The sequence below is a fragment of the Ostrinia furnacalis genome, unplaced genomic scaffold, assembly GCF_004193835.3.
Source record: "Ostrinia furnacalis isolate ACB-3 unplaced genomic scaffold, ASM419383v2 OfSCF1396, whole genome shotgun sequence".
NCBI classification, from domain to species: Eukaryota; Metazoa; Arthropoda; class Insecta; order Lepidoptera; family Crambidae; genus Ostrinia; species Ostrinia furnacalis.
This window is the reverse complement of record NW_021131635.1, coordinates 46,291-97,731: the sequence shown is the minus strand read 5'-3', so window position 1 is coordinate 97,731 and position 51,441 is coordinate 46,291. Positions and strand designations below refer to the sequence as shown.

At 37.2% G+C, this 51,441-nt stretch overlaps 4 protein-coding genes across 4 annotated transcripts; 2 read left to right on the top strand and 2 right to left on the bottom strand.

The window, feature by feature from the left end:
- Nucleotides 1-1,736: 1,736 nt before the first annotated feature.
- LOC114352522 (uncharacterized) lies at nucleotides 1,737-5,915 on the bottom strand. The gene is made up of 3 exons (XM_028304146.1): nucleotides 4,992-5,915; nucleotides 3,439-3,669; nucleotides 1,737-2,861 (listed from the first exon to the last, which is right to left on the bottom strand). Exons 1-3 carry the CDS (start codon nucleotides 5,751-5,753, stop codon nucleotides 2,655-2,657), a joined length of 1,200 nt encoding a protein of 399 aa, XP_028159947.1. The 5' UTR covers nucleotides 5,754-5,915; the 3' UTR covers nucleotides 1,737-2,654.
- Nucleotides 5,916-9,177: 3,262 nt separating this feature from the next.
- Nucleotides 9,178-12,839, bottom strand: LOC114352519 (uncharacterized). Its single transcript, XM_028304144.1, has 3 exons — nucleotides 12,021-12,839; nucleotides 11,427-11,657; nucleotides 9,178-9,718 (listed from the first exon to the last, which is right to left on the bottom strand). The coding sequence occupies exons 1-3, from the start codon at nucleotides 12,783-12,785 to the stop codon at nucleotides 9,518-9,520; spliced, it is 1,197 nt and encodes a 398-aa protein (XP_028159945.1). The 5' UTR covers nucleotides 12,786-12,839; the 3' UTR covers nucleotides 9,178-9,517.
- A 47-nt stretch (nucleotides 12,840-12,886) lies between these two features.
- Nucleotides 12,887-17,172, top strand: LOC114352518 (uncharacterized). Its single transcript, XM_028304143.1, has 4 exons — nucleotides 12,887-12,944; nucleotides 13,674-14,461; nucleotides 15,843-16,073; nucleotides 16,911-17,172. The coding sequence occupies exons 1-4, from the start codon at nucleotides 12,902-12,904 to the stop codon at nucleotides 17,109-17,111; spliced, it is 1,263 nt and encodes a 420-aa protein (XP_028159944.1). The 5' UTR covers nucleotides 12,887-12,901; the 3' UTR covers nucleotides 17,112-17,172.
- A 13,181-nt stretch (nucleotides 17,173-30,353) lies between these two features.
- Nucleotides 30,354-48,411, top strand: NPF2 (neuropeptide F 2). Its single transcript, XM_028304150.1, has 4 exons — nucleotides 30,354-30,380; nucleotides 45,856-46,021; nucleotides 46,956-47,077; nucleotides 48,015-48,411. The coding sequence occupies exons 2-3, from the start codon at nucleotides 45,864-45,866 to the stop codon at nucleotides 47,068-47,070; spliced, it is 273 nt and encodes a 90-aa protein (XP_028159951.1). The 5' UTR covers nucleotides 30,354-30,380; nucleotides 45,856-45,863; the 3' UTR covers nucleotides 47,071-47,077; nucleotides 48,015-48,411.
- The last annotated feature ends 3,030 nt before the right edge of the window (nucleotides 48,412-51,441 follow it).

The following is a 51,441-nucleotide window of genomic DNA, read 5'->3' as shown; positions in this document are numbered from 1 at the left end:
CCCTCTAATTTACCAGAGGCAAATGGAGGATTTGTCCTACACTCCCCACGCTGGCCAGACGGGTTGGGGAGGCCTGATGTTACGCCTCTTACGACTAGGGTTTCTGCTCGAGCTTTCTCGAACTCGAGAAAACTCGAGAAATTTGGCTTCATTCGAGACGAGAAAAAAATTACCGGAGCTCGAGAATTCTCGAGTTTCGATTTTGAAGCTTTAATATTCTTGAAAGCCTATTTTCTTAGACAAAGGTAAGTTTTTAATCATTTAATAGGTTAACGTTGAGTTTAGACTGGCCTAGTCTTTCCTTTTTTTAACTAATTTGATTTGCAAGTAATGATCTTAACCGAAACTAATAATGATCATCTACGAGTATGCTATATTTTATTATGTTTGTATAACTGACTGATTTAAAGACTGAAGATTTTTTGTTAACTATCTGTTAGTTTAGGTACTCGTAAATACGTTTATTCAAGTCGTTATCTTTAAGTTTAAAAGTTTATTTAAATGTTTTTTTTGNTTTTACAACTTTTTCTAAAATTAAAGAAACAAAAAAATATCAACAGAAATGGCGTAAAATGTATCACTTTACACTTGTTAGCGGGTGGTCAATTCAGTGTGGTGTAAAATGATTTATGTCCCATTATATCACTTTACACGAATGTAAAGTTGCCGTGCATGGCGATATAACTGGGTTTTTATTTAATTACGAAAAAACTACATGCTATATTTCCCAAACTGGCACACTGCCTAATTATATCTAACATTACCTTTCACCTAAAAAATATTTCACCAAGTTATCTCTAATAGCGACGAAGCAGGATTTTTTTTAACTTCAAATGCGATTTCCCAAAAATCACCATTTTCGACTTAACTCCGTTTTCACTGGGGGTACAGATTTCTATTCTGTGTAAGTGACGTTTGAGCAGGCCTTTATACTTAGGTGGTGGGATTCCCTCTTCGACACCCAAAATTCAGATTTTTAGTTTAACTAGACTTTTTCAATTTCGATTTGACGATGGATGCCATATTTTTTAAGCTAGTATTATTTTTAAGATTTTAATATCGCCAGTAGTCCGTCCCGATTCGGTGCTATTTTATTACAGCTTATGTATTTTTCTATTGATTTTGAACAGGTGCCACAGAGATGCGAAAATTGTAGACAATTTTTGTTGCAGATCTATTTTTATTTAGACCATGAAATTGTACCTCTTTCGTAGATTAGTCTCATTTATGGCTAGTAAAATTGGTTTGTGCGATTAGTCGCAACTTTGTGGCGACCTGTCTCAAAAAATCGCTTGTTTCTCTCACTATCTTATGTGTTTCGTAACAACGAATATTTCTGATGTCCGTTTCATACTACTCCATTGGTCTAACATATGTAACTATTTTAATTTACAATGGGGTTCTGGAACGACATCGGCAGTGTAATATGACAGTGTACGAATTTTTAACAAATATACTGACTTGATAAATTTGTTGTTTCATTTTATATTAACAACTTTCTTCTACTCAACATCAATTAGCCTCTACTTTATGATCATCATTTTCATCTATAGAGGAAGACGACGATTTAAAAAAATCTACTTCCCATTTTTTGGATCCCGCACCTTGATAGGAAAATACAAATATTTTTACAGTTTAAAAATCAAAGAATAGGTAATAATAATAAGTTAAAACTTAAAAACCAAAATTATAAAATAAAGTTTTATTAATTATTCATTTTAATTTATCACAACAATGTTAACTTCTCGCACGCACTATTTACATTTTAGGTATAATACACAGTTAATTAGTTTTAATCAAGAACAAATTATATTGAAAGATTCTAAATTGATACAGGGGCTCCCCAGGTGGAAGTGAAACTGGGGGTAGTTGAACCAGGGGGAGGGGGGGCAGTAATAGGGGGGAGTCAGATTCAAAGGAAAGGGAGAAAGTGGGAGGGCAGATTGACCCATGGAGAAGTGAAACTGGGGAGCAGTTGATACAGGGGGGAGTCTGATCCAGATGGGGAGTCCAATCTAGATGCAATCTGATTCAAACAGAGGGAAAATCTGACTATAACACCCTCATCTGTCGTAATCGTCTACAATCTCATTCAACCTCTGTGATCCGCCATTCTCTCGAAGTGTTCAACGTTTTTCAGCACGCCACCGTCTACACGGGCGAAGTGCTCCTGTTCTATCAGGATCATGGACAGCCTATTGTTCATGCGTATAGTTTTAAATTAGGACAATTCCTAATAATGAAAAGTTCTACACTTTTACACCTTACAGTCTTATCTAGATGAGGGACACTCTGATCCAGGGGGATTCTGATCCAGACAGGCAGTTTTACCTATAGTCGCGCGTATTTATATTGCTGTCGCGACTGTGCGACGGGCGCCCGCAGTGAGTGTGCGAGCGCAACAGCAATATAATTACGCGCGAGCGATAAGGATGGGTAGCTTGGGGTCATTGGACAAAATTCTACGTGATCGGAGACCGGGTTTTAGGTGGCAGTCTGACCTAAGTGGGTGAGGAGAATTCTGATTTTGGTGTAGGGCAGTATAATCTAGGAGGAGGGAGTTTGATCCAAGGGTAGGAGGTAGATTGATCAAGGGTGAGAGATAGTTTGATCCAGGGACGGGCACTCTGATTCAGGGGGAGGGGGCACTCTGACTATAACACCCCCCATCTGACGTAATCATCCACAATCTCATTCAATCTCTGCACAGCGAATTGGTTGGCCCTGGTCATTAGATCCGATATGCCCTCGAAGTCATCAATGTTTTTCAGCACGCCACCGTCTACATTGCCGAACTGCTCTTCATCTTTGAAAATCATGGGCAGCATCATTCCGGAGACCATCAGGGCGAAGGGCAGCATCTGTGGAAATAATAAACTTCATAACCCACTGTAATCAAGGAGTAGATCCTGGCTGCACATAAATTGCAACAGTAATAACGAAAGGTGGGTATAATAGCCCACTGTAGTGACAGACATGTGATGGTTCATATTGTCCAAAATTAATCATTCCAATATGAATTTATTTAAGCCGCTATATTCGCCTGTAAGCACTGTGGCTTTTTATAGCTATTAGCTATACGACTCTGTAACATAAGTGTGGCTGACTGTACAGGTTCAAATAATAAGATAATGATGGTTGAGGATGATGTGGCAAAAATTAAAGCGACGACAGCACAAAAACAGTGTGATGGTCAACATGGCGTCTATTTTTTCGTTCGTTTCGACGAAAATAATTTCGGGCAAAGAGCTCTTAAGAAATTTCTACAACAATCGGTCCTGCGCTGCCAACTTCCAAGCTCCTTCACCAGATCGTCAGTTGACCATATTAAGCCTGACAAACGTCTTCCAGTCCGTCTACATCTTTGGTAACTCAGTTTGGATAATACCTTTAATTGCCGCCACCTGCACAGCAGTTGGAGGTATTTCTACCACTCACCTCTTTCAACTCCTCATCAAAGATATCCCTCGGAAAAGCCTCCTCAGGGTCCAAGTCCAGCCTCCGTAACGCAGCAGCCATATGCTCGTAGTAGTGGTCAACAAACCGGTCGAAGTACTTGGCTCGGAACGCCCCGTCTGACCCCGTAAAGATGAAATACAGCAAATCGTTGGCAGCAGATCCTGGATGCAAGGACTGGTAGTCTACGATCACTATCTGGAGTTTGCCGTCCTGGAAAGTTAAAAAACAAGTAGGTTAAGAGGCATTCCATAAATTACTTACTTCACAATTTAAAGGGGAGAAGAGGGTCCAGTGACAAGGAGTGAGAGGGGTCCTAAATCGTTACACAAACACTATTTCAAAATAATTCAATTTTTGTCATTTTTGCGAGTTAGGGATAGAAAGGTCAGGTTTTCGTGTATGGTTTTCAGAAATTTGAGTTTTCAAAGGTTAGGTTATGAAAGTTAGGTTTACAGAAATTTTGATTTTCGTATGTTACAAATAGGTTTTGAGTGTTAGATTCCACAAAGTTAGGTTTTTAAAAAAGTTTTCAAAAAGCTAGGTTTAGGTTTTTGTCAGTTAGTTTAATAATTACCTTTCAAAACTTAGGTTTTCGAAAATTAGGATTTCGTAAGCTAGGTTTATACCAAGAACTATAGCAAAAAAAATCCTGAAAGTGTGGCAATGTATTAATAGCCTCCTAATTAACCCAATAATACTCAATTAACAGCATCATTAAATAAATTAACATTCATTAGATCTATGTATTTGACTTCCTTCTAGTTTGTGATAAGTTACCTAAGTAATGTATTCAAGAAAACTGTCATTTAACATTTTTATTTTTAACTCTTAACGCCAGTGTAATAAGGTTTTTAGGTTTCCCTTCTACAGAAATTTATTTAAAACATATTATATTTTAAGATAATTATGTGCATCAATTCATCGGAATTGAAATTCGCATCTAATTTATTTAATTTTGAATTGCTGTAGTTACTTAAATTAGGTTAATTTATTGTAATGTTTTAGTAGTTGAATGTGTTTGTATAATTGGTTTATTTTTCAGGTAATGTAACTATTTAATGTTGTTGAAACATTGTTAAATACATAGGACAAAATTAGAAGGAAATTATTACCTACAGGTAAATGTCATTTGAAAACACAAATAGTCCAAAGCTTTGAGAAAAAAAAAGTTACGTACTTTTCAAACTAGTTAGTGGTTCATCTAATTTCTGTCTCTCAAAAGTCATGGGTACTATTTCAATAGCAAAAAATTGCTAAATGTCTTTTCCATGTCTTTTCATAGTTATTCTCAATTAATTTCAGTACGGGACTTATTCCCACTTCTCGTTCCCACCGCTGCAACTCCTGTGTAGCCAGGATCTACAGTTTGACCGCCAATAAAAACCCAACCAGTGAAGGTCAAGTTCGTCCCGGGGAAAAGTTACTGTCATTGGACGCGCAACGAAATTAATCAGAAGAACATAGGAGGAGTTCGAAGTTAAGGTTCGGTTAATTTATTTCAGTAGTCAAGCCAAATGCGCGTTTAAACTTACCTCATCGAACTTATGCATCAGATTGTTCTGCTTGAAGTCACTGTGCACGATAACCGGCTTCTTCAGCGGTTCATAAAACTTTTGGGTCTCCTCCATACTGAACGAGTCGAAGAATCTCTCCACTTTCTCTCTATTCTCCTCTCGTATCATCTTGATTGTCTTGCTCACCATTTGTTTCATTGTTACTGCTATGATCGAGTCTTCCTCCATTTTTTCTCTTTTTAACACTTTGGAATATTCTTCGTAATCATCCGGATATTCAATTTGAAATGCAATTGATAAAGCATGGAGCTTCGCTAGTTCCTCAACAGCTTTCGACGCGTAGTCCCAGTCAATTGGCCTAAACCTGTCGTATGTATCAAAACCGTCTATATACAAATCCTGCAGCACTATCACCTCTTTCAAATATGCGTCGTTGCCTCCGTAATACTTGGGAATGACCAGTCTATATTCTTCTGGAACATTATGCCGTTCTTCTATTTCTCTGTACGACTTTGCCAGCTTCGTGTAGAATGTCCTTTCGATGTCGAAGATTCTAGTTTTGACTTGTTCTCGGAATAATTCGGAGATGATAGCCACTTTCGCGAATATTTTGATGGGTTCTTTGCCTTTTGATTTGATAGTCCCATTGAAGAGACGAGAAGTGAAGTTGGAGCCGGTTGTGGGTTTAATTGAAGTTTCTATGTCAGCATCTTCATATTTTTGGTCGACAGCAATCGTTTGTAATATGTTTCTTAGGAAAATTTCACGCGCGTCCGTCATTTTAGTAGTTCAACGGTGTACTGAATTAAAAAACGCTTAGGCTGCGTTGCACCACCTAACTTCGACCGTACCCAGCCTAGTTGTGTGTGCTTACAAATGATACGTTCTTAATCTTTTTTTGGCAAATGAATTATGACTAGGTAGGTAGGCGATGCCTCTTTAGGCTAATGGTTGTACTTATTAAAGTTTGAAAAATAATTTTCAATGAAAAACCCACCAAAGTGACATGTATAAAAATCATAATACAGGGAGGCCCAGAAAGAAATTCACTTTTGAAAATTCAAGGAAAAAAATTCAGAGTAATTTTGTAGACCTTTATTTATTACAATTCAAAGATAATTTAATGAAATTTATTTATTTTTAAATTTACCTTTATAACATTACATCGTCCAGGAGATTTCCTTGACGTTTACAACATTCGATCAACATACATCAAAATCTTGAAATGCGTTCGTTAGAATTACCTCGAAACCTATTTTCCATTTTTTGCCGAATGTTCAGCTTCAGTTGCTGCATGGTTGTTGGATTATAAAAGTATAGGTACTCTATTTTTATGGTAACACCACAAAAAGGAGTTTTCTAGAGTGAGATCAGGGCTTCCTGGTGGCCAAGAGATGTCACCCCTGCCTGAAATTATTTTTTGTGGGAACATGTCTCTTGCCATCTAAATGCTCTCATTTGAAGTGTGACACGTAGCCCTATCTTGATGAAACCAAATGCTCCTGTCATAGCCTTGCGAATCTTACAACTTTGAAATAATAAAGCTTTTTAGCATACCAGTATAGCGCTCTCAAAAATTAATCATCCTTTCGATGCTACAAACCAATTAAGCAGGGCCGAAATCTCATTGCCACCAAGAACCCTTAATCTCATTCCAGCAGACTTCTTTTTGTGGGGTTACCTTAATAAGCAGAGTACTACAAAAACTCTGCAGCATTCATCCATCCTGAATCCATTCCGAGGTAACTCTAACGAAAGTTTTCCAAAATTTTGATTTATGCTGACCGAATGTTGTAAACGTCAAGGGAATCACGTCATGTACGATCTATAAAATAGAAAGTAAATTTAAAAATAAATTGCATGAAATTTCCTTATTGCTATAGTTAAAATTCTACAAAAATGTACAGTTTTCTTTTCCTTGAAGTTTCAAAAGTGAATTTTCTTTTTGGCCACCCTGTATTAACAATGCGGACATAGGTAGATAGGTGCAGGTATTTTCCTAGTGTGTAGTTCATCATGACATCGCATTTGATTAAATTCATGCGCGTCTAAAGACACTAATACTATTTTTATCATTTTCAAATACCCTATTGTCGCTACTCATTGTTTTATTAATTATATCTAATCATTTTACAGATGCAGGATAACGTCTTACGAGTCTGTGTATTTGTTTAAGGTCGATAACAAACACTATTATAATCTCTTAATATCTATATTACTTAGCACTATTATAAAAAAATATTAGGACTACTTAAGTAATTTGTTTTCTGAACAATTATCTGATTGTTTGATAAATAATTTCCACTTGCAGTTTCGTCTTTGTCATTTGGGTCGCACGTAAACTATGACGATAACCGGTGTTTTTTGTATGAAGTTTGACAGATTTTTGACGTTTGTCAAAGTCAAAGTAAGATGGTGCAATCCATCCTTAGGTACTAGAGTAGGATGAGTTGCACCACCTAACTTGGACCGTAACTAACGATAACTGGTGTTTTTTGTGTGGAATTAGACAGATTTGTGACGTTTGTCAAAGTTAAAGTAAGATGGTGCAACCCAGCCTTAGAGTATACTTGACTATTATCTGTGGTAATATTACGAGCAAAAGTATGGAATCACCCGTTGTTTGTTTGTTTGTGATCTTAGGATTCGGCTTACACTCCCGACACTGGCCATACGGGTTGGGGAGGCCTGATGTTCGCATAGATATTTGTAACATCCAAACTGGCCCATTTATTGTCCCGAAACAGTGGTAGCCTTTTTGCAAAATAAATGAGTTTTTTATGAGTTTCAAAGGGAGAGAGGTTGTGGTTCTATTCTACTCGGCTGCTGGAACTTGATTGACAAGAACTGGACTTGACAACAGCTGCTTATCGCAATATTATCAATGCTCACGTACTCGTATGTCATTTATACAGGGTGGAAACGTTAAGTGATCTCACTCGATTATTTCTAAACTATACAAGATATCGAAAAACTGATTACTGATTCTGAAAGTGCTTTACAAGCTCTTTCAAACGGTACCAATAATAGGTTACAGAATAAACTGGATCTATCCGAAAATTCAATGTTTCCAGCTTCCATACATTTAGCAAAACCACATAATTTTAAAAACTATACAAGATATTCAAAAACTGGTTACAGACCCTGAAAGTGCTTCACGAGTTCTATCCAACGATACCAATAATAGGTTATAAAATAAACTGGATCCATTCGAAAATTCAATGTTTCCAACTTCCATACATTTAGTACAGCCACAGTCATGGCACTCATGTCTTGTTAATATTAATAGCAAGTAAAGCCTAAAACCAATGTTTTCCAAGAATAATTTTAAATAAGAATGCATTTTACGAGTTACTTTAAGTGTTTATTATTTAATTAAAAAAAAATTATACTTCTGTTATTGTTTGGCTGGCATACATTTAGTATGGAGGCTGAAAACATTAAATTTTTGGATAGATCCAGTTAATTCTGTAATCTAATATTGGTACCGTTTGATAGAGCTTGTGAAGTACTTTCAGGGTTAGTAATATTTTTTTTGATATCTTGTATAGTTTAGAAATAATCGAATGAGATCACTTATCGTTTCCACCCTGTATAATATTAGTATAATCAAATTCAAGAAATAATAACAAAACAATGAATCGTCACAATCGATTATAATTTATTTACAAATAAGTGAAAATAGAACTTATACTTACTCGTATTTGGAATGATTCCTCGGTAATGAAATAAGTATTTTAAGCGATTTTAATGAAAATTACGTTTAATATCATATACGAAGACCAACGAAGACATACAAAATGAATAAATACAATCGTATAAACATTAGGTTTAATAAAATATTTTATTCTTTTTTACAATAAATACCTAAAAATTAGTTTATATCACATCCACTGTTTTGCACAGCTCCAAACTTAAAAATTCAGTTCCAAGTTACATGCCAATGGCAATAGAAAATTTATTTGGACATTTGGTATTTTTCGCTTAGATTTTTGTATATTTCAAACAAGCTTTGTAAACAACGAGTCAACACTATAAAACTTGCTTGAAATAAAAATACAATCCAAGCGAATAAAATACAATTTTATACAATCATCATCATTTCAGGCACCTGACGTTCCCTGCTAAACACAGGCCTCCCCCAATGATTTCCAGACTGAACAGTTGGTAGCGGCTTGCATCCAGCACCTTCCTACCTTTCTGAGGAAGCCGAACAAACTCTTTAGTCGGGCGATGGTACTATAATACAACCGATGGTGATACGACTAGATACTTTAATATAACCTTTTCGGAATCCGGCGTGTTCGGGAGACTGGAAGTCATCGAACCTACGAGCGAGACGGTTCGTGATGACTCTTGAAAACAGCTTGTAGACATCACTCAGAAGCGAGATGGGTCTGTAATTCTTCAGCAAGGTCTTATCACCTTCCTTGAAGAAGAGCGACGCTTCTGTTCTTTACCTCTACACGTCTGTTCTGTAGCCTGCAGGGTGTCTGGATTTAATGAAGTTCAAAACATTGAAATGATTGGTTCAAAAGCTATTTCTATATTATCCCCCACTTGACATAGTCGTCCACAACTTCATTCAGCCTTCGTGTGCTCAAGTCGTTGCTCTTGCCCATCATCTCGGCCATAGTCTCGAAGCTCTCGTTCTCAAACGCGCCGCCATCTTTGCTCACGTCTGCCGTGTCTATGGTGATCATCGGCAGCAACATGCCCGCGATGAACAGGCCAAAAGGCATCATCTGTGGGAATGAAAAAGAGAAAATGTCTAAAGAGATAATTAAATTAATTACAGCAGACAGGGCACATAGTAGAACTGACGGCCGATGGGACAGCAAGGTTCAGGAGTAGAGGCCAAATACCAGTATAGGACGACCACCTGCAAGATGAACCGACGACCTCATAATGGTTATTAGTTTCGTGATCTAAGTATTTAAGAATGGTCTCTCAATAACAATATGATCTTTCAATTCTAAGTATTGTTCTAAGTTTCTTTACCAGGAAATAAAATACAAGAGAACATTGCATGCAGGCATAAAATTATTCGTTTAATAAGAAACGTAATTTTGTGTTTTGAAAAGCACTTTCAGCCAGTCATACTTAGTCATTTATTCTATAAACAAATGACATTATCGTATTTTCCGCAACAATTAAAGTTTGTAAATAAATGAAGGGATAAATAATAATATTATTGATTACAGTACCTACTACCTATATCCATAAAAGACCTTAAAATAATAAAATACTGTCTTATCAGTCAATAAACAGTAGAGAAGATAACTAAATGTGGTTGCCGAATCATGACAAGATTAACAATTAATCAACTTATCAAAAACCAACAAACAACGTTTCAATAAACATAACACTTTAATGTTAAGTAGTTCGTAATTCATTTAAGGATGTAGCACATTTATCAACCCGGAAATTGATCATATCGTAACCGTATCAACTCGAGGCGAAAACGAAACTCCATACAACAACCGTAAAGCGCAATACACATTGAGCCCGCCGGGCCGCCGACATTATTATGTCGGCAACTTTTTGTCGGCGGTCTAGTTGGCGGCTTCACTTATTACAAGTTGGAAAATTTGGTCGGCGGCATGTCGGCGGCTTGAGATGAGAAATTTATTTGGCAGTCAGCATACATACCTGTCATCCGCTTTGCAATGGAGGGAAGTCGAACCTTAATTTCGAACTCCTCCTATGTTCTTCTGATTAATTGTGTTGCGGGTCCAATGACAGTTTAACTTTCCCCCGGGACAAACTTGACCTTCATTGGTTGGGTTTTTGTGGCGGTCAAGATGTAGATCCTGGCTACACAGGAGTTGCAGTGGTGGGAACGAGAGGTGGGAATAGTCCCGTAGTCAGCATACAAGCACGTCACTACAGGTCGAGCGTCGCCGGACAACTGAGCGCCGGCGTACCCAAGCCGCCAACATGTCGGCGGGTAACACGCGCGGTTGCCGACATGAATCTTTCATACAGGCCGCCGGGTTGTGTCGCCGGGCTTTGTCGGCGGCCCGGCGGGCTTAGTGTGTATTGCGCTTTACGTACCTAAACGCCTCGCCTCGCTGTTGACAGCATGACAGCTCGCGAAAGGCGATATGGTGTTGATCCCTTTCCGAGTTGATATTATCTATGACCTTTATTAATTGCTTCATGTTGCTGAAGCTATCCCACGGTTGGGGACTGGGTTGAGGTCGGTGCCCTACGAATACGTTCGCTACAGCCAAAATTTAATGGCGTCCACTGCTGGACAAAGGCCTCCCCCAAGCACTGCCCAATCACCAGATCGTCGGCCTACCAAGTGAGAGGCCTGCACACACCACGTCTGCCGGTCAGTGGTTGCTACTGGAGAACTTTTCTGGCACAACTGCGTGCGTAAACTATTTTAGTAGCTTACTATAGCTATATCACTACCACGTCTGGTGAATGTTTTCTTTCACCCACCTCTTTCAACTCCTGATCAAAGACGTCCCTCGGGAAAGCCTCCTCAGGGTCCAAGTGCAGCCTCCGTAACGCAGCGGCCATATGCTCGTAGTAGTGGTCAATAAGCCGGTCGAAGTACTTGGCTCGGAAAGCCCCGTCTGACCCCGTAAAGATGAAGTACAGCAAGTCGTTGGTTGCAGGTCCTGGATGTAAGGTCTGGTAGTCAACAATCACTACTTGGACTTTGCCGTCCTGGAATTATAAAACAAACACGTTTATAACTTCAATTTTAAAAAATTTTAAAATTTCAAAATCTGGGCACGAATTCTAGTTATTTTTTTGGTTTAACAAAAGGTAACTTTCAGAAAAAGTTAGTAGGTAAGGTTTCTAACAATTATATATTTGAAAGTAGGTTTTCAGAAAGTTAGCTTTTGAGAGTTGTGACTAACTTGTGGTATTTGAAAAAATAAGTGATTATGATGTGATTTTTGAATGATTTGATTCAAAGTTATTTTTGATACACGTACACCCTGTATTATTATTTTTCATTCCACACAATTTGTCCATTATTATCTGCCTTTGAACCAACAGACCGAGGTTTTATTTGAAACTTACCTTGTCTATTTTATGCATCAGGTTGCTCTGTCTGAAGTCACTGTGTATGATGACTGGCCTCTCTGACGGTTCATAGAACTTCTTGAACTGCTCGAAACTAAACGTCTCGAAGAAGAGCTTCTCCACTTTTGCCCTATTCTCCTCGCGTACCATTTGTATCATATTGCTCAGCATTTGTTTCATCATAGCTGTAACAGGTGTATCCTCATCCATCATTTGTCTTCTCAAAATTTTCTTAGCTTCTTCGTAATCTTCTGGATATGCCTTCCAATATGCTATGGACAATGCATGGAGTTTCGCCAACTCCTCAACTGCTGCCGAAGCGTATTCCCAGTCAATGGACTTAAACCTGTCATATGTTATGAAGCCATGTTTTGACAAGTCCTGCAGCACCACCACCTCTTTCAAATACGTGTCGCTGCCTCCGTAATACTTGGGAATGACGAGTCTGTGTTCTTCTGAGATGTTGTGCTCGTCTTCTATTTCTTTGTACGTCTTCGTTAGCTTCGTGTAAAAGTGTCTTTCGATGTCGAACAAGGTCGCTTTTAGTTCTTCTCGGAGTTTTTCCGCGACGACGGCGACTTTTGCGAATACGTTAAGATCTTGTTTTCCTGCCGATTTGATAGAAGCGTAGAAGAGTTGGGAGGTGAAATTGGAGCCGGTGGTTGGTATAGCTGACGTTTGTATGTCAGGGTCTTCATATTTTTGTTTTACGGCTATTTCTTCCAAGATATTTCTTAGTAACAGTTCGCGCGCGTCCGTCATATTGCTAGCTCTACGCAGTACTGACTTAGAAGATGTCGTGTTTCGTTATGTTTACAATTGATAGGAATAATCTGAGTCAGCTCGCATACGTCCAACAACATTGATTACGTTTTATTATGCCAGTTTCCTACTCCGCGCGCGCAAGGACGTTTGCTGATGGTTGTTAAATCCGGTTTTTTGTTTGTATTAGTTCTAGGACTGCTTGGTGATAAAAATTGTAGTCAACATCACATTGTTTTTTCCTAATTATGCAGCATTTGTTATAACATAAGGTGCAAACTAAAGTAATCGTTTGAAATTGAATACTAAAGTCACGGTTATTAAATTAATTTCAATTCAAATTAATTAAAGTATTAAAATTGATTGCTCACTAAGTAAGTTGATACTGCATAGATAATAAGTATTATCAATATTTTGTTTATGTTGTGAGTATCTACAGACGATGGTACATAAAGTTCATTGTTTAGCTTCATGTAACACAGAATAATAATTACGTGCTAATAAAAACGATTTTGTTAACAAAATGAATCATAATAAAATATCGTCAGCATATGAGTCAATTTGCGCTTTTCATAAAAACTGTAGTTTAACTCCTGGTTTTCATGCATCGTATCAATTGTAATCGTAGAATACATTAATTATATTATTTATGGTATTATTCGAGGTATTGCCTCATCTTTTTGAAGCCAATACCGTTATTACTAAAACAAGTAGTACTTAGTAGAAGTACCTAATAAAAAACAGAAACCGGTTTATAACAATCATCAGCACAACGTCCTTGTAATCGTAGCCAGCTGACTTACGCAACTGATATAAAACTTAATCGCGAGGCAGATTTAGATCTCGTATCAATTTTATAAACACAAAAAAACACTTGTCATATTTCAGTACTGCGTAAAGCTAACAATATGACAGACGTGCGCGAACTTGCATTACGAAATATCTTGAAAGAAATAGCCGTCGAGCAAAAATATGAAGACCCTGGCATACAAACGTCAGCTATACCAACCACCGGCTCCAATTTCACGTCCCAACTCTTCTATGCTACTATCAAATCGGCAGAGAAACAGGATATAAACGTTTTCGCAAAAGTCGCCGTCGTCGCGGAAAAACTCCGAGAAGAAGTGAAAACATTCACTATTTTCGACATCGAAAGACACTTTTACACGAAGCTAATGAAGACGTACAAAGAAATAGAAGACAAGCACAACATCCCCGAAGAACACAGACTTGTTATTCCCAAGTATTACGGAGGCAGCAACGATTATTTGAAAGAGGTGGTGGTGCTGCAGGATTTGTCTAAAGATGGCTTCATAACATACGACAGGTTGAAGTCTATCGACTGGGAATACGCGTCAACAGCAGTTGAGGAGTTGGCGAAACTCCACGCGTTGTCCATAGCATATCAGAAGGAATATCCGGAAGATTACGAAGCAGCAAAAGGAGTTTTGAAAAGACCAATGATGGGAGATGATCATCCTATAACAATTATGTTGAAACAAACGCTGAGCAAGACGGCGCAGATGGTTCGTAAGGAGAACAGGGCGAAGCTGGAGAAATTCTTCTCCGAGACGTTTTGTTTCGAGCAGTTCAAGAAGTTTTACGAGCCGATCAAAAGGCCGGTCATCATACACAGTGACTTCAGACAGAGCAACCTCATGCATAAAATAGATGAGGTAAGTTTCAAATGCCTAAGTAACTCCTATTTACTTACTTAGTAGAATAAAAAAGCAAAGAGTAAAGACTAACTGTTCGCAATTTTCAAATGGCGTGCACCGTTTCGTTGGTTCGTTCATTTCAGCCAAATGATATCCACTGCTGGACAAAGGCCTCCCTCAAGGATTTCCGTATCGGCCGGTCCTGCGCCGCTCGCATCCAGATTCTTAATTTCGTTGCGGGTCCAATGACTGTTTAACTTTCCCCCGGGACAAACTTGACCTTCATTGGTTGAGTTTTTATGGCGGTCAAGCTGTGGATCCTGGCTACACAGGAGTTGCAGCGGTGGAAATAGTCCCGTATCCAAATTCTTCCCGCGATCTTCACCAGATCGACGGTCCACCTAGTGGGGGGCCTGAATATACGTCTTCCGTGTACCGTTTACCTTTATACAGTTATAGACTAAGAGCTAGTGAACGCTAGACCTGAATCCCTGTAGCCAGAGTGGAGAGTTTAGCTAAATTCTCCATTTGCGTCTGGCACATTGAATTGATCATGCTCCTGCAGTGAAAACTAAATGACCTGATGACGATGAATGTATTATGGGGTTAGGGTTAAATCAATTATAAGCTACCGTCGTCTGCGTCGTTTAGATTACAAGCATCCAAAATAATCGAGGACAATGACAATCATCTGAAATTAGATGATTGTCATTGTTCTCGATTATTTTCAACGCTACAATAGCAACCGGACACAACCAATTTCATCACAGTCCTTAATATAGTCGTAGCAATCATGTACCTACCTATTCTATTGAGACAGGCGCCCGTATTCACAAACATTAGATACCTACTATGAGATCTCACGGTGCGCGTGGACGCTCAGGGTGACACACGAACCAATCACAGAGCTGTATTCAACGCTGTGCGTTCGATTTGCTGCTTCACTTAAGCAAGCACAGTTTGTGAATACTGGCGAGGGACTGTTTCCTGTGTGCACCAAAAAGCGTACACTAGGTAGATAAATGATAATGTTTGAAAGCTAACATTCAAATAAGTAGCTTACTTTGGAAAACCTAACTTCAAATACTAATCTTACATAGGTACTTTCGAAACCTAACTTTTGAAAGCTAACTTTCTGAAAACCTAACATTTCTAAAATCCAAAAAAAATACTTAACTTGTTCGATGTTTGTGAATACGGACAAACATTACTATGAGGTCTCGCAGTGCGCCTGAACGCACAGGGTGACATACGAACCAATCACAAAGTTCTACTCAATGCTATGGGTTCCATTTGCTGCTTCACAAAGCAAGAATCGTTTGTAAATACGGCCTTAAGAAATGTGACGGCACAAAAAGAAGCCTTGCCATACCTAATATTGTTTCTTTTACCATTCCAGGACGGCAAAGTCCAAGTAGTGATTGTGGACTACCAGTCCTTACATCCAGGACCGGCTGCCAACGACTTGTTGTACTTCATCTTCACGGGGTCAGACGGGGCGTTCCGAGCCAAGTACTTCGACCGGCTTATTGACCACTACTACGAGCATATGGCTGCTGCGTTACGGAGGCTGGACTTGGACCCAGAGGAGGCTTTCCCGAGGGATATCTTTGATCAGGAGTTGAAACAGGTGAGTGAGTCTGGTTGTTCTAGACGTCTTCTTCTTCGTCGCTACACTCTTGGCTGTGGTCGTGGTCGTCACGCCTGGTTTAGCGGCAAGCTTCACAATCCGTCACCATTCCTCCCGCATTGCAGCCTTTGTTGTACACTCGTGGATCATTGACCGCGGTTTTGTCGTGATCAGTCCAACGCATGGGCGACCTCTTGTGCCTTCATCCTTTTTCTGCACGACTATTCGTTCAAACGATGTGTGTGTTTGTCGTGACTACTAGACGTGGTTATGGTAAATGGTTATTTCGAAATAATCTGATGTCCGTTGGGGCAGAAAAGTTCTCGAGTGGCGACGACGGGACCGGAGAACGTAGTGTATGTAGGAGAGCCTTCCACTCTAGTGAAGGTCGAGGAAAGCACCTTTACCAGTAGGCTGAAGCCTGGTGGCTTGTTTTGGATAGATTCGGTTTAAAATATGCTGTCCTATTGTTGAAGTTAAACAGCTGTGTTACTAATCAGCAATCACATGCATCTATCTAACATAATTATCAACTGATAAGTATTTTTATAAGTCACAGTCTTTTAAGAATGGAATACTTACACGTGTTATATTTCTTAGTACGTTATCATTGATTGCTATTATTATACGAGCATTTCGCATCATATTTTTTACCATCATATTATACCTTATGGTCATCTGTCATCCGCTTTGCTGGAGGGAAGTACCTACATCTATAATTTCGAACACGTTTTGCTGATTAATTTCTTTGCGGGTCCAATGACAGTTTTTATAGACGGTCAAGTTTCTGGTTACTCAAGAGTATTCTGCTTATTTATATATCTATTATTTCCACAGATGTTGCCCTTCGGTCTTCTCATCGCGGGCTTTTTGCTGCCCATGATCACCGCAGACACGGCAGACGTGAGCAAAGACGGCGAAGCGTTTGAAAACGAGAGCTTCGAGACTATGGCCGAGCTGATGGGCAAGAGCAATGATTTGAGCACAAGAAGGCTGAATGAAGTTGTGGACGACTATGTGAAGTGGGGGATATTATAGAAATAACTTGGAACTTTATTTTAAAATTGGCTGCGTAAGCGCCGTCGCCGGCGCGATCATAGGCCAATGACAGGTCGCGCGACCCATGACAGTCCGCGCGACCTGTCATTTCCCTATGATCGCGCCGTGATCGTGGCGATGCACCCGTTGGTGTGGTTGAAACAAAAGAAAGATTTCAACGCATTGAGTGCCACACGAGTCAGTGGAAAAAAATCTAAATAAAATAAAATAAGTAAATCAATTTGATAAAAATAGGTAAAAAAAAGTAATCATTATAATAAATTAAAATAAGTAATTCAATTTAATAAAAATAGGTACCTACTACTTTATTTATACCTTTGTGTTTCATGTATTTAATTTTCTTCGCTAGATTTTTCAACTAATTTATGTATAAAACCTTATTAAATGTAAAAGAAACATGTTAAAAAAAAGATAATTAATTAATTTTTTATCATTTTTGATACCTTTTGTTTTTTAGGATTGAAGTATATGTTTTTGATAGCCATTGGTCATAATATTGCAGAAATACACCTTTATTTTGAACCGAAGATATTTTTTATTTCCGCACGCCTGATAATATTAATGCACCCGTCCGCAACAGTGACTCTAAAACGAATGACAAAATTCTTGTTTTAATCATAAAGATCTCGATATTTAACCCTAAAATACACTGAAAATAAAACGAAAAGCTTCATAATAAGTGTATATTTATTAACCAATCTAATTTTGTGATGTAACGTTAACAATAAGTAGGGTAAGACGATTATCACACTGCACCGCGCTCCGCCGCGGTACGCGGGACGACAGATTTAATCATTTTAGGCAAGTAGGCTCAGTTTGTATAGAAAACACGCGCGGCACAACACACTGACAACGCGTCTGCGCGCGGGATTTTTTATATGTAATCACGCGGACCGCGGCGGAGCGCGGTGCAGTGTGATAATCGTCTAACAGTATACATATTTTACATATTGTGCTATTTTAATTTTCAATGGTGTCAATTATACCAGCCACAAAATTTTCCTTTAGTCTTGAAATCATTTAAGACAAAAATATACCTACCTACATGAAAAATTCTACATCATCATCATAAGAATGACAATTCAAGTATAGTCAAAGATAAGTCGCTTAGATATAGTGAGTAATTGGAGATATTATGGCGTGAGATTAAGATAAGTAACTTATTTTGTAATAAAAGTGAGCAATGATAAGTCACCCTGCTGTAGGGTCATGTCTCACATTTATTTATTTATTTATTTAATGAAAGAAACATACAGCTTTTATATTACATATAGGTACAGGAAAAGTTTAGTTTATTCATAAGCCAAAAAAGTTTCCAATGTTAATTTGTCAATAGCGAAGACATATTATAAAAAGTTTCGTAGTAATTTAACTAGGTAATTTCGTTCATCAGAAACAATCCCACTTAAACGTGGTCAACCTTCTTAACATGTGAAGTAAAAACACGCAGAGAACAGTTTACAAAAATTGTTTTTAGTTTTATGGTATGGTTATACATATTTCACTGTTTTTCGTCTTGACGTTAACATTTGACAGTGCGCAAGTGACTAATTTTAATATGACAGCTCTAAGACATTGGCGAAATCATGGTTCTCAAAACCCAAGTCGTTGCCAAAATAAAAGAAGAAGAGAAGTTTTTTCATGCGTTAAAGAAAACATCGATACTGGTACAAAATAATTGACATAATTATAGTCTTATGATTGCGTACACATTATAAAACCATCGGATTTATAGTTCAATATTTTATTTGCTGATGAAAATAAATACACAAAGATATTTAACTGCCACTGTTCAGAAGGTAAGGATACTTTTAGAAAAAAAAACTTAATAATTATTACTATTAACTATTTTTTTTTCACTACTCCAAATTATTATACATTAAATTATTATTAATAATCCCAACCAATTACACGGCTCAGCTTAATGGCGAACAAGAGATCCATATCATTACAATTATAAATGTATTCTTAAAATTATTTAACTTTACACTTAACTTTAAGCATAAATATGTGCCAAATTATAAAACTTAACTATATCTCGTATTTAGAATAAAAGCTTAAAACTCTATTTTAAGTTCTATCTAACAAGGTTACCGATTATTAGTGACTTTACCTGACAAATCTCTAACAGAGACCTATGAAAACAGTTTGTAGTCTATCTAACAGATAAGTACCTGATAGTCTATCAGTAACTTTATTAGCAAGTGGTAAAAAGTGCCTTAATTGTATTGAATAAAAACAAACTTACACTAATAAATAAGCTCATCTCATGTAGGTCTTTTCGATTATAATAACTACACTTAAAAATAAGTTCAGTCTTACACTAAACATACGCCACTATTTTTTTTTATTATAGAAATGTCAGGGAAGGACTGCATTAGACTAAGAGCTAGTGAACGCCAGACCTACGTCATTTTACAAAAGGTGGCTTTTTCTGTATATTCAATAGACTAACGGCCGAATACTGAAACACTACTCAAATCTGTCACTCAGCTGACGGGCTCCTAAATTTAAGTATCCTTCAATTTTAAATGGTATTCTCAAACGCTACTCAACGGATTTGAAGCCGTGATCAGCTAAGCAGCTCTCAAATGTTTACACAATGGCAACATTTACCAAAAAAAGTATGTTTTCATTTACACAAATGATAACTTTACGTCTTTTATCCATTACACGCAGCATCGTTTGGTTATGTATTGTCTTTTATGGAAATGTACTCAATCAACTTAACATAGAACAGTTTATTTTTAGTTTCTATTATATATAAATCTCGTTTTATCATTCAATAAAATTAATGCTTGCATTTTTATTTAATTAAAAAAAGTAATTTTAAATGTGATACCAGGCCTCCGTCACTCGCCTATGCCGGCCGAGATAATTACCTACAGCGCGCGACAACTTCAAGTTGCAAATCAGTCAGGACCGCCACGCGCCGTGACGCGCCTGTGAGCACACGCGTATTTCTATACACGCTCGGTCGATCATCGTCACAATCAAGGTTTATTGTTCCAACAGCACTGTTATCCTTCTTTAATGTAAAATCGTAGTATTTAGGAATAATAATTAACTGTACTAATTTAAATAATTAAAAAAAACTACACTTTTTAAATAATTTTGAAATACTTATGACAAAAAACTGTAGCAAAAAAATTATTTTAGCTAATATAAACATTAACTTACTTCACCGTGTCTATTTTCCGACACTACACCTTTTAAAACTATTTGTCCAATTTCGAATTATTGCAACACTGAAGTTTATTAATAGGTACTTTAGAGATGGTACGATTATACAAACACCACTAGATTAAAGATTACCAATCGTAAATACAATAAATGCTTCTTAAAATTAAGTTATTATTTATTTTACTTTGCTTATACAACCCTGACGCTTGAGCTGCGAGGTAGATCAATTCTGAACACAAAAAATTTGCGCTCTTGTGAGCGTAGTAGTAAGGTGCGATTTCGAATGCACCATGTGCCTTGGATATTTTGCATTATTATTATTACCGTTAAAATGTCGGCATCTGATCCTACACAAAGGAGTGCAATTTCTGTTGCTACTATTATGTATTCTGTGTAGGGTTTCTGCTCGAGCTTTCTCGAACTCGAGAAAACTCGAGAAATTTGGCTTCATTCGAGACGAGAAAAAAATTACCGGAGCTCGAGAATTCTCGAGTTTCGATTTTGAAGCTTTAATATTCTTGAAAGCCTATTTTCTTAGACAAAGGTAAGTTTTTAATCATTTAATAGGTTAACGTTGAGTTTAGACTGGCCTAGTCTTTCCTTTTTTTAACTAATTTGATTTGCAAGTAATGATCTTAACCGAAACTAATAATGATCATCTACGAGTATGCTATATTTTATTATGTTTGTATAACTGACTGATTTAAAGACTGAAGATTTTTTGTTAACTATCTGTTAGTTTAGGTACTCGTAAATACGTTTATTCAAGTCGTTATCTTTAAGTTTAAAAGTTTATTTAAATGTTTTTTTTGTTTGTAAATGCAGGTTTATTATCGTAATTTTTCAATTAATTTGGACTTGTGTTCTTTGGAAAACAAGTGATTCAATTGGAGCTCCAGATATTTATGGTTATTAATCCTTAAAGTACACGCGACTTTATGACTTTTGTTCCTTTAGTTAATTACTAAGTTATAATTATCCTACTAATATTATAAATGCGAAAGTTTGTGTGGATGTCTGGATGTTTGTTACTCTTTCACGCAAAAACTACTGAACGGATTTTGTTGAAACTTTACAGTATCATTGATTATAACTCAGACACATTATAACATTAATAAAAACCCGTGTTTTTATTAAATTTCAACCGATTTCAACAGTTTTAATTAAAAGACTCGAGACCCGAGAAAACTCGAGACTTTGGCCTCGAGAATTCCCGAAACTCGAGAAAAAAAATAAGTCGAGAAATCAGAAACCCTACTTACGACATCCAGGATTTTGATATTGAACCGACGTTTGACCGTCGGCTCACCGACGATATGCTCCGCAAACGTGTCAGTATCACCGCGGATGCGGTGCACCGACAGCGCGGCGCACAAATGCAACTACGAGCTTTTTAACCGCAACAATTTTAGTATACGCTATTGGAGCTGGAATTACCGCGGCTGCTGGCACCAGACTTGCCCTCCAATTGTTCCTCGTTAAAATATTTAAAGTGTACTCATTCCGATTACGAGGCCAAGGGTCACTTAAAAATTAGGGATTGATGGTGAAAACGGGCATTCTATGATCTTATTCTACTCTGGCGGAACCACATAGTTATTAATTACTATAGATAGTTAGTTATTAATTAATTAACAACTAGTGGGTGTACTTTTGATAAGATATCCGAAACCATATTCTAAACGGTTAAGGTTTCACATAGCGTATTATCTTCATCTAATTAATTATTTAAGTTAAGGCAAAATCGCCTTTATACAAGTCTATGCCAAACCAATAATAACAAGAACAATACTGTGATATTACTGTACTGGAAAACGCAGCGTACTTCCATCCATAGGTGGACCGACGACCTGGGTGCCAGCCGCTATCAACCTCTTATCTAGGATTTCATACGGATCCCAAACTTTTTAATCTCCTTGCTCATACTACTTCTTACTAATACTCGTATTATAAATGCGAAAGTTTGTGTGGATGTCTGGATGTTTGTTACTCTTTCACGCAAAAACTACTGAACGGATTTTGATTAAACTTTGCAGGTTTATAACCCAGAATAACATATAGGCTATAATTTATTACGGTCTGTGACAAACTAAATTTCACGCGGGTGAAGCCACGGGCAAAAGCTACTAGAAATAATTAATAAGATTTTTTCAAATCAGTCCTGTAGTTTCGCAGCCTATTTGTTCCCTTCAAACATACGATCAAATCTTTCGTCTTTATAATGGAGGTTTGATATGTTTCCATAATCGTACAAACAAACATAATTATCTCTGAAATAAAAACGAAAGACCCATTACATTTTTAAGGAAGTATGGGGACTATTAACTCTCAATTAGTAAGTAATTTTGCGCTTATTAACGTAAGTCATTGTCTCTGTATGCGCGCCATGGGACTGATGGGGCGGTCGCTTTGGGGTTGTTAAAAGTTACAACCAGAAATTGGGGTTGAAATGCGTTGTCTTTTTTCTTTTTGAGTTACGATTCCTGTTATTTAAAAAAAATGTATTTTCCTCGGTTGTCTGGGAGAGATCGCTTCCTAGCCAAAAGACTGCCTAAATTGTGAGAAAAATGAAAACACTCAAGCTGTAATTCTCAATTCACAAATAGAGACAATTTTGACTTTCTTAGAATAAATTGCTGAAAGTAGAAAGAGTCACTTCACTAAGCCGGAAGGACAGAGCGAAATGCATTAAAAATATTAAACGAATTTCCTTCATTGCAAAGCATTGGAAATTCATTTTATATAGGCAGGGTCCTATTTTCAAAAAATAACTCCTTTGTTAATTATTAGCGGCCGCCCGCGACTTTGCTCGTTTGAAATTCAAGTAAGTACCTACCTACTTCATTGATTTATCAAAATACGAGTTTATTCGAAATTTTTGCGTGAAAAGGTAAAATTAAAATATAATAATGAGTACATAATTAAGCGTGCCCTTAGAGCATATTGAAAACTAACTCGTAGTTCAGCCCTACTATAACTTACATATAATGAAGTGTTTTTTAAATAAACTTTATCTTATAATACTTAAAACTTTATTCACAATAAATAAACAGATTTTTTTTAAAACTAAAGCAAACTTAACTCCTTGCACAAAGGCTTAGTATTGCTATCCAGCGAGGAAATGCAGCCAGCATCCTCGCCTCTTTGCCTTGCGGACACACTTTTATTTTTGAGTAGTAAGTTGTTATTTTTTTGTTTAGAGTTAAGTTATTTTATTAGTAAATTCAAATATTTATTTGCACAATTTTGTAATTATTTTACTTTTATAAAATACTAATGACTATATTTTCAGAGAGTCATTTGCTTTTTTGTCTTGGATCCCATGCTGTAAATTATTCAGTAACTAAGATGTTTGTAATTAAAGCTTCGAAAGCTTAAGAACTTAAATGAGCGCGTGAGCTTACAATAATCTGAACTTCGACGCATAGCTTAGCGAAACTTTTAACAGCTTTAGTTTGGGTTTTATTTATCGATAGTTCATAGAAAGGGGTAAAAGAATATTATAATGCACAACAATGTACAAAACACAAATACAAAATTCTTTATTGTGAATCATAGGTAAAATTGTGACATGTTACAGGTTGTCGTCGTTTCAACCGGAGGACGTCCACTGCTGGATATGCCTTCCCCAATGATTTCCAAATTGGTCGGTTGGTAGCCTGCATCCAGCGCTTTTGTGAGGCCGTCAGTCCACCTTGTAGGTGGACGTTCTACGTGGCCTCCAATCCAGAACCTAGCTGCCCCATCGGCCGTCAGTTCTGCGTACTATGTGCCCTGCCCATTGCCACTTCAGCTTCCTAATCCGTCGGGCTATGTCAGCGACTTTAGTTCGTTTACGGATCTCCTCATTTCTGATTCGATCTCGTAAAAAAACACCGGTAAAATTAGGTAGCTATGTAGGTATATAGGGTCATTCCACCGGCCAAGAAAATCACGTGTCCGGGGCCAAAAAGTACCCGAATATCATAATATTTTAGTAACAAATATTTTTATCTAATAGTATAACTTTGGTTCTTGTTGTTAAACCAGAGAGATAGTTAATAATAGTTAATTAAGTAATTTAAAAAAAATCGTAAGTCGTCAAAAATTGATTACCACGACGTGTCCGCGCTCCCGATTTCAGAACAAATTTGCTCGTATAAATTAATCCGTTATTATTACCGCTTTCAATGCTTATGTAATCGATTACTGATTAAATAAACATTGATAAATTAAATACGATATAACTATATGACTAAAAGGTTTTGTAAAATAACTATTTGAAGTTGTGTCCGGGCGTTAACCGTGATTACCCCGACACGTCACTAATGTGCGCCTACGTCCCTAGCTACGCAATTAAGAAACGAGCTCTATCCTCCCCCGTGAACCTTTAGTGGTGGCCTGCGTGCCGAGGTGATCGGTAATGCAACTTGTCGCAGGATTTCGGAGTTATCGAGATAAGAATATGATTACCCCGACCTTGGTTCAGTGCACGATTGATTTACTCTATCCTGTTTTTTTAGGTTTCTTTACATGAAAAGTTCTTGAGAATGTACAGGAATAATGGTCCATGTAACCGCATTTTTGTGTATTAAAACATATGGGATTCAACTTACAGATTGGGCAGGGCTCAGGATAAACCTTAATTTTTTGACTACCCCGACCTTGATTACCCCGACTTTTGTCACCGAGTAATCAATAATACTGTAATTTTACTAATGAATGATTAACTAAATAACGTTTAATAAGCAAAATTACCCTTTACTAAAATGAAATCCTATCTCCTATTAATACATAATATTATCCCTCAAAATTGGCAAGACCCCTGGACTCGACCTTATCACCGCTGAAATGCTGTAAGCCGATGTAAACTCCGCCGTTAACGTCCTGACACCTGTCTTCGAAAACATCTGGATGGAAGAGGAACTCCCAGACGACTGGCATAAGGGGCTTCTAATTATTGTGCCGAAAAAAGGGTAAAGCAAGGGTATCAGTACCGGAAGACCCAAGAGATGCGATCTGGAGTGAGGAATTGCACACCGTTGGTGCAGAGGATGTCCAACGAGTCCACAATTTCACTTACCTCGGGAGCATCGTTTCAGAGCCTGGAGGTACCGAAGAGGACATCACTTCGCGCATTGCCAAGGCCAGAGCTACCTTCGCACAACTTCGAGCCGTATGGCAGTCACGGAAATTGACCCAAGCAAGATCAAAATATTCGGGTCCAACGTCAAACCAGTTCTGCTCTATGGGCGTGAAACGTGGAAGGTCACTAAGGTTATCTCGCACCAGCTGCAGATCTTCTTCAGCCGCTGTCTTCGCCGAATTCTCCAAAATCTTCAAACGACGAACTTTTGGAACGCTGCCACGAAATACCGATCTTTCAGCAGAATAAACGCTGCAAGTGGAACTGGATCGGCCACACTCTCCGAAGGGACCCCGATCACATCCCCAAGCAGGCTCTAGATTGGAACCCCCAGGGAAAATGCAAACGTGGTCGCGCCAAAAAAACATAGCGGCGCACTGTTAAGACTTGGAGCGAGATCAAACACGAAGCTCAAGACCGAATGCGATGGAGGACTGTTGTGGACGCCTTCTGTCCCATATAGGAGACATAGGACATTGAGTCACTAATATTATATGTATAATGTATATGTATGTTTTTTACTCTTTTACGCAACAACTACTTAACAGATTTTGTTGAAACTTTACAATATTGTCGTTTATACATTAAAATAACAAATGGCTAGATAAAATAACATTTATTTTACCATAACTTAAAAAAAACCTTAGAAAATAAAATATTTTGTTTTATTTTTGATTACTCTGACTCCCAACTTTGATTACCCCGACCATGAAAATTTTGATGTCGCATAACTTTTTATTCCTGCTTGCTACAGATGGGCCAATATAAAAAATATGCTCGTAATAATGTCTATTTTGAAATGTTTTACCTAAAATTACTCTAAATTCAAAAATAAAAAAGGTCGGGGTAATCAACAAAATAATCCAGATCCGGAGAATGACCGTATAACATTTTTAATACTTTAGAACTTTGTGCCAACCTTTTTAATCTTCTCAAATAATTCATTTCTAATTAAATGAGTCATTATCCTCATTACTAAATCTCAAGTTAACTCTTGAGTATCTGATCCAGTTTATTTAGTTTTCGGGATTGGCCTTTGATTCTTTTTGTTAGTTTTGTTGTAGCCCTGCTCAAATTAAGCAGAACTGATGAGAGAGTGCACGGAATACTTAGCAGGGGGATCGATGGATAAGTTTTGGTAACACTACACTAGTAATACTAAAGAAACAGGTACAGAGCTCTACAAGACTTTATACATTTTATTTTTGCATGTAGGCTTTAAAAAAGCACTTTTCGGCCATTCTCAGATGAGCTAGTTTTTGCGTGTCCGGGCTGTTAAATCGTTAAAAATGACAAATTAGAGACATGCAAGTATTTTTATATGTTACTTCACAACCCTATCCAGTTGTGCATTAAATCATAGGCCTTTATTTGAAGTATTTGTGTCTAAATTAATTTCATGAACCTCTGTTCTCTAATTACCGTTACGTGTCCGCACACCGACTTAATGTTAAAAGTTGGCTGTAATTTTTATGTCGTAAAGATTTGGTTTACTCCATTCAACATTTTAAAGAGTATAAAAGATAGTCTTATGCATAGCAAAATATCTATTCAATAGAACCATTCTGTAAATAATTAGAATTAAAAAACTGCTTGTCCGAGCGAAAATCCTAATTCCCGTGACGTTTTTTGTTTTTGGGCACACAAGCCTAAATAATAATATTTGACACATCATTTACGCGCGCGGCGCGAGCCCTTAGTTAGTTCTATGACCTGTAAGCAAGTAGACGTCTATTGCGTTGGCGTACCGTCGATGAATTGCGTAAGAGTATAATTACCATATCTTTGGTTTTTAATTTTTCTATTTACCATGTCCTTATTTTTAAACTAGATTTTTGAAGGTAGATCCACGTTGTTGATTCAAATAGAATCAGTACTTTGGCCTCCATACGTTATAGTAAGACAGTATTTGCATACCCTGCAGATTTTGGAAATTTTGAAGAAAACCTATCGTTTTCTAATTTCCATGTACTAATTACCATATATTTATAATCACCGTTGTATGTAGTTATTACCTACAAACTGCACTCACGATTGAATAAGTATAATTATAAAATAGCTAGACTTTCGCATAACAACTTTACGGACTTTTCTTCCAATCTGACATCAAAATTTTGAAAAGCTTTCGTTAGAGTTACCTCAAAATAGATTCGATTTCATGACGAATGTTCAGCTTCAGTTGCTGCATGGTTGTTGGATTTTAGAGTATATTTTAACCCCTAAGGTAACCTCACAAAAAGAAGTTAGCTGGAGTGAAATCGGGGCTTCCTGATGCCCAGGAGATGTCACCCCTGCGTGAAACATGTCTCGTACCAGATATTTATTTTTACTATTAATATCATTGATATTAACATGTTAAATCATTAATTAATTCTAATATAATACCATTAAAATCTATCCATGTTAATTTTGCCCTAAAAAGATGAGATTGTCCAACAGTAACACTTACCTGGCGTGATCACATTAAGAACAAAAGGGAACAAATGAACAGACAATGGGCCTTTTCAAGACGAGTGTTTAGGCACTTTGTACCATCCTAGACTGCATGCAGCTTTGTTATGCATGCATTGAAAAAAAACTTCGTGATATGCAATGGATACTGGGCAGAAGAAGCTTGGAGAACAAACTAAATACAAATGCATCCTAAGACCCATATAGACATATGGCATCGACCGGTTTACAAAGTCCACTGAAGTGATACCAAACGTCAAAGAGGGTGTAAAAAATTCCTGTAAAGCTTACAAACAAAGACTAGACCGTCATGAAATCTATTTGCTGCATCCCTTCTAAATTCTGAGAATTCTGCATTCAGGCTCAGGAGAAAGCGAATAGCATCAATCTGAAAACTTATTGTAAAAGAATCGAGGTGACAAATCATGGGATATGCAGAGCTGGAACTGTCATTATTACAAATTCAATTTAATCTGATTAAGAGATGGCTGATCACAGATAGATTAAAAAGAGGAAAAAACATTAATATCATTAATACATTTTTCGATATAAAATATGCATATCCGAAAAGTCAAATTTGTGAGACCTCCTGATCCATTATCTGTATCCATCGTTTGTACCACATTTAAAGCAAATAAATGATGACTCAGATTCTGATTCAGCTAAATGCTCTCATTTTAAATGTGACACATAGCCCCTTCTTGCTGAAACTAAGTGTTCCTGTTATAGCCTCGATTCTTGCAGTAGGTACACTGAAAATATCATGATACAATAAATAATAGAAATTAGTGTTTTTCTTTTTGCAAAGGGTTATTAAGAGTACCTACAGCCTTTTATATGACGCTTGTGTACAAAATCAATGCAAGATGTTGTTTTTTTGCTATTTTACATATCTTTTCTAATTACCGTTAGATTAAGTATTAGCCTTATCTAATTACCGTGACCATAAAATTTTTGGGTCTCATTTACGCGAAAACCGCTTTGAATAATTTGACGCCTTTACGATTGTTAAATTCGTACTTTTCATGTGTTTTATATTTAAATGCGTTTAAGTCAATTAAGCCAAATTTCAAAAATAATATGGTAATTAGGCTGAGAACGCCTAATCGTGAGAATGGCCGTTTTACATGTCCCAGTATTAACCCTACCACTGCTTCAGGACAATAAATTGGCCAGTGCTGAGAAGAAGCAGCGCAAGAAACTCAGTCACTATTGTCAGCCTCTTTTTCAAGGATTCACAGTGTTTAAATACATAATTATTTTTAAATATTGATGCGAGCTAGGCAGTTATTGTCCGCTAATCTACCGAAACCAAATTGTGATAAACTTGGAACAATTCATTACTAAACTCTAATTTGGCTGAAAGTAAAAAATGGCTTTTTCTGATGGAAAAAAGCTATGATGTTCGCATGATCCTCGCCTCTTACGACATCCACGGGAAAATGGACTGCTCTGATTCAACTCTGCCGGTACCACACGTCATATTTATTACATACTGCGCCAGGAGGGTTACGTTTTTTACTTCCCACATGCAGAAGTTTTAGTTGAGATTACTGTAAGCAACACTCACTTCATTAAAGTTTCTAAGCGATCCCAGGATGTTTTAATTGCAAAAATCTAGAGCTGCGGGCGCGCGCTATACCGCGAGTGGGCTCAAGGGAGGTATGGAGTCGCTTGTGCTACTAGTGTACATTAGTGTTGTCTTTTTAATTGTATGATTTAATTGTTTATTACATAATGTATTTTGTTACATCTGTGTACATAATACATAATCCCCTTAATTTTAAGGTTCGTTCGTTCGTTTCAGCCGAATGACGTCCACTGCTGGACAAAGGCCTCCTCCAAGGTTTTCCACAATGAACGGTCCTACGCTGCCCGCATCCAGGCTCTTCCCGCGACCTTCACCAGTTATGTTAAGGTAACCCGGTAATATGTAAGAAAATTTAAATGAAAATTGCGGAAAATGGCGTAAAATACCAAATCTATGAACATCGAAGCTTTTTGAATAACTTTTTGAAAGTATGTAGGAATAGAATGGTGTCACAATTTTATAAATAGGTGCAATAAGGTTTCACAGACTATTCAAGAAAAATAACATGCACGTTGAACACTAGTTTAAAAATGTCATTCTAAACTAGTGTTCAGTATGAATTAAATTTTAATTAGTTAATAGTATAAAAATTAAATGTTAAGTATTTGTCCCCTTGTTCTGCCGAAGGTTGGTATAGCTATACTTTTACTTCTTAAAGTTCTTACTCCATAGTGACTTTCATCCCCCATTTCCGTCTTCCGCCAGTTCGATTGTTGAAAAAACACAAATTTAAATTAGTAAAATATTTAATATTCAAAAAGTTAATGGAATGCTAATCGAAAAGCAACTCTACTGCTCCCCTGTCCCGCCCACCTGTTAGGCCCAAAGTCGGCTGCAATAAAAGCGCGCGGCGGCCGCGGACCGCGCACTTTGCGAGCGCGCACAGACATCGCAACAGGTGAGTTCGAATTTGGAACATTTTTGAATTTTTGAATATTGAATTCGTGTTTTTTTTGTTGGTGGATGCCAGCCAGTGTCGATTTTAAAAAAAACAAAGTTTTGAATTACGATTTTTGAATTTTGTGCTCTTTTATGGGAATATGGACAGCCATTAACGACTTTTAAAATAAAATTTTTAGGTTGAATTTTAAAATTGAGTGTCCATTTTGGGTTCCTCGTAATTAAATTCTTCTAAAGGTTACTGTTAAGAAAATAAAGCTCAATAATAAATGTTTCGAAGTTTACGAAGATACCTTTTCCATTTTTGGACGAAAGGAAAAAAGCAATTTTACATAAACTTTAGCTTTACAAAAAATACTTACCTAATTAAAAATGTGTTTATACTGTGTCTGGAAAATTACGAAAATTCACCCTCAGTTTAGATACCAGAATAAAATGTTGCTTCCTGCCACCTTAAAAATCTGAAAAAATATTTACTTGCTTTTAATAATTTTATTTGTCACAGTTCTTAAAATTGATTTATATCTTAACTCTACCACTGCTACGGGACAATAATATAGGGTGTAGTCCTGTTGTCCCCCCTTTTAAAACCTTAAAATAGGCAATTGACGCACTTTTAAACTGTCAAAACGAGACTCTCCCACCAACGGCTGGGCAGCGTTCGGGAAACTACGCAACATCTTTTCGTCCAAATTACCTCAATGCCTGAAGACTAGAGTGTATAACCAATGTGTGTTACCAGTGATAACTTATGGCTCGGAAACGTGGCCTCTCACTATAGGCCTTATACAGAAGCTCAAAGTTGCACAGCGTGCTATGGAGAGGGCTATGCTTGGTGTTTCTTTGCGAGATCGAATCAGAAATGAGGAGATCCGTAAACGAACCAAAGTCGCTGACATAGCCCGACGTATTAGCAAGCTGAAGTGGCAATGGGCAGGGCACATAGTACGCAGAACTGACGGCCGATGGGGCAGAAAGGTTCTGGAATGGAGGCCGCGTACCGGAAAACGCAGCGTGGGACGTCCACCTACAAGGTGGACCGACGACATCGTAAAGGTAGCAGGGAAGCGCTGGACGCAGGCCGCTATACCAATCGATCAACATGGAAAGCATTGGGGGAGGCCTATGTTCAGCAGTGGACGTCCTGTGGCTGAAATGATGATGATGATGATGAAAACGAGACTCTCCCATAGATTTTGTAGGGCAATACGCGTCAACGTCATTTTTATAATAACTTTGTCAATTACAAAGCAACCAATTTACAGATTTAAAAATGAGTTTTTAAAATCAAAACGAAGTGTTGTTTTAAAAAATTGTGCTTCAGTTATTAGTATGGTATGAAATATACCCAATTATTTGTAATATCCTTTGTTTTGCATGCATTTTTACTCCAGTATTTTTAATCAAATAAATTAAACGTCAAACTAAATCGAACCTTCTTTCTCTGCCTCTTTTGTGGGCTAACTAAGTATTAATTTGAGAGTTAAAAAGTGATTCCCGCCAATTTGAGGGGAGAGAATTTAAAAATGGAAGGGGACTTTTGGCCGCTTCACCGGAAAAGGCTGAATTTAATTTTAAAAGAATAAACGTTGTTTTAGGTTTGGGTGCATGGTAATTAACCAATAATTTCAAAGAATTTCTTCTTGAAATAATCTAATGAAAAAAAAGTTTAGTCATACTTCTTTTAAAAGGGTTGAATAAAGTCCTGAAAATTGAGTAATGAGTAATAGTTCTTGCAACTCACGAAGGCGAGTGAGCTTTGTTTGTGTGTGTACGTGTACATGCACATAACGATAGTGTAATGTCTGTCAAAACTTCTGAAAAACGAACAGTAGCGAGCCACCACACATGTAAAGCTCACTCATTGCTACAACTTTAATTAAAATTGGTTTTAATTTTTTAGTTGCGTTAGATAAATAGTGAGAAAGTGACGTCATAGAGCTTGTTTGCCTCAAAAAAATCTATAACTTATCCGGGTTTTGGCAAGTTATACATAGTACGTTAATTATGTAAAAAATACGTCAAGAAACATTAAAGTATCATCTATCATAATCCTCATTAATTTGATCATGTAAGCTCGCCTTCCTCAAGCAATCCAAATCCGTCCGCCAACTGTCTTTCAATCTGTTTTTGGTCAAAATATCCACGGTTTTCGATGCTTTTAGCCGCTTGTTTGTTGTTTTTTCACTGGACGACGAACCGTCAAAAAACGTATACTCTTTGTTTGCAGTCCAATTTTCTCGCCGGCCCGATGTCCAATGCATGAATCATGATGCGTGTGCAAATGTCATTATAAACCATACACAACCGCTAGATCAGGTGAAAAAATCGGGCCGTACTTAGTCCGGTCAAAAACAACAACCTAAAAAAACAACGGATGTTTACAAGAGATTACGCTTTCATAATGTTTAAATTTAATGGTCTTCTTCTTCTTCTTCTCCTCTATGGCTATTGTGTTTCCACGTTTGCCAATGTCTCCATAAACAATATGAAAATGTATAAACATGAATACCGTCGATTATAATGTACAGTTGAAGGGCGGATTTGGATTGGGTTTGATTATGGAAAGGCGTTAATACCTTGGACGAATAAGGCGCATTCACATGGCTAATATGAAGTTGAAATTTGGTCATTGTGATTGAAGTTATTTAAACAGGTCTGGTAACAAAAAAGGTACACATTGAAATTTTACACAAGGGGCTCTAGCACCCATTTTGTAAAAACTCTTTCAGAATCAGAATAATTGCTTGACCAAATTAATGGATCAATTGTTTTCGTACGCGTGGACCCCGTTTTTCTCCCTTAGGGGTGAAGTTTCGAGAACTTTTCTCGAAGTAAAAACCATCCTTGGACTTCAAGGAACATTAAAAAAAAAGAATTTGGTCCAGGCGTTGTTGAGTTATGCGCTTACCAACACATTTTGCGATTCATTTTTATATTATAGATGACGTAATTAAATATGGTAAATGGAAACGGTAGCACGAAATTAAAAATAATTTTAACAATCTAAATCGTCACGTTATCATTGAATTTGAAATAAGTAAGTATTAAATTTTGTTTCACTGTTTGTAGTGAGAAGGTTGAATACGCAAACGATTCGAAGTTGAAAGTTTCTCGATGGTCTCGATTGTATTTTTTTTAGAATTTAATTAATGTTAAAAGTCCAACTGTTGCTTTGTATCTTTAATCTACCCTTATTTTGATTTGTTTTGATTTAACTCTGACAAACTTTGAACCACACACACTGTCAACTGCCACACAAAATATGCCGAAACGAGGCCCAAACTTCGCTTGTTATGGCGCCCTGTTTTAGTAACAAAGTTGGTATTTTGTATTCTAGTTTCTGCAGTTTAACACGTCGTGTAAATTTACTTTTTTAGGTTTTCCAGTCCAAACTAGTAACGAATTTAATCAATCTTTCGTTCGTTCGTTTGTTCGTTCGTTCGTTTCAGCCAAATGACGTCCACTGCTGGACAAAGGCCTCCCCCAAGGTTTTCCACAATGAACGGTCCTGCGCTGCCCGCATCCAGGCATTCCCGCGACCTTTACCAGATCGTTGGTCCACCTAGTGGGAGGCCTGCCCATCTTTTATTAATTATTATAATTAATCTACGAATATACTGACTAATATTATAAATCTGAAAAGTTTGTTTGATTGAACGCGGTTATCTCTAGAACTAAGAGTTGATTTCAAATAATTTTGTTTTGTTTTTGACAGTCCTTTTATTGAAGAATGTCATAACACGGGACTATTCCCACCTCTCGTTCCCACCGCTGCAACTCCTGTGTAGCCAGGATCTACAGCTTGACAGCCACAAAAACCCAACCAATGAAGGTCAAGTTTGTCCCGGGGGAAAGTTAAACTGTCATTGGACCCGCAACGAAATTAATCAGAAGAACATAGGAGGAGTTCGAAATTAAGGTTCGACTTCCCTCCATTGCAAAGCGGATGACATAACATTACGCTACGTCTGATAGAAGAGAGGCGTCAATGAAAAATGTTACAAACAATAGTTATTAAACTTATTAGCGTTAAGAAATACATCCCAAACATTTTTTTTAAATACATAACTTGGAAAAATCGAATTGCTTGAAAAAACTGGCGATAAAACATTGAAACTTATTTCGGGCTAAGTCACTTTTATCAAAACGTAATTAAAAACGAAACTTAACTCCAATCTTTTTAATCTTTATTATACCAATAGCTCTATTCAATTCCAGTAACACAAAAAGTTCACTTTACCAACTCTTTTATAGCAAAATAGGTAGCTAAACCCACGATTTAATAACATTAGTGGAATCACAACAAGAGTAGTATATTTAATCATCTTATTTCTTTAAATAAACCCATTTTGAGGGCCCTTTGTCAGCCAAAAGGACAAGCGTATGACATTGTCAAGACATTCTTCAGACTTTGATGCTTGTAGAAAATGTTAAATGTATCAAATTAATTGAATTGTGAAAAGAATTCGTGGACTAATAAGGTAACAAAAAAAAATATTTTTACTTTAAATCAAATCAAATTATTTATTTCAGATTTAAGTAGTGGATGTGCTTTTTAGGGTTAATTTTATAATTTTCTTCAGATAAATGTTTAAAAAGACACTGTCAATTTTTCAGTTAAAAGTTATCTGGTAGTTAAAAAAGTATTAAAAAAATAATCTGGCTCTACTTTTTTTCAACGCAACCAATATTTACCCGACTGCGCCAGAAGGAGGGTTATGTTTTACGAGTGTATGTATGAGAAAATGATGTTGAATTTTCTGTGACCTCATTGGAAATCAAACTCAATAATTTTACACTGAAATCAAGCCTCCACTAATCTATAACGTAAATAGTAAATAGATCAATTTCCAATTATAATTTCCTTGAACATTAAAATGTATATTATACCAGATGGAAACCTGAGCCTATATAATTTAATTTGTATCTACGCGAGATCCCTTAAAAGTTAATTAAACAGTTAACAAAGGTTAATTGTTAATTTTACAGTCGAATTTAACACATACGCCGCTCTACGGATTATCTTGATTTATTACCATCTTATTTTAACTGCTTTTCGCGAATTAACTAGATCTGTCGTTGTTACAACAATATTGTTGTATTTATAGGATTTAATCGCCTCTATGGTCAAAGTCAAAGTCAAAAGTTTCTTTATTTGTATGCTCTGTGGTCTAGTGGTAAGACCACCTGCTTCAGACGCAGAGGTCCCGGTTCGATTTCCAGTGGAAGCAGATTTTTCTTTTTGGTTGGTGGTAGGGCTTGTTCTAAGTCCGCCTGGCTAGCTACCATCTTATCTAAGTCTGTCGCCATAACAACAATGTTAACAGCATTGTTGTGTTCCGGTAGTTAGAAATAAGATAGCCAGTTCCTCCGTGGTTGAGGATTCCGGGTGAAGCTCGTTTCCACCTTCGGCCTGATCATCACTTACCATCAGGTGAGATACAGGCCAAGAGCTTTCTTGTTGTGGATAAAAAAAAGTAGTATAATTGAGATGACAAAATAGTGACGTCACTTGCTTGTAGACATACAAAATCTATGGAAGTTTCGTTTTGACAGTTTTAAAAATTACGTCAATTGATTGGTGGTCAAAGTCGAAGTCAACTTTATTTGTGTTTGCCACCACTCCAAAATAATATCTAAAGCACAACTTTTTTTAAAAGGCGAGTGCTGAGAAATCAAGTGGTAAGACCACCTGCTTCAGGGTCCCGGGTTCAAATTACTCGTTACCAGCCATATTTTATTTATTTATTTTTTTAAATGATTATTGGCAATTAGTATTGCACAAATTACTAATAGTCCCGTTAGCCCCTCGTGATAAGCTAAATAAGCTTGTGTTACGAGTGGGCTCACCACAATAGTCGAGCGACGGTGGGATTCGAACCCGCGTTCTTCGGATCTCGAGTCGGCCACTCCGACCCCTTCACCGTTCGGCTATCGTGGCTATATGAGGTCGTCTGTCCATCGAGCAGGTGGGCTTACGCTAAGTTTGCAGTAAAGTAGTCCCCATTCGAGAATCTGTATATTGACCCCCTTACTAATAAAACTGTGTAAATACTCGTTGAACAGTGTTTTAAAGTGACGTTTAGTATGGAAATGTCATTTTAAAACATTGTTCAACAACTGTGTAACTTTATATTAGTAAGGGGGTGAGACTTTAGACAAATATCTCCATTTTAAAAACCGGTTAAAAACTATTTTGTTTTTTTTTGGGTCAAATTACTTACCTATCTCTAGGTAGATGCCCGTTTTCACCATCAATCCCCAATTTTTAAGTGACCCTTATGAAAACAAAATGCCTGTTATGTGTTACCATAGGGGTCACTTAAACATTAAGAATTGATGGTGAAAACGGGCATAAGTAGACCTGCCAAATTTCACTTAAATTGTTTCTATAAAAGACAGTCTCTCAGAAGTTTAAGAATTTAGGATAAAACAACTCTATTTTCGTCCCCATCAAACAACCAAAATGAAAACTCAAAAACTTAACGACAACTTAAAATCAACCCGCAACGTTTTGCACCTCTCAAAATACTTCCAAAGCCGTCTAAAGTAATTAGGTACCTTTGCCTATTCCAACTACGTTTAAAACTTGCGGACGCCATTTTCCTCACGTACACTTTCTAGTTACGGTGTTGCCAACCGTAAAAATAATATCCGACGCGGTTTGAATGCGCGCCTTTGAGTTGGCAGCATTGGTAGGCGTTAAGGTGGGAAAATGTGATTTAAAACAGTTTTGAGGTTATAATTGATCCCGTAATTGGATTTTGGCGTTGATGAGATTTAGAATATTTAGATGTTTCGGATTAAAGTTTATGGCATAGTAAGATTAAATGATGTTAGACGCTGAACTGGAAAATACTAATAACTTTTTGGTTTCTTAAAATAGAGCTAGTATAAAACGTGTAACAAAACTTAAGAACAGTCTCCTGTAAAAAAACTAAAGCAAAAGCAAAACTTCGAACTATTTATCCAAAAAATATTTTTTAGTTACTTCCTTAAAGTACACATTTTCACAGTACTTTGATTTTTTATATGAAAGGAAAATGAACTTAAAACGAAAATCTTTCATAATTTTCAGGCTAGGATTGGGTCTACCTACGACTCAAAAATTTTTGGCGACTCTTTCATGCAGTTTGAGCCAAATGAAGATAACAACTGTCTACAGTATTTTTGCGCACGGGTTATGCATAGCTTATTTTTATTGCTTTATAACCTAGAAACAAGAATAACAACAAAAAATTGTTCTGAATTTGCTTTTATGTGTAAAAAATAGAAAAATTCATATCAATGAATGTATGAAACATGAACATAGTGATGATTTAATTTGTTGCCAAATATATTTTTTTCTTTCTTTCTTTCATTCTTTCTAATTATTAAAACATACCAAACATCTATTTAAGATTCATTCTCGCAAGAGAAAAATTAAAATAGATTCTAAATATTTATTAAAAATGAAAAGTTCTAGTTTCCTGTCATGTTCCATAGAAGATTTGTTTCTTAAAAATCTAACCCTACCATACTTTCAGTATACTGGCCTTGGTAACGTGGTCTCTCAAATCCCATTATATTTTGATGAAAGCGTGCCCCTTGTTCTTGCGAATAAGCCCCCATAATTATTTATAAATATATCCCAATGAGAATGTGACGTGCATCTTTAGAGACATTCTACTATGAAGATGGAAAATTCAAATCGCTATAACTTCTTAAAAAGCAAATATTTTCGATTTGTAATCGCACTTTTTTATATAAATTTGCTTATATAATCAGAATATAATAAGTAAAATCCATGCGCAAAAAATAAATTTTTTTTTGTTGACCGGTGTAATAAATTAATGTTTTTCTTTACTACTGATGAATGATAGATGATATTCCAAAATCAAAATCAAAATCAAAAATATTTATTCAGTTTAGACCACAAGTGGCACTTATGAACGTCAATAGGAAATAATAAAAAAGAATTTTTATTCAAAAAAAGAATTCCCTTCTTCCCTTTTCGGTGGACCGACGATCTATAGAAAGTCGCGAGAAGTTCCTGGCTTTAGTCAAGCAGCGGACGTCCTTTGGTTGAAAGCAAACAAAATTTTAAAACATTAATTTATTAAAATCAGTAAGTTACATGCCATCTTTTATTGTAGTAAAAAAGAGAAAAGTCTAGTGCCACAAAAAGACAAATACGCGACGAATCGACGCAAATTTTATTCGCAAACAAGAAAAATGAGCGGTAAAGAGATTTTTGTTAAACGCTTTCGTTCGCGCGCAAATTTACTGTACATTTCCCGCCTTCGCAGCGCGCGGTGAAAATTACCGCGCAACAGGTAAGGGATGGGATAGTCAATACATTGACGTCGTCGATAGTTTTTGTTTTTCACTGACAAAGGTGACAGTTCTTGCGCTGTTTCTTCTCAGCATTAGTCCATTTATGTTCCGAAACAGTGGTAGGGTTAAAGTAAAATACTGGGAAGTAAAAGCGCTTTTTGAAAGCTTATTTGCAGAAAATTTTACTTTCACTTAGCTTTTGACGATTTTGCAACAAAAACCTACTGGTAGACGATATATTAAAGTAATAAATAGCAGCGAGAACGAGTGATATGATGAAATAATTGTCACAGAAAGAAGAGAGTGAAACGCGGAGACAAACATAGTGGTCGATTATTATCTTATATATTGTAGCGTTGCAGTTTTGGCTGTTTTCACAAATTGATATTTCTTCTCGATATTTGGATTTAGGATACCACTGGCGACATCTATTGGCGTGATTTTGAATTAATTTGCAATAGATGGCGCTTTTTGCTCAGTCAATTCAAATATATTTTATTGAAACATTTCCTAATGTTTTTGTTTTGATTATTCTATTTTTTAATAGAATATTTTCAGTGTTCAGGAGATTATTTTCATCATGGTTTTTATTAGTATTTGCTTTTTACTTAAGCGGCGAAACGAAACGTCTTGCGATGTCGATGACTCGCAGGCTGTCAGTTGAGCTGTCAAATCACTTTGGAATTTTGGTCGATCTTGCGCAACCGCAATTTTATTATTTTCGGGGATGTAATCCCCTGTGTTCAAATCGTGGAATGCAGAATGCATCCACGATAATTTCTTAATATATTTTTAAAATAAACACACATGAGGTAAGTTCCCGTCGGAGAATTTATTTATTTTTTCGTGGTTGATAATTTTCGTATTCCGGTGCGTGTTGTTTCATGTGATCGTTTCTTTCAGAAATTCCCTAAATCCTGTTCGGATGAGGGTATTGGGATGCTGAAAACTGCGAGTGAGGTTTAAATTAGCGAGCAGTTTTCGTGAGTATTTGTTTCCCATTGCGGTTTTTTTCATAACCTAATGCCACGTTCCACTTGTGATTCTGACACTAGTATTTTTCGTTTCAGATGCGGGATTTCATATTTCAAATTTCATAATTTTACAATATTTTGTAGTTTAAACAATTTCAAATTTCAGATTTTACGATTTCATATTTTCAAATTTCATAATTTTACAAATGTTTATAGTTCAAACATTTCATATTTTACGATTTTAGATTTCATATTTTACAAATTTTTATAGACATTTTAGATATTTCAATATTTCATATTGATTTCTCATCATTTGGTATACATTATTTCTCCCTTCTAAACTGCTGATCTCTTCGCATTTCCTCCTTGTCATCAAACCTCTGTCTCTGCAAGAGTTTGAACGCTTTCCTGTCGAGAAAATGCAAGAGCTTCATCTGGCACCGCGCTTGAGGCCGTGGAGGACGCTGCTTGTAGCCTAAAAGTGTGCGAGACCCGTTGGACCCCGGAAGAAGAGAGGAACGTTCAGGGTAACGGCTTATAACCGCATGGCTTCCAAGGTACCCACTTTTCCATCCTTCAAGTAGGAGTCTTTCCGACCTGACATCGTGCAGTTATCTTAACTATTAGAGTCTTTTAATATTTAGGCTGAGTTTTAAGAAATTTGTAGTGGCAATAATATTCACCAAACCGAACCTAATTAACGACCCTGAATCCCTTGAGATTGGCACTATTACAGTAGTTATTATAATATCGTAATTGTTAACTATATACGAGCATACGTGATAAAAATAAATCGTGTCAATTGAGAGGGAGCTGTTTTATTTACATTTTCTAATTTCACACAAGGAACGGTAACTTATATAAATTTCTGCAAGCCGGACAACCTCTTTTTCACGTGCAGACAATTCACCATCTTCTCCGTCTGCACCGGTGGCGGTTCAATTCCAGTCACCAAGCCGCCAGGAAAAAATCCTTTCTCCATGTCCTTGCCATGATCACAAATTATTGTGTTCCTACTAAATTTCTTCTAAATCCGGTCAACGATTCTTGAAATAACACCATTTTATAAAATAATTGGTCACATCATCATAACGTGATCAATTTTACGATTTGGCCACGATATAAATACATATTAGTGTTAAATTTGACTTATTACTTATTAATCAATAAACTTAAATGAGAAAAATTCAATAAAAATAAAGAAAAGATACCAATTGAAATAATTATAAAATTATTTGTTTTCACCCGGTGTAAACACCCACAAGCAACCCTAAGTATGACAGTTAACTGACAGTGACTTTTTGTCTTATAAAATTATTTTTGTTCATGAAATTGATAATAAACTGGACATTCCATCGGGATTCCGTCTCGCGAGTGTCAGTGGCTACACGTGTGTCGGATATTTTCGTTTATTTTGAAAATTTTAGTGTGGTTTTCTACAGGAATCTTATTCTAAGCTTATTTATTAATAAAACTAAGGTGGTGGTATATTAACTTTCGTGTATTTTTGGTAAGTAAAGTAAATTAACATGGATGTCATACCTCCCGACCCGCCTGATCCCCCAGACCAGGCCGCCCCAATGGAATTATCTCAGCCATTATTTTCACAATCGGCTACCAAACGCCGTCTTGACACGACAGGCGATTCCGAGCCAGCTAAAAGAACCAACACCGATGGTTCCTTACCTCAAATCAATCAACAGGTGTACACTCACCCCTCGCTAGTCATTGCCCCCAAAACATATAGTGACCAAGACAAAGGCCCGTTCCTAGTTCACGTGTCTCATATGGAAACTGATCCCTCTTCCCCCGTATTCATCCAACCAATGAGATTTGGTAAGTTTCTGGTTACCAACAGAATCCAGGGTATAGTTTTGGACGGAGTTAAAAAAATCGGAAGAAACAGAATTTCAGTCGAATTTGTTTCACCCAGCGCAGCTAATAATTTCCTGAATAACGAAATTCTTCCATTGTACAAATACGTTGCCTCGATACCGACTTATAACGTGACCCGCATGGGTCTCATCAGGAACATCCCCACTGACTGGACCATGGAGGAGCTCGCAGAAACTTTGACAACACCAGACGGTTGCGGCATTCTTTTGAAGGCCCGCNAGCCTAAAAGTGTGCGAGACCCGTTGGACCCCGGAAGAAGAGAGGAACGTTCAGGGTAACGGCTTATAACCGCATGGCTTCCAAGGTACCCACTTTTCCATCCTTCAAGTAGGAGTCTTTCCGACCTGACATCGTGCAGTTATCTTAACTATTAGAGTCTTTTAATATTTAGGCTGAGTTTTAAGAAATTTGTAGTGGCAATAATATTCACCAAACCGAACCTAATTAACGACCCTGAATCCCTTGAGATTGGCACTATTACAGTAGTTATTATAATATCGTAATTGTTAACTATATACGAGCATACGTGATAAAAATAAATCGTGTCAATTGAGAGGGAGCTGTTTTATTTACATTTTCTAATTTCACACAAGGAACGGTAACTTATATAAATTTCTGCAAGCCGGACAACCTCTTTTTCACGTGCAGACAATTCACCATCTTCTCCGTCTGCACCGGTGGCGGTTCAATTCCAGTCACCAAGCCGCCAGGAAAAAATCCTTTCTTGCAATATGTAGGTAGTTGATAAGTGCTAATATACCACAAATTCTTATAACCAGCTAGTTCAAACTTTACATATTTTTAAACAAAAACGACCAGTGCACTGGTCACTGCAGTGGCAACTCTTTTACGAAAATAATACTTGTATTTCTCACCCAGATTTATCGATAAAGTTAACTTCCATCTTTCCATCCCTACGCAGTTGATTTGCAGCGAACAATAGACACACGGTGGGTCGCAGGTTCGAGCCCGTACAGCGCTATTATGTGCTGTTTACTGATTGTAGCACCATGATTGGACTTGACTTTTACAATGGACGATATGTTTTAAAATCGAACTTTAAAGCGTTTCTCTTTATTGGTTTGAAACAATAGTTTCATTTTAATTGGCGACATTGATATGTATTAATTTAATTTTAAATTGACATTTTCTTAATTATTTGACATACTATTGACTCCTGTAATTTTTGCACGTCTGCGAGCAGACTAAACACATGATCCTATTTAATATTGTCACCCTGTATAACTGTGTTTTTGGCAAATAAACGTTTTGAATTTGAATTTTGAATTTGTTTGATGCTTTTTAATGATTTGTTCTCTGAGTGTAAAGCTGACATTCACTAACACAGACACTAACGCCCGTGCACATTACTATGAGGTCTTACAGTGCGCGTGGACGCACAGGTTGACACACGAACCAATCACAGAGCTCTATTCAACAATGTGCGTTCGATTTGCTGCTTCACTTAAGCAAGTATCGTTTGTGAATACGGGTGTAACTTTGAATATCCAGCTGTACGAGCACGATCGTACATCCTGCTGCACCGTCAGCATCGACCGCCGGGCGACCCATGAACCCTCAGCGTGCACCGTCGGCACTCTACACCGACGGCACACTAGCAAATACTTTTAAATGTGTACAAACAATAAAACATGTATAAATAGCAATAGTTAATACCAATAAAACAGATATCAACCGTCCGTCGTTGTGTCTTAGTACTACTTATTTCTTTTGAGAATAAAGTTTTCTTTAACCCCATGCTCCGGATAGCTTGGATCTCGCTTGAACAAAATGTTAATGTGCCTTGGACGATCATAGTTATGTACAAATTATCTATCATTTTTTTAAATAATGCTGTCTTTATTTACAAATTATTAAAATATGTAAACAGATATTTTCAAAATAAACGCACTTAACTAAACAAAGAAAATAACTCAAAAATAAAGCGTCTCCGCGAGGCAAAGAGGCGACGATGCTGGCTGCATTTTCTAGCTGGATAGCCACCAAGCCTTTATCAATTTATTTAACTATTTTATTCGGAACACTAATAGTAAAGAAACCTTCAATCTACTTAAGTAGCCATTTTATTAGTCAATCAGCTTTTGCCCGCGAGATTGTAGCTGAATTTCGGAATCTTTCAAAAATCTGATTAAAAACTATCCCACGTTTTTCTTATCTTTCAAACTATATCTACCAAGTTTCATTACAATCGGTTCAGCGTTTAAATCCTGAAAAACAGATTAATAAGTTACTTTCGCATTTACAATATTAGTACAGTCTGTCAAATCAAATTTGAACTTTTCTTTTATTACGTTACGGCGAGTTAAGAAACCATTATTTATAATTTACGGTAACACGGCTGTCAAAGCTACAGATTTCCCGTTCGCGTTGAAAAAATTATATTGTCTATGGAATTATGTTTTCCACTAAAGGTCAGACATAAATCAAACATTATGAAACATTATATTTTTTCCACGCTTTAGCTATACTATAACTAATGGCGTCTAAAATTCAAATTCAAATAGTTTATTCAGTACATATGCCCTTAGTAGGGCGCTTATACACGTCCCAAATATAGCTTGCCCTACCACCACTTCGGGACAACATACGGGCTGGTGCTGAGAAGTAGTGGCGGAAGAAACTCGGTCACCTTTGTCTAAAACTGGAAAATCCTATTTGACCACTTCTGTCCACCATACGCTAGGTATTTTAGGCTTAATTACCCAAATGCGTCCATATTTAGCCCCCACCTGTATAAACAAGGCAGCCATAGACTAACAGAGCCGTAGACCATAGACTAACACTCTAGGACGCTTGAGCTGAGCTATTGTGGTTAAAATTAAGCTGCATAAAGGTTTAAGTGTTCTTATTATGTGAGTTATCGTTTGATAACGAAGAATAGATGGTTTTATGTTTTTAGTTCTAGTGACTGACGCCCGTATTCACAAACATTACTATGAGTTCTCACAGTGCGCGTCGACGCACAGGGTGACACAGGAATCAATCACAGAACGCTGTGCGTTCGATTTACTGCTTCGCTTAAGCAAGCATCGTTTGTGAATACGGGCACGAGTTTCTTGCGCTGCTTCTTCTTAGCACTGGCCCATTTATTGTCCCGAAGCAGTGGTTGGGTTAACCCTACCACTGCGTCATTAATACCGGGACGTGTAAAAGTGCTTTTTAAAAGTCTACTTGCAAAAATAAAATTAGTTTTATGCGATTTTTGAGTCCTATATACGCATTGAATCAAAGACCAGCTCTACCGTCACTGTAAATCCTACCTTATCAGTATTGTGAAAAGATTTACGCGTTATCGGTAATGCAATAAAGTTTATCGATGCGATTGATACCGATTAATCCCCTAATCGATTGTTAATGGTTTAATCGAATGCCGTGAGGTTGTGACGTACTTGCGAATCTGCACTTATTGTATAATATTTCCAGGAATTAGGTTAATATGATGGATGGTTTTGACACTAAACTTACTTAGTTACCTCTATCTAAATTTATAACTCAAAGGTGACTGACTGACATAGTGATCTATCAACGCACAGCCCAAACCACTGGACGTATAGGGCTGAAATTAGGCATGCAGGTAGATGTTATGACGTATGCATCCGCTAAGAAAGGATTTTCCGAAACTCCACCCCTAAGGGGGTAAAACGGGATCCACGCGTACGATGTCGCGGGCGGCCGCTAGTTTTAAACATAAAGATGAACTGAATTGAGATATTGGTAGTAAATAACTTTACTGCAGATTCTAGGACAAATCCCACCACCACCCATGGCCAATACCTACCTAGCGGTTATTATGGCCGAAGAGTTTGGTCGAATCACGTTAAGGTGTTGTTCACATCGTATGTAAGCGGATACAGCTCTCCGCACGATCCTCCCGCCTCTCTCTGTTCTATAGCAGACTGTCTGGTGCAGTCTCCCCTGCCGATGTCACTTGGTCAATCCAGCGCATGGGTGACCTGCCACGCGATCGGATTCCTCCAAATTTTCCCTGAACGGCCAGTCGCTCTCGCTTCTTTATTTCTTTTAATAAACACTTCTATAGCCTGGTCTGTGAGCACGTAGAATTTTGTCCAATGATCCCAAGCCCAAGCTACCCATCCTTATCGCTCGCGTGTAATTATTATATTGCTGTCGCGACTGTGCGACGGGCGCCCGCAGTGAGTGTGCGAGCACGACAGCAACATAAGCGCGAGCGATAAGGATGGGTAGCTTGGGGTCATTGGACAAAATTCTACGTGCTCACAGACCGGGCTTTAATCATTACAGAATCCACAATGCGGCTCTTCTTAGCCTTCGCCTTGCTGACGGCGGCGCTGTGTGCGCAAGCGCAGTACCCGCGCCCGCGCCGCCCCGAGCGCCTCGACACGGCCGAGCAGATCTCCAACTACCTCCGGGAGCTCCAGGAGTACTACTCCGTGCACGGCCGGGGCAGGTGAGCTGGTGTACTGTCTTTTGGCAGCTCTATGGCACCAGAATGATTCCAGACGCAGGAAGAAAGGAAGGAGCCATCGTGATCTGCTCTATCTACTACTTGTGTTGGCAGCCTTATGCCACAAGGATACTCCCTGGAAGACAAAGGAAGAATGGAGCTAAATTATGACAGGGGCAGGAGCTGATGAACCGTTGTACAACTGACAGCATCTACCATGCACCTCTAGCTGCCTTATTCCAGCGCTACTCGCGCTAAGACAGTACTCTAGGGAGACCCAGACCACTGCCTCCCTCCTGCTCTGTCACCTGTTGCTCTGTCTCTCTCTCTCCCGCAAGGATGCTCTATGACACTAGAAGTAAGGAACTACAGGTGAATTGCGTCGTCAGCAAACCACTATGATGCCCTCCTGCAGCAAGCGGCAGCGCTGTGCCACGTGGTAAGCACCCGAGTTAGGTAAATTAAGAAACTATCTGCAGGCAGGTTAAGGTGAAAGTAGTGAAGGCATACTAGTCTATGCATGGCATGTTAAGGTAACGGCGCTGCAGCGTCGTTATACATACTCGTATACCTAAGTAACAGTAACCACAATGCACCTCTAAGTTTCCCTGTCACAACGATCAAACACAGGAAAGAAGGAAGGAGCTACAGTGAACTTCGTCATTCTAGGTAAAACTCTCTGTTTCAGGTAACAGGAAACAGCGATTAATTTTTATAAACAAGTTATTACGTGAAAAAAATATTGTCATAAAACTTGGCGCCCAACATGGTACAATAAAAACGCGAAAAACTCCCAACGCCATCTATCAAGTTAAGAGCAAAACAACTAAAATACGAACTGTCTATTAATTTTAGAGCTTCTTATAGATGGCGCTTTAACACTACGTAGTGCTTTTACACGTCAAAAGATGGCGCTAAATCGAAATGTTTGTTTCAGATACGGGAAACGTCAGATGCATATAGCGGATGCATCAGTAATCTTCAGGGAGACGCCATTCTCGGATCACCCGCTCAACGAAGAGGCTCTATTCAAAAACCTTGGATATAAATAAATATAACATAACCCACAGATAAAGATAGATGCAGCATGTGTCAAAATTTGTATGAAGCCGAGCGTGCCACTTTTTAAACGTCATTAGTGTCATTTTAGCGAATTTTAGTGATTGCCGCAACGTAAAAGTAATCGTATCATCGTACTGCATTCGCAAAGTCATCGAATGATATCGTGTGACTCGATTCAAAAATTAATTAATTCCGATAAAACTGATATTTTGTTAAATTTATAGCTAGTCTGACTGTGGATTAAAATAATTATGTAGCGGTAGACGTTATTCTACAATTCTACATTATTAATTTGCAAATAATATTTTTGTTGTGCCTAATGTTTATGAAAGTAATTATCGTTATTCCATTATGTTAAATAGTACTACTAGTAATTCATACTTAATTCCATACTTTTAAATATCCTAGTAAGTAAATGACCTACTTTCATAAAATAAAGACTATTTTACTCATTTTTAATAAATGTAAAAATGCGTAGTTTTGCCAATACGTTTTTTTTTCATAAATAAAGCTAAGTCAGGTACCTAGTTTTGAAGATATTTCTAAACGACAAAATCTCGGGCGTCGTATACATAGTAGTAATAGTGTATACTGCGATCACTGACCTAACTTCTTGATTTGTATATTTCGACGTTATACAGTGCACTCTGTCTTCCACGATCACTGATCTAACTTGTTTTATAATTCTTCTTCTGCTACTTTATTCTAATTAATTACATATTTGTTACTCGTTGCTGTTAATTACAATTCTCAATCCGTAAATAATTTCTTCCCTCTACCGTGTTCGTACTACTGTCCTCGTAAAATCATCGTATCCGATTGTTGTAATCGGATTACATGAACATCACTCGACCATGTATGTCCATTTGGACATATCGGAATGGCACGCTTTGACTAGCAACTTGCTGTATCTACTCTAATCCATATCTGTGACATAACCCATTGTGCGATGGCTACCAATGTTCCTCCATATTAATTTTCTCGACTGTTCCATGCCATAGACTATAAATTTAAGCTTAATAGAAATGTCATTTTTAATCCGTCTTTATTCTAGTCAATTATTTTAGGTAAAAAAGCTTTTTACTTTAAAAAAAGTATTTGTTTATAATAAGAAAATCATTGTTTAAATACGCATTTCTTTATAGTGACTAATTTGAATATAAACTTTTGATTTTTTATTTAGTGGTTGACTTATGAGATAGATAACTAAAGTTCACAGGCTGGGTGTGAACTGACAGTTAGATATCTATCTCTTTCTATCGCTTTTGAAATTGTAAAAATAAGACTAATAAATAACTAAAATAGCAAATAAATGATTATTCGGTGATGTATTTACTCTTTTATTTCCTTTTTTTGCTTCCTTGAATAAAGTATTATGCGTTTTAGGTCGATTAGGACGTCCACTGCTGAACATAGGCCTCCCCCATTGGTTTCCACATCGCCCGGTCAACTGATGGTAGGTAAGTGATGATCAGGCCGAAGGTGGAAGCGAGGTTCACCCGGAATCCTCAACCACTGAGGAACTGGCTATCTTACCTCAAATTATTGCCGAACACAAAATGCTTTACATAATTATTAATTACTTACATGTAATTTACTTAAATTAGGGCAATACTTACGCTCCATTTGCTTGGCAGTTTGTTACTCGTTAATTGGCTCATCCCCTTAAAACCACGATAACAAGAGAAAGGGAAAAGCATAGAAATAGATACTTAAATTCAAATTCAAATAGTTTATTCAGTACATAGGCCCTTTCCAGGGCACTTATACATAACTAAATATGGCTTGCCCTACCACCACTTCGGGACAACATATGGGCTGGTGCTGAGAAGAAGTGGCGGAAGAAACTCAGTCACCTTTGTCAGCCTCTTTTTCAATCCAATACAGTAATTTATAGCTTATAAGTATGACACGCAATAAGTGTAAAATCTACGCATTCTTGTCAATTAAAATTTTAACGTTCGCGGACCATTGTATTAATATTCCATTATATTTGACCACAAGGTGGACAAATGACCTAAATAAATGTAGCAAGAAAGCGCTGGAGGCAGGCCACTACAAACCGGTCAATCTGAAAATCAGTGGACATCCTGTGGCTGAAATGATGATGATGATGATTAAATATTTGAAACAACAGCTAGGGACCAAAAATCGCTACCTACTGATACCTTTTCCTTTCCGAACACAAGGCTGAGTTGCACCACCTAAGTTTGACCGTAACTATAACGATAACCGGTGTTTTTTTGTATCGAGTTTGACAGACTTTTGGCGATTGTCAAAGTTAAAGTAAGTTGGTGCAACCCAGCCCAATTTAACAACTATCCTCTAGCTAAGTAGTCTGGAAGAGAGAGCTTTATAGCGACAAGAACGCCTAAATTATGCCGTATCTTTTGTATATTTCTTTTTATTTTCTTGTCTTATGTACCTATACAATAAAGTGTGTTCTTATATCTATCTATTCATTCGTCCACACTTTTGGCAATTAGATATTTCTATGCTTTTTCGTTCTCTCCAAAACCTACTCAGATGACCAAAACCTTGCTACACCATAATAAACCTAAGACGATAGTAAAAAAGAACTGAATAAGGAAAATGGTGATGAAATTAAATAAGTCTTGCAATATTAAGAACTAGCGGCCGCCCGCGACTTCGTACGCGTGGATCCCGTTTTACCCCCTTCATCTATCTTACGCGGTTTAGATTTTTTGATACAAATGTTTTTTCCCGCTAACTCCCGTTCCCGTGAGAATTTTGCAATATCCTGTTGTAACTAAGCTTTGAGTTTACTAAGGTACCTGCATGCCAAATTTCAAGCGTCTAACTTAAGCGGTTTAGATTTTTCATACAAATGTTTTTTCCCGCTAACTCCCGTTCCCGTGGGAATTTTGCAATATCCTGTTGTAACTCAGCTTTGAGTTTACTAAGGTACCTGCATGCCAAATTTCAAGCGTCTAACTTAAGCAGTTTAGATTTTTCATACAAAAGGATTTTCCCGCTAATTCCCGTGCCCGTGGGAATTCCTAAGTATCCTATAACCTGCCCAGGAGTACGAAGAATAATTGTACCAAGTTTCGTTAAAATCCGTCAAGTAGTTTTTGTTTCTATAAGGAACATACAGACAGACAGACAGACAAAAATTTTACTGATTGCATTTTTGGCATCAGTATCGATCACTAATCACCCCCTGATAGTTATTTTGAAAATATATTTCATGTACAGAATTGACCTCTCTACAGATTTATTATAAGTATAGATTACGTAGACATAAGCTCACTCGCCTTCGTGAATCGCAACAACAATACCTACTAATAATTATAAACCAAAGATTCTACGATTTCGCAAGACATGTTAAGAAAGACAAAAAATTTTGTGCAAAAAAGAATAGCACAGTATTTAAGAAAATATACACAATTGTTGTAAAAAATAGTAAAATAAAAATCCCTAAACACACACCACCTTATTTTAAATAGATTATGTTCAAGTCTTCCGTTGCTACGCGAAGGTCTACATACTACGAAGCTACGAGATCGCCACAGAGTCGCTACGAACTTGCTACATAATCCGTAGACCGTAGTACGTAGCGCGATACGCCGTAGTATGAAAAGCTTTTTATATCGAACAAAAATTGCGTTTTTTATTTCTGCAATAATAGGTATTCATCATTATCATAATTCAGCCACAGGACGACCACTGCTGAACATAGGCCTCCCTCAAGGATTTCCACATTGCATCGCCCCATTTTTGACGGCCTGCATCCAGCGCATTATTGCAACTTTTAAGGTCGCCATAGTTTTTTTTTAAAGTAGTTTTTTTTTCTTTTACATCTAGCCAGTTATAAAAATAAGTTTCTTTCTTCGATAAATTGCATCATATCACTGTGTATTGCGACATATTTTCGCATTAGTACGAGTATTTGGTTTGGAATTTGAATTGAATTGCTTTGGAATGATTATTTCCTTTATTTTATTGAACGAAGTGTAGTTAAATAAAAACGTTATACTATTTCATGCCTTATTTCCCAAAAGAAACCCTTCCATTTCCAACTTAACCTTCTTATAAATACGGTTTTATTTACACTGTACCTTCAATAGCTCGGATAACCCTTAAAATCGAATCTAAATGGATTATAAACAAAATGCGCGCGCAACTGCGATGTTGGGCACAAAATGGCGGCGGGTACTTTTTGATGTCGTCTTGGAACTGTGATTTTGTATCACGTGAAAACAAAAACAGCTACAGGTAGTTTTCAGTGGAGAAATTAAAGTGAGTGACTTGAGTTTTAACACGAAGATGGAGCTCTTGGCCTGCATCTTACCTGATGAAAAGTGACTATACTATACCTACGTATTATAATTTGTGAT

Excerpts from the sequence above, each read along its gene's own strand:
- LOC114352522 (XM_028304146.1), bottom strand. The coding sequence starts at position 5,753 with ATGACGGACGCGCGTGAAATTTTCCTAAGAAACATATTACAAACGATT. Across the intron at positions 3,670-4,991 it reads TGATGCATAAGTTCGATGAG|GACGGCAAACTCCAGATAGT; the intron begins GTAAGTTTAAAC and ends TTAACTTTCCAG. Across the intron at positions 2,862-3,438 it reads TTGATGAGGAGTTGAAAGAG|ATGCTGCCCTTCGCCCTGAT; the intron begins GTGAGTGGTAGA and ends TTATTTCCACAG.
- LOC114352519 (XM_028304144.1), bottom strand. The coding sequence starts at position 12,785 with ATGACGGACGCGCGCGAACTGTTACTAAGAAATATCTTGGAAGAAATA. Across the intron at positions 11,658-12,020 it reads TGATGCATAAAATAGACAAG|GACGGCAAAGTCCAAGTAGT; the intron begins GTAAGTTTCAAA and ends TTATAATTCCAG. Across the intron at positions 9,719-11,426 it reads TTGATCAGGAGTTGAAAGAG|ATGATGCCTTTTGGCCTGTT; the intron begins GTGGGTGAAAGA and ends TCATTCCCACAG.
- LOC114352518 (XM_028304143.1), top strand. The coding sequence starts at position 12,902 with ATGCCAGTTTCCTACTCCGCGCGCGCAAGGACGTTTGCTGATG. Across the intron at positions 14,462-15,842 it reads TCATGCATAAAATAGATGAG|GACGGCAAAGTCCAAGTAGT; the intron begins GTAAGTTTCAAA and ends TTACCATTCCAG. Across the intron at positions 16,074-16,910 it reads TTGATCAGGAGTTGAAACAG|ATGTTGCCCTTCGGTCTTCT; the intron begins GTGAGTGAGTCT and ends TTATTTCCACAG.
- NPF2 (XM_028304150.1), top strand. The coding sequence starts at position 45,864 with ATGCGGCTCTTCTTAGCCTTCGCCTTGCTGACGGCGGCGCTGTGTGCG. Across the intron at positions 46,022-46,955 it reads TCCGTGCACGGCCGGGGCAG|ATACGGGAAACGTCAGATGC; the intron begins GTGAGCTGGTGT and ends TGTTTGTTTCAG.